We start from the raw sequence: 68,151 nt of genomic DNA, 5'->3' as shown, positions 1-68,151 counted from the left end.
CCTGGTTCTCCACCAGCAAGTTCACTTTTACAGGCAGTTGTATGTTTATGGAATCTGAATTTGCAGAAGTATGTCATAGACTTGCTATTCTTTATGCCTGCATTTGGTAGTAATGAAGTAGTGTCATCTACCATCATCAGATTTTGTGTACAACTGGATGACAGTAAGCTCTCAGAATCCTTGGAAAGTTTAGCACAATCTGTTTGCACTCCATCGCCTGGGATCACAAGAATTTCATGGTCGCCGATAGATACACAGTTAGTTTCTTCCTGTCCTGAACATTGCTGGCAATTATGAGAAGAAGTTGACTGACTACCAATACATGCATTTGTACCTCTTGTTTCACTGCAGCTTGAATATGAAGTGTTAGGTACCTCAATAAGGTCATCTGTTGTGACTTGATGATGTAGCACACTGGGTGATGTGTTCACTTGAATTTCTAGAGGGTTTAATTGACAGCTAACAACGTTACCCTGGTGGTGTTCTGCATCGGGTGATGTTATAGTATCAGCAACTTGAAAACTTGAACTTGAAAAGTTCTTTCCCTGTAATTCAGCTCTATGATTAATTCTGATATGCATCTGCAAGTCTGTTTCTCCAGAACATTCTTGACCACAAATATTACAAGTCCACACTCTCCTACTTGAAGTAGCTTTTGTCTTAGCTTGAAAACCTATCCGTTTATTCCATCTTTGTTTCTTATGAGATCTTGAGTGCATCATGAGATGATCAAAGCTACTGAAGTGAAGTCGGCATCTTGAACACTTATATGGCATCAGTTTGTTTCTCAGGGATTTGACAGGCACAGATGGAGAGCTTCTACCAATAATTGTGACGTTGACTTCGTCCCCCAATTTACCTTTAAACCTATCATTTTCACAAGTAGTCTGACAGCTATTAACAGCTTTACTCTGCTGGTATTCTTCACTGGTTGATGTTTTAGTATCAGCAACATCAGCTTCAGTCAAACTCTTACTGTTGGGTGCCTCAGTTCTTGTTTCACTCTTGCCATCAGGTTTGGGTAGTATATAACACACACGGTTCACACGTCTAGTTAGCGATAATGGCGTAAGAATAGTCCTACCTGTTTGATACTGTTGTAATCCCTTAGTTCTATTGTTAGATCTTACAGGCAGATTCTTCCCGGGTGGTTTAATTGAATGGCTCCATTTCTGATGGCTAATTAATGCACCATTGTTACCAAAATATTTTGAACAGTGTGTACATCGAAGCAGTTGCTTTCTTATAATGTTGACTTTCTTCACCACAGTATTTTGCATGGTCATACTTTTATTGGCCACTTGTTCTTGTGGGATATAATTATTGGATGCTTCACCAAGCTCATTAGCATTTACATATACGTCACTTTGTCTGCTCTCGCATTCATCAGGCATTTGGCTCTGTACACTAACCTTTTTGATGATCACAGTTTTGGGCTTTGTGATTTGATCTTTCTGTTCCCGACACAGGTCGTCATTACTGCTTCCGCTGCAAAGCAAGTTTTTACCTACTATAGCTGTATCATTTGTCAGAGATATTCTGCTGGCTCCTAATGCAATCTGATTATTAGAATCATCGTTATTTTGGTCAGAAAGCTTAATTCTCTTCGCTGGATTCAACCGCTGCTTTTGATCATTGTTTTTCCTGTGGCAATTTAACATATGTTTACTAAGTAAGGTTACACTGGGAGCTTGGCTATGACAGTACCGGCATTCATACATCATTGTCTTGTACTTGACTTGCTTTGTTTGATGCAGTTTCTTATGTCTTTTCAATGCACCTATGAATGAGAACTTCTTGCCACAATATCTGCACACATACTCACTACATTCATTCCGATGATGCTCTTGCATGTCTTCATTCTGGTGTTGCTCTTGCATCTCTGATATGCGTAGCTGTGCATCTGAGTTACCACAAGGCATATCTTTACTCTCAATGTTCAAATTCATGGCCCTTTTGTATCGTTTTTTTCTGGTGAGGTCATAAATATTCCCATAATCGTTCAAATGTTGTGAAGTGAAAAGGGCATTGACGACATGAAAAAGGTTGTAGGAGTTCACAAGTGCAATGTTCCATTTGTGCCACTTCCTGTACGAATAAAAAAATAGTATTGACATTCATCATGATGTGGCTTGCTATCAGTAGCATATAAAGGTTTGGCCAACTGGTGACTGGTGTAACAGGGAATATAATTAAACAGTGGGAATAATTATTTTTCCAAAAAGGACAAAACTTGCCAAGAATCTATTTGAGGATTATAATATTATATGAACTTATGACAAATGTCATGTATACAAAAATGAAGTTGTGACAATCTAATTCTGTTTACCAATATGACTTCTATAATGGCCAGTGGGGGGGGGCAGGGTTGGCGGTTAAAACCGCCCGGTTTAAACCCCTAAACCCCATGGTTAAAACCAGGTTTAAACCGCCTAGTTTTGACCGCTAAAAAGTGGTCAAAACTGGTCAAAACCATTTTGATGCTACAAAATCAAATAAAATAAAGGAAAAAGACTGAAAATTTACCTCACTTGACATTTATTTTCATGCAAACACTCAAAAATGTTGCCAGTTTCATACAAGTGCAACAAACAAACAAATTGATATCACTGTTAGGCTGTATTACTTTTTGTTTACTCCATGTAGTGGCTATGCTAGAGTTTAAATCCATTAGCCTACATGTAATTATCAAAACATTAAAAGCAATGCCCCCCCCCCCATTGGTTTTAGTTTGCTAATATTTCTTATCAATGTTTCATGTAAAATATACCCCATTGCTCACATCCCTCATTGTTTAAATTTTAAGAGATACGGTAAAAGTAATTTTTCATGTCATTCATTTAAAACATTTGCTGTTTAAGTACGAGGGGCGGTCAAAAAGTTCGTAGAACTCGGTATGCTAATTTGTCGCACGGTATTGAATTTGGTCTCATTTGAAAGCTTGTTCCTTCAAAACATTACTGCAAAGATATTAGATTTTTACATCACTGTATGTGGGCAGGAGACTCGTCAGAGGAAGCCTACCTCCATGAATTCACAGGTACTATCAGAAGTGAATACAGGGTCATTATGGAAATTTCTCCGGACGGCGGTGAAAACTCAAATGAAATTTAACAATGTACAGTTGCTGTAAATGGTAATGAAGTCCTTGGTATTCAACAGCAACGAAATGATTCTTAGAGTTCAAGAATGGAATGAGCGTTCTTGAAGATCATCCGAGGTCCAAAAGACTTGCTGACGTCACCACTAATGATAAACGTGCTGGTACAGTGGCATTGATAATGAATAAAGAGCCAAATAAGAAAGATGAGATAGCCACAAAATATGACAACTCTGATGAATGTGTTTTCAACATTAATCCATTAACATTGGGTATTCCAGGGTGTCTTCCAGATGGGGTCCCAGAATCTTAATATACAAAATTGATACCAATTGACATATTCAGGTCCACACCTTCTATACACTTAGAATGAGGACCGAGGCAAGTTTAATCTATATGTGGCTAAAGGGGATAAGACATACATTAAATACTGGAATTACAAGTGCATTTAGTGGAAACACCTAGATCTCCCACCCCTTTGAAGATCATCACTGGGTCACCATAGTGCAAGGTCTTCATCGCTGTTTCTGAGATCCAGGGAGAGTGTTGATGACAGATCATTTGCCAAATGAAAGTACAATCATAGCCATATATCATACAATTTTGATAGCAAAATTGAGGCAAGCCATCATATGAAGAAGGTTGATGGTAGGAATGTGACTGTTCTCGGATTGTGTCCTGTACGCTATTCTTAGTTTGTCAAGCTGCTATTCACGACAGAGGGGTCAGTTAACTAAAGTAACCACATTGTGATTCAGGCATGGCCTCCAGTTAGTGAAACCTATTTTAGAATTTTAAGTCCTACCTTCATAATATCAGGTTTGCTGGTGATCAATGCTGGTGAGCCTTCACTGAAGAGTGGCTCAAGGAGCTATCGGAAGACTTCCATTTTGTTGACATAGAAGGTTTCAAGAAAAATTGCGACGGGTGCATTAAGGTTTATAGTGACCATGCTCAAGAGTGAGGTAGAAAGAATTTGGCTAGTACTCTTTCAAGTACCTTGTTCTACGAACTTATTGACCGCCCCTCGTACATTGGCTTTTGAAGGGACATTTTTTACCTAGCTGAGGGGTTTACACCCCCCAGCTAGGTACTGTAATGCTCTCCGATTCTTTATTTTAGAAATGTATTTCCTGGACATCTGTAATGGGTACGTGGCTCAAACTCCGTGACAACAAACTTACTGACCAGGGGAATTACTTTGGGACACTGTGCAGGGGTTAGGTCAAAGGCTATCTGGGGTCAAATCTTAGAATCATATTTTCTGGACATCTGTAAGGAGTACGGGACTCAAACTCGGTGACAACAAACCTCATGACCAGGGGAACATTTTTGGAACATCTTTCAGGGGTCAGATACCTCCAAAACACCAACATGCCCCAGCTAGGTTTGTGGTCTATGACCACCATTTGCCACTAGTTATCTATATATTTTCTTAATTAAAGATTTATTTATTAATTAATTGATAAATAAGTCATATTATTCTATTATTATCCAAATAGTGATTATAATTATAATAATAAGTTATAGGTATACATGACGCAGCAACTCTAGAATACAAATTAGGTTTTGACCAGATTTGACCAGTTTTGTCCGGTTTTGACCGGTTTAAACCTGGTTTTAACCGCTTTGTGGACAAAACAGGTTTTGACCGGTCAAAAGTCCAACCTGCCAAACACAGTACACCTCTGCCCTGAGGTCAGATGCAGCATTTTGAGTTTATCTTTGCCAGTGATTATAAGTAGTACTAATACTATCATCAATACTTGTAAGTAACAAGAAAATCAGCCACATGCTTGTAACCAGATCCACAATTTGGACAGATATATATGTAAAGATGGATCAAGGAAACAATACAGATCAGGAAGCAAGACAATTTCATGCACAGAGACGAGGGACAATATAATTAATAGTCACATATTTTTCTTCTTTGAAATCAAACCGGTAACCATGTTGCTGAGCAACCAGCATCCTCTGAGATATTCCGAAGTTCTTCACAACAATGATAATGTTGAAAAAGAAGTCTGCCATACTTTGAAATGTTAAATGTCCATAGTGAGCACTGTTTTATTTTACTAGAAATATAAGTTCCCTGCTTCATGTACATGTATTATGTTTCAACAAATGTCTTGATTTTCAGCCAAGCTTCCAGAGATGCCAACATTAACATCCAGAAAATAGGGAGGATTCAAACAAAAAATAGGGAGGTTTTCAAAATTACATACAACTTTAATGACACATAACTTGACAGAAATAAACCTAGTCATTGACATTTGTTTTCCTGGTTGGAAAAGAATCAGGATCCAAAAAGGACTGATTTAACTTTTTTCATTTTTGAAATAGTTTTCAAGTGCACAGTTTGCCACCCCACATATTGATAATCCAAATTACAAGTGTATCACACTAGGGGTATGTTGAGGTGTCAGCTAATCAGGATTTAGATATTTTAATGTTGAGATTAAAAATATAATACATGTACATGTAGGGTACTATTAATACAAATGCGTGAAATTTACCTTGATCAAGTTCACCATCACACACTATCTACCAGAGGATGACATCTTTCTCTGTGAAATTGCTTCAAATTGGAATAAATCCTGGACTCATGTAGATTCAAGTTTGCTGCTATACTTCTCTTCCTATTGGATCACTTCTCCCTACCTGTAATGTAAAAAGTTGAATAATATATTATTTTTTACACAGTTGTATATTGAATACTTTATTGAAGTAAATAAGTCACAGGCAGTCACCAACACAAACGGTCCTTTTGGACCTATATGTGACGTGTCATGTCAAAAGGAGACACTTTTGGGCAGGATAGTAAATGGAGAAATTGCCAAAAACTGCCCGTGGGTGATTTTTTTTTCACAATTTGGGTTTGTTTAATTTGTGATGTTATTAATGTTAAAAGTATTGTCTGATAGTTTCGGACCGGAATATAACTGGCATCTTGTATTTTTTAGACATTTTCAATGTAAATCCTACTCTCAACAGTGTCAATAATATTTTTAAAGGACGATATCTCAATTTCCAATTTTATAATACCACAACTTACCAACTCAATATCTTCACTTAGGAATGTCCGATTTCATTGGGGAAAATGGCATTGTGGAGCAAAATATCTCTATATTTAAGATATGTAAAAACCTCAAAATTGATAACCTGCCCAAAAGTGTCTCCTTTTGACATGACACGTCACATATATCCCAACCCTCATTTCCATCAGCTGGATACTAGTATCAGCTGTTTTGAACCAAACCTACAAAATCACAGTTCAGGTCAATGCTGACAACAGTGCTGAAACATACATGATTGCCTCTCATCAAGGCCGTCATATAAACAGTGTAGGTATCCATCTTCCCACCACGCTTCTCGAAGGATACAAGCTGTATACCGTAAAACCTCGTCTACAAGCATATAGAGTGCTTTTGATGAAAGCTAAATTAATCCAGATGCCATTCATCGACAAAATTATAATATTATGGAGTTTTAGCAAATTAATTACCGATACAAACATATACAAACAAGTACTATTGAAAGACCAATCTATTGTATTGGCAAATTTACGGCTGTCAAAAACACACTATATGCTTGTAGACGAGGTTTTACGGTATATGCTTTCCCACATTTGTGACTCTGCCAATGTCAAAACCTTCAAGAAGAACCTGAAAACTCACCTATTCACCTAATGTTTCCTCCCTCTTGCATTTTTCCTTTTCCATAGCACTTTGTTTCTTCATTTTAAAAAAGCGCTCTCGAAGTCTGTGTATTATTAAGTACCGTATATAAGATCACTATTATAGGACGTCTACTATTATTATTTTTTTATCGTTGTTTCTTGTTAAGGCAATGGAACACTCAGAGGGCAAGTATCAAATTGAGCTCCTAAGTCAACTCAAGAGAGCGATCTGAGGAGCTCGGCTCATTCAATTTGAGCTCCTTTTTGAAACCAGGAGCGAAATTGATAGACCTCCAGGATCTTATAGAAACTAAGGTCTGGTACATAATGGATTCTCCAGCCCCCCCCCCCTCCCCCACATCCCTGGAAATTTCGGATTAAATTTTCTGCATTTTGGTATATCAAGGGCCAATTTTGATATATACGATCTTATGAATGGGTCCATTTTTCAAAATTTTCTCAATTTTTTTCGGAAAATATCCCAATTTGGCTCAATCTAGCCAAATTTTTTGAAATTTCGCTAAAATTTGGAGGAAATATTTTTTAAACTAAGACGATTTGGGTTAAATTCTACCGAAAATTGAATTGAAATGAAAATCCATAAGAGCTACAGACCTCAAACTTGCAGGTTTTTAATATTTCTACAGGTACAACATATGATTAAAATATAAAGCAAAACTGAGGGGGTCAGGTGGGGCCCTCCTTGATATGGTATGGATTGACCATATATGGAATCACATTGGTATATGAATAAATAAACAGTTGTTAAAAATATGCTGTGCATATTGAAATTAACTAAATTTAAATTTCAGCACTATACTTGCATATCACTAAATAGCCCAGCTAAATAAAATCCTACACAATTTAAACACCTGCATGGTTAACTCTACAGTCTCAGATAAGATTATACTAGGCCCAGTGTTCGAAATAAGCACTTGTCCTCTTGTCCAAAAACCACTGGGGACAACCATATTGAGCTATGTACTTATCCCCTGGACAACCACTACTTGGATCCTTTGCACTCAAAAACATGACATTATATTTTGGGGACAACCAAAATGTTTTGAGGACAAGCAGAATTCATGCATATTTTCCTTATTTCGGACACTGACTAGGCCTGTCCAGTGTTCTTTAACACGACATACAAAACATGTTATAAAAACTCGGGAGTCGGGACAGTTTAAATAATAATAGCTATGTAGGAGGGTTACAGCAAAGTTGGAGGAAATTCGCTAAGTATGCGTTTTAATATACTTCTATAATTTCCTTTAATTTATTTATTAATTGGTAAATGACCATGCCTTTCGTAGTAGCAAAAACTTTTATATGTATGACCTCGTTCGCGCCTGACAAGCTATATTGATTGTATCAAGCAAAAGGCTATCCCCTCTTACAACCTATCGACAGATCCAATATCTGTAATGAGGTGTCACCAGGCTTTGAACAGATAATAAATGGTGGTATTAATCATAGCCTTATAGGCCTACTATCGAGCATGCAGTTTTAAGAACATCAAAGTGCCGTATGGCACTTTCCATACAATCGGAACACAGTAAATCGGGTCTGAATTTCATAGCTGCTGTAATCACTGGTACGCGCGGTTCAATTTGCACAATGAGCAAGGGCTTAGGCAGCCAGCCGTGTAGGGAGTGTTTTACACAGCCAAATTTGTAAATTCACACACCCAGTTTTGCCCAAATGGCCTATACTTTGTACACAAATCTCAAACTTACCCAGTTTTTTGAATTTACACACCCAAACCTTCAAATCCTGCCCAAGACCCTGACACTGAGTGATCGGAGCCTAACCAACACGGTGAATTTAAAACCGTCACAGCGACTCTCACCCAGTAATAATAAAATTTAACTGTATTTAATTAAAGCAATATTATAACATTTTCAAACAAAATAGATTAGCATTTCTTTGCCATAAAATGTTAGCTGTTACTGTCAGATATATCCCCTTTTATTTTTGAGACGAACAACTACGGCAAAGCAAAGAAAATTGGAATTTACTACCAGCGCACATGTAATGCCAATACGTACCACTCCTTTCGGTCATGTTGTGGTACGACCCTTTGTTGTGTATATCACCGTCCCTTGCGCCGTGGCGTACTGTGTGTTATGAACATCGTGTATGCGTTCGACTAATAATTCCATCGTAATAATAAAGCGCTGAATCAGCCTTTAATTCAAAATCACGGATTTTGACAAAACTACAGCACTTAGAGGCTTGATTTTTGCAGGGTATATTTGTTTAATAAAGTACAATTTAATCGTGTAAAAAAAGGAATTTTAAAAATTCAGTGAGGGCGTCTTCCTCAGCAAATGTTATAATATGGCTTTAATTTGAAGGTTAGTTTTGTGGGATTCATTATCGAACCCCAACGGTTTTAGCTTGTAATAATATTATTTATTAAATTAATATAGACCTACTTGTTTGCGATATTTTTTAAGTGTTTTAAACTTTCAAAATAATCCCATTCAATTACATGCCTGACAAAGGAAATTTAGGCCTGAATTTAGAGAATGCACTACGCTCACCACCTGCCGACAGCCTGTATATTGCGCCACGTTTTGTAGGCTCTGATTGCCAATTACATACACGAGTACAACTGGTAACCAGCCAAAGCCGATACTATGCAGTGCTGGTCTGCAATTCAATTGCATGGTGCATTGGGTGACATGTATTTTCTACGTCATTTGCCGAAACGACGATCCACCCAAAAATAAAAATCATTGTATAGATCACTGTACTACTAGTACAATGTAGACATATTATACCAAAACAATGGTACCGGTACATAACCCATCTCAATACCTTGCTGGGTTATGAAGTTACAGTAAAAAATATATTTGTGAGGCACTAAAAATCAATATTCACTAGATTAGTATAGCTCAAGTTGCTCGAGAACTCTAGCTTCGAATTTGCACACGATAGTTACGCATTCCAATGCTAGAGTGCGTTGCTATCGTTTTTTGGTTGGACAGCGGTGCAATTTTTTGCACCGGAGGTTATTTATTCTGCTAATGTTGAAATTTGGATGAAAGTTATTTCGATGAGTCAACTGTATCTTTTGAGCAAGATTTGCCTATTTTGGACAGTCTAAAATTTTGCTGAAGTATAATTTCTGATGCAATTGCCTGTCGTGATCGGCTGTGTTTACTTCTGAACTTCAATTACTTTTATACACGGTGTCATGTTTCAGCGAATCTGACTAGATTTTGAATGCAATGGTCTCTAGCCTAGAATGTGAAGCTATCGGTGAGCAAATTCTTGGCTAGACTTCTCGAGCAAAGCTCGAGATACTCTATCTAAATTACAGGTTTACATTTTACTATCTTACATTATCTTGCTGTATTTCAGCTAGAGCACCAGAGGTAGACAACCTGGGATTTTACTGAGAACAATACAAATAAATACGGAATCTTTTCATGACTTCAGTGACGGGACCTCAATGGCTGTCATTTCTATGTATACACCATGTCATGCCATAAGGCGGGTGAAAATCGATTCCCAGTTTATCGCCCCGCCCGCATCACTTTTTGGAAACCAAAAATACCCGCGTCAAATTTTCAAAAATGCCAAAATAAATCATTATTTTCATAGTATCAGTGTTTTCACCAGTTTTAGCAATTGGAAACAAATATTTTTGTTTGTAAAACATATAAATTCATAACTTGGAAGCAAAACCAGGCTCTTTTCTAACTTTTCTAGTCCCTAAAAATATATGTTTAAAATCACAGTATGAGTTTGGCTTTAAATAAACACGCATTTTAGGTCAATAATGAAATCTGATGAAATAATGAAAAATGAAAAAGTCACCTCACCAACCTGGAAAAAAAAAGTGACGATAAACTCGGAATTGACTTGCATGGGCCTAATGTCCAGCACGTCCAGTGAAGTGAAGTGTCCATCAAAGGTGAAAATAAGAAATGAAGAAACCAGGGGCTCCTGTTTACACAAAATGGCCCTTGGTACACTTCATTCAACATTGAACCAGGGGCCACTCTTCTAATCAACAAGGGCACAATATTTGTTCTGAATAAGTTCATCATGCATTAATTTAATTAATGGCTATAGAATTTAATTTTTGGGTGTAGTGACCAGCCCGTTTCTGAAGAAAAGTGTCCCCTGGTCAGCTTAAGGTGGTACTACATGTACATGTACACCCCTTTGATAAATTTGTGACTATTTTTGCATTTTTCTCAAAAATTAATAAAACACTGGTGACAAAAGTTATGTATATTATAGGGGCAAGGAATCCAGCTACTACACTGGAATTTCAGTGACTCAAGAAAAGTAGTTATTGATTTATTGATCAAATATTGGTTTTCCCTCATTCAAGTGTATAAACTCCAAAACGGTTGTCTGTGTTGAAATAAAATTTCCAGTGCAGTAGTTGTAGTCTTCTTCTTCTTCTTGGTTGAGTCGGCATATCCAGACTTAGCTGTATTATTAAACGCCAACTTTATCCAGGAACCTAGGACTGAGTGCAGATATCAGAACCGGGGATGATCCCCCTTCTCTTTTCGAATAGCTCTGACACTTTAACATGCACAGGGATGAATCCTCCTGAACACGGGACCAACGGCTTTACGTGACTTCCGAACCACGGACATCGCACACACACTACTTATATCTGCACGTGCTAAGCAGTGTATGGGGACGAGAAGAAATTCTACAATTAACTTCTGTGATGAAACTGAACTTAATTGAAGGATTCCCGACCATATAGGAACTTTTTGGGAGGGAGGAGAATTTTCACCTAAGGCAAGCCCAAGGCTCGAACTCTCATCGATTGTATCTCCCGGCCGACAGCGCAATGCTTTAACCGCTCGGCCATCTCGCCCTCTCAATCCTTGCCCCTATACATATCTTAGGCCCTTCGCACGATTATTAGTTTCCTGTTAAAGATTTTGAAAAAGGGACGAGGTGACTTTTAATTATTATCTTTTATTTTCTTTTTTAAAATTATTTCAGAACAATATTTGATTTAATAAAGGTGGAGTTGTACTCTTTGAGCGTGTTTCTACAGGCGCACCGCTAAGTTACCGCTAAATTGATAACGCTATCTTACCGTTATCTTACCGTTTAACCTGCTGTTTCCACAGACAGGTTTTTGCCGTTGGCGTGTTCATATAATCTGAATGACAAACATGTTTTAAAAGTGTATTTTGTCTTACCTTTTACGGTAGTATGGCCAAAATCTTGCATCGTAGGCCTAGAATGAATGCTAGAATGGATTGTTTAATGGTTGATTATTGCTAAATAATCACTTTTTTTTGTTATATTTTGCAAATCAACAGAAAAGTTTTACATTTTACACAGTTTTTCACTATTTTGTAGCATTTACAAATTTCCGTTAGCAAACCCCGAATTCCGTGAGTTTTTCTGTTTTTCCGTATCACGGAGAAATTGTGGCTTTACATAATAGTTTGGACTTGTTATGTTGCCCAGGCTGTTATTAACGTTTTTGTCATGTCGTCTGTCCAATTAACATGTTGATTAATAGCCATTTTGTTTGATTTTGCTCTATAATCGGCAAGTTACCGCTTAGGTCTGTTTCCACAGAAAATCTACCCGCTTCGTCAACGGCAAAAACCTACTCCAACGAGGTTTCCGCTGTTTGTTTCCACAGGAGTGATTAACGGTTCCATACCGTTTCCAAAACGGTATTTGGCTCCGTAGAAACACGCTCTTTGTTCATTCATCATTATTGTTGATTTTATTAAAGTCAGAAAATGGCAAGTAGAAGTAGTTGAAAGTTATTTTAAAGGAGAAAATTAGAAATAAAAATTTTTGATTTTGGACGCGGGCGGTAAACAGGAAACTAATAATCAAGTGCGAAGGGCCTTACATGTACTTGTCACCAATGCGCTATAATTTTTAAGAAAAATGCAAAAATAGGCACAAAATTGGCCAGGAGTGTAGTACCCCCTTAAATTTAGATGGAACCAGGGGCCATTGCAGGGTTTCTGGTAGTGCCGTACCATTACGCTGCCTTTCGTATTCGCCGAGGAGGACAATTTCGACCTCCACGTTTGTTTACAAACAGAAAGGTGGACAAAAGGCCTGTCAAAACTGTACCGTTTGTCCAAATACTCAAGTATCAAAAGGATGGTCCACAATAGAGTGATTCACGCAACATGAATAGGGGATTAAAAAACTGTGAAGTAGGACCATGTGCTTCTTTTGTCCAATTTGGCATCAAGATTTCGAATGGAAACAGTTCAGACCCAGAACACGATCATGTCAGAAATTAATATTTTGTTCTGGGTCTGATTATTCGGACTAGGTTTCTGGTAGTCCGAGGTGCTCTGACGATAACACTCCGATCGCCATGCCATGTAGTATAGTAGGCCAGTGGCAGTGGGACAACGGAACCGCTATGTTATGCGTCGGAAATACAACCAATACAAGATAAGACAGAACAGGCTTTTCCATACAGTGAACAATAAACAAGAAATGGAATCCAATGTTAACATCTGCACAAGCGACTGATAGCCCATCTTTAGTATTGATGCTTTCAGCCTTTAAATGATAGCAAGAAATGGAAATCGCCCCAAAGGAAAGATTTTAATCGTGAAATTGATCGCCACATCTTATGGATTCACATTATCCTCCGGCAGAAATGTCAAACTGTCAATTACAACGTCTACTAGTGGACTGGTTTTGAAATCCACTCTGATCAAACTAATCAAAACTGTAAACTAAAATTTTATCGAAAAAATCAAAAGAAGAAATACTAAATATTGCTTAGTTTCAATGACGCTTACCGATCGAGTCACCTTGATGGTGTATTTTCGATCATTTTGCAACGTGGTTGAAAAATATTTCCAAGACGCGAGTATCGCCATTATGCATGGCCCGGTAACCTGGATAAAATTTAACGCAATCTATCATCCAATCCTAGTTCACCTGAGTGATCACGTAGTTTGCCGAATGAAACCGAATGAAGCCGAATGAACGGTATCGGTGTCGGAACAAGGATTGTTACTTGTAAACAAATCGTTTACCGCACGCTTTCAAGAAATTAAATTTACGATCTTTTGATAATTAGTTAGGGATCGTTTTATTTTAACCTCTGGCATGAGAGATTGAAAATGTGGGTTAAAGATAAGCCACTCTAGCTTAGTCACGATTATGCACTTTCAGTTTCCCACGCGTTTGAACGGGAATTGGATTGCGTACTTTTTCGATGTCTAGTGAGCAAATTTTTTCAATATTTTGAGAAAATGATGTCAAATTTTCTATTCTATATTGTTTGGTAATAATGTCTTTTGCCAATAGTATGTTTAAAGTTGTAATTTTGTGTTTTTGATCGCGAAGATCGGATATTTTAGTCCTGCTTCCAAATCTAGACTCTTCGCGTGGGTGCAGAATTCGGCAGAACTTTGATGATAATTTTGCCTTTTTGGACACTAAAATGCTTTCGATCCTTAATTTTGTTTCAACCGAGTCTTAAATTAGCAAGCACAATACGGTTGGTACCATTTTTATATACATTGATGAAATTTTTGAGATTTTTTATCAAGTTTCTAACCGGCGCAAATCGTTAAGTGTGTATTTCCCATTGACATCCAAAATGGCGTAAGCCAGTCCTCAATATACATAGGTACGGCGTATATAGGACTGGCAAGCGAGTCTACTCTAGCTCTGAGAGCTGTGTTCTCATTTTGCAACCAAAATAGGCTTCTCATAAAGCTTAAATTTGCGGGACATTAAGCTGGTCATCCATGGATTTGAAACATGGCGGATATACCAAGCACCCTCACTACGTCCGGGTATGTGAGGGTGCTTGACCAGGCATACCGCTATGTGAACGAGCTAGGTTTCTGTAGTCCGAGGTGCTCTGACGATAACACTCCAATCGCCAGGCAATCTACGTTATTAAGTGGGACAACGAAAACGCTACGTGAACGAGCTAGGTTTCTGGGGCTAAACGGCTCCCGTCTCCCACTTATTTTCACCCTTGGTGTCCATTGTCATTGAAGTGAACAGAGCGCACTTCAGCATAGAACTTTACAAAAGTAGAAGTGAGCTCTGTTCGTCACAACAGAAAGCTTTTAGACATGTTAGAAGTGGCAAGGTTTCCGAATTCGACAGACAACAATGCCCAGGCATAGGGATGATTAAAAAGCTTATCATTTGTTTTATAAATAAGTGAATAAACAACACATAGGGGGCCTACTTACAAAAAAGCACACGAGATAATATGGCAGCTAAATTACCACCTCTCTTATCATGCTTTATCTGTGACTTGCAGCCAAAAAAAGAGTAGCGTGACTCAGATGTTGAAGGACTTGGAATGGGAGTCCCTGGAAGTCAGAAGGCAGAAAGCAAGAATGACTATGACGTACAAGACCATCAACGGGCTAGTCGGAATTAAGGCAGAACAACACTTCCAAAAGGCTGAGACCACAGGGGTGGCAACACGGAACAGAAGTAGCACAAACCTTCATCAAATGTACCCAACAAAGGATGTGTATAAACACTCCTTTTTCCCAAGAGCATCACGGGAATGGAACAGTCTGGACTCAGAAACCAGGGAAGCCAAGTCATTAGACATCTTCAAAAGCAGAATGTACAAATTGGGAACCAAAGAAACTGAAGTTACCAAGACAAGCAAAGAAACCAAGGCAACTGAAGTAACAAGCAAAGAAGAAACCAAAGCAACTGAAGTAACCAAGACAAGTCAAACAGAAACCAAAGCTACTGAAGTAACTAAGACAAGCAAAAAAGAAACCAAAGCAACTGAAGTAACCAAAACAAGCAAAGAAGCCAAAGCAACTGAAGTAACAAGCAAAGAAGAAACCAAAGCAACTGAAGTAACCAAGACAAGCAAAGAAACCAAAGCAAATGAAGTAACAAGCAAAGAAGAAACCAAAGCAACTGAAGTAACCAAGACAAGCAAAGAAACCAAAGCAATTGAAGTAACAAGCAAAGAAGAAACCAAAGCAACTGAAGTAACCAAGACAAGCAAAGAAACCAAAGCAACTGAAGTAACAAACAAAGAAGAAACCAAAGAAACTGAAGTAACCAAGACAAACCAAACTGAAACCAAAGCATCCAAGAAAAGTGAAGACTCCGAAAACAGAACAAACATCTAGTAAGAATCGTGTATCTCTGACAGTCCAATTCCTCTGAAACCTTTGTAAAGTTGGCGAACATACAGCAATTAGTCTGAGTATGCCGACTCAACCGAAGAAGAAGAAGAAGAATACAGCTGCGACGTTTCACACTAGCCTGAATCCTTCTGGCCTCTAATGGCGGCGCCTTTTTTACCCACAATCCTTCACGTTGCCTTATTCAGCACAGTGGAGCGGCCGTGCGTGAGTATTCGAGGACTGGAGGATCGAGTCTAGTTTCACACTTCTTCGGAACCACGTAGAGCAGCGGGTTATTAATATTAATGAAGTGACGTCATGCATCGTGTTTCCGCGAATAGCTGAATTAGCTTGAATTTATCGCTCATTTTACAAAATCCGGTGCCAATAGCCTTTTTTTTTTTTTTTGGTCCACAAACACTTTGTCGAGCATTTAGGGCATCAAATATGTTGTTTTTCTGGTAGAACTCAACGAGATCTACACGGACATATATAGTTTTCCATACTTTAAATGCTTTCTTCATTAACCCTTGCAAATGCTTTTAAGCTTTTAAAAAAATGCGTTTCCACTGCTCAAGTGTCACATCTAATGATCTAACCCTGAATATTTTCTTTGAATAAATGCGATTAGTAGTTCCTGGGCATCCTCACGCCCAAAATTATGCAAATGAGATCAAACAAATGACGTCACGAGTTAATCCCTTCAATTACCTAATTGCTTCCTAAAATGGGGTGGCTGAGCAAACGAGTGAAACAATGTCAATATTAATAGGTCAATTAAGAGGTTCAACTTCAAATATATGCTTTAGAATGTTTAATGTAGTACTTGTACAGTATACCTGTATACAGGAGTAGATTTATCGGCCTAATATAATATTGGTAAAGTATAAAAGATAATAGGTACTGTACTATAAAAGTAAATAGGCAGGTACAAACTTTTGTAATATAAAGTTAGGCCAAAATGGAACCCCTTCACTATTCATCCCGAAAACGTTACAGTTACATCAAAGTTATAATATATCATTGCAATACTGCATAGAGCTGCTTCAGAAAGTTATAATAACATGGATGCGCAACTAAATGATTGTCCTCTAATGGTGGTGAGGAAGGAAGAGTTGACCAACCAGTTATGTGCCTGGGATGCTGATTTTTACCCAGAAAAGTTCAATCCTTCAAGAACATTGTACATTGAAGTATATGGCTGCCGTGAATGTGGCAAAGGATTGTCGTACGCCAATGCTAACCATACGTGTAGTGATGGTTTAAATACCGATGATGGATTTTCTGAAAAAGACTGTTACCGTGGTCATTTCAAAGCATTTTTGAAGAGGATGGTGAACAGTATGGATACCGAATTTGTGAAAAGGTGCGAGATATGTAATGAAATGCATTACGTTTCATTTATATTGGAAGAAATCGACAATGATGACGATGGATATGATGGCGACATGGACATCGATGATGATGATGATAATGAACCAATGGAAATGGACCACGAGTTTGTGTAGGCGGATAATGAACCAATGGGAATGGACCACGAGTAAGTGTAGGCGGGGCATAGAGGATGAAAGGATGAACTTCCGGAGTATGCTGGGGTGAAGTTATATATAAGCAAGTAGTTTTATAAACTATAACATTAAACATTCAATTCGGCAATATGAATTCTTCTGCAACATCATCATCTAGCCAGTGTTGTGGGCTTACTGAAGAGTTGGACAAGATACTTGCATCGGATATGAAAGAAGAACTGTACAAACTGTTAAAGTACTTGTACGCCGCTCAAATTCTTTTTGCGTACAGAACGCTGGCGGAATCCCGATGTAACGGATGTATGATAGACCATCCTTCCCAATCACAGCACACATGCTTGGGATCTATAGACGATCAAGTTGCTGCAGAGCTGTATGGTATTGCAGAATCCAAGGTGAACAAACATTATTTAAAACTTCTCTTCATAGAGTGTTGTAATACGCTTTGGCTGAATTACAGACTGATTGACTTTGAAAATACATTATTGGAATGTTTAGAATGGTGGACAGGCACCGACTTCCTAGATGTGGACTTCAGTATGAATGTAGAGGAGTCTTTCAAAACAGCGTCGGTAGCAGCAGCGATGAAATTGTGTTCGCTGGAAGAAAGATTTTCCAAATGATAGCGATCTGTTCGCATGTGGAGAAACTGAAAACAAACTGTGAATGCTCAGAATGTGTATTATTACAAGAACTGCCTGAAAGGATACGACTTATTCGAGAACATAAGGACTACAAGTCAACTACGGAATGGATTCTACAAAATATAAATTCAACGAGGGAGCTGAAGATTCTGGGAGAAGAAGTGTTTGCAGAAAAAAACTGTAACCCTAAAAGCATGTGTTATAGAGCATTGACTTTACTTGTCTGCAGTTACGACGTTTGCTCACAAATGAGAGACAATGATTTGATTGAGGACATACTTTTAACCATTGAGAAATTAGTGGATTCAAAGAAAGTGAATTGGCACTTAATGTGCGTTGACAATGATCACAATAATTATCATACAATTTGGAATATACTTAAATCATGTTGCTGGGCGATGCTTGCATGCTACATTCACTATCTTCTTAAATATTAATTTGTTTAATCAAACTATTGAGCTAATCATGAACAAATGAAATAATGAGTGAAATAAATAACACCATGAGTGTAAAAAATAAGAACAATCTTGTATGTCATTGTTTGTGTTTTATTTTCTAGAATATATCTTTTGTACTTAAATCTATAACAGTGTTTAAACATATTCATTACATATCAGCATGGCTAACGATAAAGAGGTTAAAGATTTCTTGCGTGGGATTTATTATGATGTTAGTCATCCTGCAGGTTATGGGAGTGTAAGATCTCTTTACTTGGCAGCACGGAAAAAAGGTTTTAAAATTACCTTAAATATAATTAAAAAGTGGTTGCAAAGTCAGGACACTTACACTCTACATAAAACTGCTAGGAAAAATTCCAACGCAATAGAGTAGTTGTATTTGCGATGGATTCACAATGGGAAGCTGATTTGGTGGATTTGTCATCTCTCACTCGTCAAAATAAGGGATACAAGTACTTGTTAACCTGTATAGACGTGCTTTCCAAGTTCAGTTGGGTGGTCCCTTTAAAAGATAAAAAAGGAGTCACTCTAGTAAATGCCTTCAAGAAAATCTTATCCTCAGGAAGAACCCCTGTCCGCTTATTTACGGACAAAGGTACAGAGTTTAAAAATCATCACTTTCAAAAGTTATTGAAGAGTAAGGGTATTCATTATTTTACCCCCAACAATGAGACCAAATGTAGTATTGTAGAAAGATTTAATAGAACACTCAAAACAAAAATGTGGAAATATTTTACGAGTAAAAATACATCCAAATACATAGATGTACTCCCCAAACTTGTCAGAGCATACAATGATACCACACATCGGAGTATAGGTACAAATCCTTCATCCGTGAACATAAATAATCAGATGAAAATCAAGAAAAGGTTGTATAGAGAAATGTACCCTTCAAAATCATTTCCAAATTTTAAATTTAAGGAGGGGGACCGTGTAAGAATAAGCAAAATCAAGATGACATTTGAAAAGGGATATAGGCCTAATTGGACGGAAGAAATATTTATAGTTTCAAAACGTTTAAAAAGAATAACACCAGTGTACAGAATCAGTGATCTCGATGGTGAGAATTTGATCGGTACATTTTACGAGGAGGAATTGCAAAAAGTTGATAAAGGAGATGATGCTTTATTTACCATCGAAAAGGTGATGAAGAGAAGAAAAAGGGGTGGTAAAACTGAATATTTTGTCTCTTGGAAGGGTTACCCTAGTAAATTTAATAGTTGGGTGTCAGACATTCAAATTGCAAGTAGGTCCTGAATAAAAACCATTGAATTTTGTGGATTATGTCACATTGAATCCAACTACGGACAGAGTGATAACGTTTAATAAAAGATGGGTCTCTCACAATTTTACGTTACTTTACCTAGTAACAGCTCAATGCAATTTTACCCCGACAACAAGTTATCATCCTATACAACAAAACTCCATACTCCATTATCATTACAGGGTGAATGGGAGGTGTCTTTGGTAGAAGTCAATTATCCTAGAACATGGTACAACATATCGGGGGATAGTTGTAAAATAAAATACAAAGGTAGTGGAGTGGATGTAGAAGAAACAATTGCGTTAACCCCTGGATACTATGAAAATGTACACCAAATTATTTTAGAGATAAAACAATATTTATCAGAAAGATCCAAGAGGAATATACTCATGTACGTGAAATCACAATCCCGAAAAATGGTCATCAGTTGTCAGAATGGCGCCAGTATAGAGATTAACGATACCTTAGCTCGTATGTTTGGGTTTGAAAATGCTGGATATTTCAAAAAAACCAATTATGGTTCATTTCCAGTAGATGTACACAGAGGATTTTACACTTTTTACATTTATACCGACATAGTTAACTCTCAATTTGTCGGAGATGCGCACGCTCCATTGTTAAGAACTGTAGATGTTGATCATTCAGTAATTGGTGGGATGGTCTGTAGAACATATAACAGTCCTCATTACGTACCTATCAAACTGAGGGATATTGAAACTATAAAAGTAGATATAAGAATGAATTCTGGAGAACTTGTACCATTTGAAGCCGGACAATTGATAAGTAAACTACACTTTCGCTTGAAGCGCTCACCTTATTTGATTTAATTAAGAGGATCATTATGTACCGTAAATCATGCTCAACCCACAGTCAAGACCCTCAATTTTTTAATGACTACTATCTCAAGCAGGTAGGATCGGGGTCAGGAATGCCTTTTTACCGAGGGTCTACGAGTCTTCAAAGGGGGTACGGGTTAGGCGGTCTGTTAGGGGGACTTTTTCGATCCGCCATACCTTTACTCAAACGAGGAGCAGCAACAGTAGGTAAACAAGCTCTTCAAACTGGAATGGAAATTGCTGATGATGTTATGTCAGGTCAAAATGTAAAAACCGCAGCAAAGAGAAGACTCAAACAAGCAGGTAGACAATTAGGTTCAAAGGCTGTCAGAAGAATACAGACGGGTAAAGGAAAGACAAAAAGAAGAGGCAGGAAACCACAAAACAGACCGAAGCGTGGGAGAGGTATAAAGAGAAAGCAAAGTGGTCGTGCAGTCAGTTTAAAAACTAGCAAGCGAAGAAGAAAGACCTATCTAGACATATTCTCTTAATTTACCAAAGATGGCTTTATTACACGAAAAATCATGTCAGTGTACCACTAATCAGTTAGATTTATTCACCGTGCTACCGACTCAAACAGGTATTTTGTCTGGGACATGGGATGAGTATCACCCTATATCTAATCTTCTTGATGGATCTCCAATAGAATTTCATGTAGCTGGAACGGCGGAAGAATATGTAGATCTGTCACAAACTAAACTACATATAAAAGCAAAAATAGTCAATGGTGATGGGACCAATCTACCTGCTCAAGCTGAAGTAGCACCCTCCAATCTTTTCCTACAGTCTTTATTCAGTCAGTGTGAAGTGTCCCTGAATGAACGCTTGGTGTCTGTGGCTAGTAACAACTATCCTTACAGAGCTTATCTGGAAACATTACTCAACTATGGGAGGGAAGCCAAAGAAACGCAACTTACATCATCACTGTTCTTTAAAGATAAAGCAGGATTGATGGATGAAACTAATCCTCATGCTGATGATGGTGTGGTGAACACGGGGTTAAAGAAAAGATGCGAGTACTCTGCCCGTAGTCGTCTCATAGACATGACGGGTCCCTTACATTCCGACATTTTTATGCAGGAAAAACTTTTACTAAATGGTATTGATCTTAAAGTAAAACTCACACCATCTAAAGCTCAGTTTTGTCTTATAGGTAGCAATGCAGCTGGTGACTACAAAGTTTCCATAACTCACGCATCCCTGATGGTGCGTAGGGTAAAGGTCAGTCCTAGCGTGTCCTTAGCGCATGCCCGAGCTTTGGAAATGGGTACAGCCAGGTACAATCTTAATAGAGTTGAAGTCAAGGCTTTTTCAATCCCTACAGGGACTATGTCTTTTTCTAAAGATAATTTGTTCCTAGGACAATTACCACAACGTCTAGTAGTTGGATTTGTCGACAATGATGCTTACAATGGAGTTTTGACCAAAAATCCGTATAATTTCAAAAATTTGTCCTTAAACTACATGAGTTTGATGTTAGATGGACAGACTGTGCCTAGCCAGCCTCTCACCCCTAAATTTACAATTGCAGGAGGACAGGGCTACATCCAAGCTTATCAGACTCTTTTTTCAGGCCTAAACAAAATGTACCAAGATACGGGACACTTCATCAGTCGTGATGATTACCCCAACGGTTACACACTGTACTGTTTTGACCTCTCCCCAGACCTAAACCAAGGAGATCATTTGAACCTAGTGAGAAAAGGCAATCTGAGATTGGAAATGCGCTTTAATGAAGCCTTACCCCAAACTGCCATGGTGATTGTATATGCACAATTTCAGAACATTCTCGAGGTGGACAAACAGCGAAATGTACTCTTAGAATACAACGTTTAGTCAAAAGTATGGATTCGCAACAACTGAGACATGTTATGCATATGGATAGATTAGGCAATACATACTTTAGGGGTGTATTTGCAGCTGATGAACTTAGTAAACAAAAAGTCAACAAATTTCCCAGTGGATACATAGCCAATACAGATCCGAGCCAAAAAGCTGGTGAACATTGGGTGGCTTTTTATTTTGACGAAAAAGGCAGAGGCGAATTTTTCTGTTCTTACGGTAAAACACCATCAACCTACAACTTTGAAACATGGATAAAAAGGAACGCTACATCTTGGAAATACAATAAAACCAGACTTCAAGGAGATATGTCAAGCGTGTGTGGACAATATTGTTTATTTTTCTTATTACATCGTTTCAGAGATATAGTCATTGATGATGTTTTTGGATCAAATAGGGATGTAAATGACTCTTGGGTTAATGACTTTATTAGTAAACGATTTAATTTAGAAACTCGAGTAACTGACGAGAAATTTCTCTTAAAACAAATTGCTAGGTCTTTATTAGGACAATTGTAAAATCATATAGATCTTTTTCTTATCATTATAGGGGTGTACTAGATTTGTTTAAGTCATCATCTTTGTACATAGTATTTATAAGTAAAGTAGAGGCAATAAATAGACAAAAAGATTTTTTTTTTTTTTTACCATTTAACATAATCAAAGTATGTTTTTTATTAAAGTATTATTCTTTTTTTCCTTTGTACATGATATTAATAATATTGTAAAAATGACAATGTAGTATCAAATAAAGTTTTACAAAAAAATTTATATTACAGTAATGAATGTGCTTTATTATACAGCGTGTTGTTTGAAAACGTATCTTACAAATACTATTATACAATATATACACAAATAAAAACTAATTATATTTTATACAGATAACAACCAATCTACTCGTAATACAAGTTTATATGTTTCATATAATCAAAGTATTATATACATATTATTAGACTCCAAATGATTTGCCAAAAAAATTAAATATTTTACGCAATCACTTAGGTGGGTAAGTATCCCAATTTAATCGCCCTTTTACACGCTTTAAAGGAGTCGCTGGGGATCTCCTAGCTTTTTACCTTTTGATGGTTTTTTGTGTGGTGGGGAGAATCAAATTCCCCAAGGTAGAAGAAGAGGTGGTGAATGGAGGAGTCGATCCTTCTCGCTTCATTTTTATCATTTTATACCGTCTATTTGCGTTACTAACAATCCTTTCAGGTATGTTCATTTTGATCAAACCGCCCAAAAAATGTTCCCAACCCCTTGGTTCAAACCCCTTTTTCCTAAAAGAATATCATAAAGCAAATCTGAAACGTGACTTCCATGCACCACTTTTCCTTCAACGATCAATTCTCCTTGTTCATTATAGTCTAAAATACCCCCACTGTTTTTAATTAGTCTCAACAAAGACTTGGCTTTTGCAAGTAGAGTCATTGGAAAATTTATAAGAAGTTTTTCAGCATCTTCATGTACAGAGTCTACACCTGTTGCGCCATCTAAAGATTGTACATCATTCTCTACATCAGAAATTTCCATTGGATCAATAGCAGCATCCTGAACATTCTGAGGTTTGTCCTGAGTTACTCGAACAGTGATCGGTTTTTTGACAGCTTGATTATAGTACGTCAAATATCTTTGCAAAATTTGATTATAAAGTTGTACTTTGTCAAAGGGAAGTAGATCGTGTCTATCAAGAATCTGCTGAAGTTCTAGGTCTAATTTAGATAAATTGTTTTTCGTTGAGGATGTTGGCACATCTTTAACCGCCGATAATGCTTCCGGTGACACTAATACCATTTTCTTAGCATGCTGCATTTTTAATGCAAAAGTAATTTCCACTATTTAAACAATAAACCTGCCAAAGTGGATAAAACTGGTTTTAAGAGAGCTCCTAAAAATCCACCTTGTTGTACTAGTAATTTCTTCTTGCGATTATTCGACACTTTATGATCAGCGAGTGCTCTTAACTTCTGCTTGTGACGAGATAATTTTCTCTTCTGACAAGGAGTCAGCTTGACACGACCATTTAATACATTCAAACAGCATTCAGAAAGTGATCTTAATAAAGTTGTACTAGCTTTCTGTAAGATGGATTTCCGGACTTTAGGATTACATTCTGATAATAGTTTGAGAAGGTGAGCGTTGCTCTTTACGTGTTGAGACATTTTGATAAAGTGAAACAAGTTTGATTATCAATCTTCTTTTATAGTTCATCGATCATTTCTTTGGTAAATATACAAAGTGTGGTTTTTCTTGAGGTAAAATATTTGATCTAACTCTCATATTATCCGGACAGTTAGGCTTAAAATCAAGAAATAGATATCCAAATGGTGGTGAAGTTGCGTCGGTAAAAGCCTCCCGCAAAAAATTAACATTGCCAGGAAACATCTGCTTGGCTAGGTGAACAATTTGGGACCTATCCCTAGGGTTTTTGAATAAAACCATATAATGACTATTTAAGCTAATAGTACGACTCTCTTTACCTTGATAAAACAAATTTTGTAAGATGAATATTACACTAAGGTTACGATGGTGAGATCCTTTCGTAAATAAATTTGCAACTTTTCTATCACCAGCAGCTTCAGCCATTAAATCATCTATAATGATCATGTTATTCATTTTAGGGTCAAACATATCAATAACGTCTGTAGGAATACCTTCGATAAATTCAATTTGAGGGAATTGTTGGGAAAGTTCTTGGTAAGAAGGCTGAAATTCACCGTAGCAAAATACTATTCGATCAGGAACATTTGTCATCATCTCCTCCCTAGATTCCAAAAGTTTTTTTGTCCATTGAGTTTTACCCGAACCACTAGGTCCGCAGCATAATAACGAAAAAGGTGTCTGTAGACGGACGTCCATACTCTTGAAGGTCTTGGAATGAAATGATGACAAAGTACAGGATGATCATAAATAAGTTATACATAATAAGAATGATACAAATGTCTCAAACAGGATGACTCGATAAATCAATCGCCATGTTGTCTATGATATTGACACTTTGTTTTATAACGTTCCATTGTTGTAGATTGAGATTTATGCCAACTACCGTCGGTCTGATGCCAGTTTTAACCGTTCCTGTGAACTTACGGATATCTATTACAATATTATAAACATTATTATTTAGGTTGCTGACACCATTATAAATATTGCAAACACTTAGGAATACATTTTCACCTAATCCTATAACATTTTCTTCCAAACATGGTTGGGGGTGTAATATGGAAGAGAAGTTAAACTTCAATGGTACATCATCTGACAAAGAGGTGGTAGACACGTTAGATATTGTATCGGTGTGATTCCTATCCTTAAAGAATCCTATGTCATTGGACAGTTTTTCAGTTGAAGATAGTATGAGTGCCGGAATTGTGATGTATAGCGCCAATGTAACAAAGATAAAAAAGAAAATCGCGAGGACAAATTTATTGTCCTTAATGTTTTGGTACGTCATAGTTAGAGAAAAACGTTGTTCCTCAGCCATGGTTAAAAGTAAAATGATAAGTTTCAGCAATTGAATGCATGTTTTATACATACTGTCTTTATTAAATAAACAAAGCTTTAAAATGAATATTTGTACGCCCATAATGATTTAGCATGACTAGCCTGAGTGAATGATTTTTGGGGGAATAATGATAAGAATATATGAACAATATTTTTGGCCTAATCTTGTTTGGTTTCTGCATCTTCTTTTACTAAAATGTCCATGAGGTTGTGAAAATAGTTTGGGGACAAGTTTGGTGGTGTAGGGATGGGGGATGTGGGTGGAATGTGAATGTGTGGAGGGGGAGATGATGGCTTGATATTACTACAAAATTTTTCAATTAGTCCTATATCAACGTAGCTTAATGGTCTTATAGGCGCTTCAAAAACATCATCATCCCCTATGCTATCATCGGATAGGGCCAAGGTTAGTATAGAGGATGATGATGAAGAGTGTGGACACGCATGATGTGATGACACTAACCTATTGCATCTCTTGCAATCATAGGGGTACGGATTAATCTCTTCCAAACTGTCATTTAGATATTGCCCCATGCTTGAATTCAGAGGATTAAAACCTGCAAAACTACTACCGGAATGGGGGGAGGGGAAATCGGGTTCACATGGAACAAATACGGGACTTTGTAGTGGGGAACTTGTGCTACATGTATAAGGGACTAAACGTAGGGGACTAGGGGCAAGAACGGGATCATTTCTAAGTACGTTGGGATTTTCTTCTGCTACTACTACCTCCATATATAATTCTACTTCTACTTCTTCATCGGATATTTCTTCTCCCCCTTCCCGCACACCATTCATCGGCTCTTCTTCTTCTTCTTCTTCATCCTCTTCTGTATCATTCTATTGAAATGAAATAAAAATAAAAATGAAAATATAAATTTTAGTGAGAAATATTTGGACGATATCCATAAGGAATAGTATCAAATTCCCCTACCCTAACCCTTTTATCATAAACGACCCTAAAATCTTTGTTTTGGGATCTGGCAATAATCTGTTTATTTTTCAAATCTCTTACAATTTTGTGCGGTTCATGAACCGTAACTTTCTCCGCACCCTCCCCCTTAACCATTTCTGCTAAAGTATCAAAATTGACCACTTTCACAGCTTCAGCGTTTAAAGTGATTCCCCTAATTTTGGTCACTATTTTTCCATTATTTGTAACATATGAATAGCATTTCGGTCCCGATGTAACAAATGTTTTAATATAATCCCCCCCTCCTATCTCGTCCGTTAATTCCCCCAGATTATCGCCTAAAGGCGGATTCCACTCCCCTTCACGCTCTAAAAACACTATGGAATCGGTATCGGCATAGTAGACCCTATCACCTAAGCTTTCTAAAAGTTCATAAAGTTTAAGACGTGCATGAGCTGTCGTGAAAGCTGCTATGACGACATTTGTTGTGGAATTTGACTGAACAAAGTTTTCCCCCATTTTGTAAGTAATTTCGGCAAACATTTCTCCGTAAAAATTCAAATCTGATAATTCCATCTCATCACTCCCTAAAATTTCAAATAATCTTGATGGTGAATTTATAAATTCTGTTTTAGGCAAATTATCCCTCATACCGAATCTACCCCACAAAGTATTTAAACAAAGTTTTGCGACTGTGCGCAAACCAGGATTGTGTTTAATTTTTTCCGGGTCCAAACGAATACCTTCTGCCGTGAAGTAGTCTTCAATATATTTTTCTTTGTCTTCTTCTGACACTACTCCCTCTGGCCAGCCAGAACATTCTTGTTTAATTTTTAAAAATGCATCAATATAATCCCCAAAAATACCCTTTTCCCCCGTTTCAGTATTGTATTCGGCTGTATTTTCAAAATTCCAGACTTCGATCACCTCAACTATTTTATAATTCATCTGTAATGCCTTCATAATTTCTATCGAAACCCATGTACCTCGTAACGCTCGTTCATCGTCAGTATGTTGACAAAGATCAGTTTGTTGCATCTCAGCACACTTGGAGCAAAGTGGAAACACTAATTTGCCGTTAGATTTTACAGGAAGTACGGGGAAATAAAGCGAAGTCGGAGGTAAAATTTTGCACTTTATTAAACCGAAATACTCTTCGATATTACCAAAATTTTCCCTGATAATGGTAGGCTGCCCTACCCCATATTTTTTGTATTTATTGCAGAAAGGATAAAGACTGGTATAATCGTAGTAACGTATTTTCTCCCCTTTTTTACACTCGTGAAACAATTTAAAACCATTAGTACGACCCCCCGTGAAAGCATCACGCGGCTGGATCGGGGGGTGTATGTTACACTGAAGAGCCGCTGCCTTAAATTGAGGATCTGTTTTCATTAACTTATCAAATTCATGTTCCCACAAAATACACAGATCGTATCCCAAGTCTTTAATAGCTTTCATTTTGGTTTGTGATTCTTGGTAAAGTTGACCCATTGTTTTACCCGTTAAAGAATTGATAGTCGTATGTCCGTAGCACTCGTTACACCCATGATGAAAACACCCTTCCAGTTCCCATACTGTAGGCCTATTTGTCTGAGGATCTATTCCAAAACCATCTACAAATCCGACACCTGGTATGTAATGCTCACCCCCATGTGCCGCATCTTTGATTTGACAATTTTTCAAAATTCTCAAAGTATGAAGCCACCTTAATCCTTTAACCGATTGATTTTTACCAGGAGAGTAACCATGAGGGGGTATAAGCGCTATCTTGTCAGCAGGCATAAACATAGTTCTATACACCAAGTTACAGGCTGACGCTAATGTGGCACTCTCACGAAATGGATCAATTCCTGGAAAATCATCACTCAAATAAGTTGTTTCCATAAAGAGACGTCTAAATTCTGAACAAGCTCTAGCAAGAATATCAACATCGGAACGACAATACTCCAAAATTTCCTTAGTAAAATCAAAACGATAGAGTCCCTTTTCCTGCAACTCTATCGTGTCCTTGTACCATTTTTCAAAGTCATCTCGGGCAGAAGGCATCATGGATTCGTACCCATAATCTTTCATTGGAGGAAGCTTACCAATATAATTGAAGTTTTCCGGACGATTAAAAAAATGAGCAAAATATCCTTTTTTCAATTCGTTAAATCCAAATGTTTTTGGTAGCTTGGCAAGAGCCATTGGAAGGAAACTAAGGGAATCTATAAATCTAATACGTGTGATAGGTTCCATCATCTGCCTAATTTTCCCCCCTGATCTAATAACGTTGATTGGTTTGACACCATTGGCAATCATGTACTGTATTATAAAATGTATATCATAACCAGAATTATTGTGCGCTATAACTGTCGCTCCATGATTAGCTTTTGTATGAAATAACCAATGACAAAATGCTTTATTTACATCTATTGGCAAGTTATATGTAAAAACTGTCTCCCTCTCGGAAACAGGTCCACATAATTTACATTTGCTGAGTTCACCTGAATTTGATACCTTAGGTTTATTATGTTTTTCCCTTTCCAAATTCTCTTTATCAATCCTAACTTCTAAATCTAAACATTCTGTACATGTCCTCCTAGCTACAACTACGTCAGGTTTATGGATGCCTCCCAGTTGTGTACACTCATAGTCAAAAAATATATAAGGTAAAGGTTTTTTGTGTGTGGGGTAGTCAATATTTTGCATGCAACAGTTGTGATCATGGGTGACATACTGATTACAAGTTTGACAATGATAATCTGAACAATTATGTTCTAGCCTTTCACCTTTATCATCGCGGGGGAGTTTTTGTTGGTATACATATAGCTTACATTCACCACATATGTAAAAATTTTCACAAGTTTTATTTTCAGGGGCTATATGTAAATCAAAACATAGTTGTGTCTTAAAAGATCGGAAACAATCGTCACATTTTATCCAGGGAGCATTATTACCATCTGGGATGCGAGCATTACAATTTGATGTCTGACATTGTGAACATACAGGGGTGTCTGAGTTTCCCATTTTACATTTTGTATGTGTATTTTTATTATTGTAGCCCTTTAAGCAAGCGTGGCAAAAGTAATTGCTGTTAACAAAACCCTGGGGGGGGGAACCAATTACATCGTAATGATTATGATGGTAAAAGAGATATGCATTATACTTGGCTGGGGTCCTTCAAAAATCACGCCATCTTGACTCCTAAGACCATAGACTACTAATCGAAAATTTTCTTTGAGGATTGCTTCTTGAAATTTGGGGTAATCTACCGCGGAAACTGGCCCTAAATTAACCTTGGCTTGATGGTACAAAGCTATAGATTTGCGTGTTAGAATTTTTGACCCCTTCTGAATACCTCTCCAATTTTTATCAGCCGCTTTAACCCCCCGAATTGGTCGAGCCATAGCTGTAACGAGCGCTCTCGCAAAACAAAATTCATCGTCTTTGTTTTCTATAGAAATCATTGAACCAGATTTTTTGACAAATTCACGACTGTCCAAATCCTGAACTTTACGTGAATGACCTCCTAGGGGAATATTAACGTGTTTAATAACTAGAGTCACTCCTGAATGGATGTAGAAATTTTCATTTGATTGTAAAACACTCTCGATGGCTTTCAACATCTCCTCGAGGGACATATCTCTAGCCAAAACCCAAGGAATGGCTATAGGGTTTTCTAAATCGGGTGAAATCAAAACAAATCGTACATGGTCGCCACCCTGAATACCATCCAAAGTCTGATTCATTACATCTTGAAAAATCTGATCTAAATCCGCCAAAACTTCAGCCACGGACCCTCTACTCCCCGATTCAAACGATACTTTGTACCATTTTTCCGTCCCCCTAAACCTTTTACTTATCATTTTCCTGTCTAACTTTAGATTGTACCTAGGGGTTTCACGCTGCCTTTTAGGTAAGGACTCTTCACTCGTCTGATCGTCAGAGATACTCCTCCCTCGTTTCAACGTTGATGGTGTTTGTGGAGTTGAAGGTGGTGATGGAGTTGATGGAGTTGAAGGTGGTGGTGGAGTTGATGGAGTTGAAGGTGATGTTGATGTCAGAGGGGCCCCCCTTGAGGGTTCAGGAATATCCCTCCTATCAATCGCTACAGTTGGACTTTTAGATATATTTGTCTTACTTTTTTTAGAAACGGGACTTTCAACATTTCCTAACCCACGTTTAGAAGACGTAGGCCCTGTTTTTGATGATTTCACGTCATTCCTAATTGTAACATTATCTCTAGGTCTACCACCTTTTTGAATCTCTAATTTGGTTATGCATTCACCCTTAACTACACTGGCATACGATGGACGGCGTTGTTTAGTGTCAATATCATTACACGATTGATTTACCTTTTTTCCTGGTGTTGATGTTGATGGTCCCGGTGCTGTTGCTGATGGCGATGGTGGTGGTGATTCCACGGGTACGCTCGGTGGTGATGGTCCAGCAGGTGGTGATGATGATGATGCCGTTGGTTGTTGATGTTGATCAGCGGGTGCTATTGGTTGATCTCCTATGGGTTTCGGTAGGTGGTGGTGGTGATGGGCCTATAGGTCGGGCTTCACAGTTGTGTCCGTCCCAAATCTGTTTCAAAGTACTCATCCGTTTCCACGCAAGATTTCTCATGACTCGCTCATCCAGGCGATCCCCAAACACTTGCTTCAATGCCGTAAGAATCTTCCATAGCCATTGATCGCTAATGAAATTGAGTCTAAAATTAAAGATAATTGAATCATATGTTAGATCCACGTTTCATATATTATATATATAAATATGCACATTGCGACTAAAAATACTAAACATAATTATGTTTCGTTACGATTGTTTTTGTTTTTTCTGAATATTTATGCCAAATGCCGGTAATTCGAGTCATTTTTCCTCGGATAGTTTTGTCTTGTAACTGATCACATTTCATCCATAAGATGAACAATATCAAAATTAAAGTTTACCCGCTTTAAATAAAAAACTATTACATCTCAGATTTAAAGTAAAGGAACAAAGAATAGAATACTTACGTAGGGTGACTCAATCTCCATTTTCGGATTTTGACAGCAATGTTAGATCGGACTATCTCATCCGTAACACATTCCGCAATCTCCCAGTGTACGCTTTGAGGATAAATTACATCAAAGTCTTCACTATCCCACTCCCCTCTGACGTATTGTTCATCCTCGGGTTCTCCTGTTGGATTGATCATGCTAATAAGCCCATCAAGTTTGATAACGTCCCGGATGTTAGCCATGATAGTTGCGATAGTTGTTGTAACGGGGTTTTAAGCCGAAGAAGTCTTGATGTATTACGATGTAAGGTGTGTTCAAGAGTGAACATGAGAAATATGTCTCTGAAAATATATGTCATAGAATTCCTACACTAATAATTTAGCACCCTCCCCCTTTCTGAATCTACCAGAGTACATCAAATCATCTCTGATTGCTGATTGGACTGTACTTGATATTAGGCTCTGTTTGGAGTAACCAATCAGGACTGCTTTACTATAACATACATGTATAACTTTTAGGTATATAATTATCATACATGATTTTTGTATGCATGATTAAATATTTTACTTTGGGCTCATTAACTTAATGATAAGAAGTCAACAGTCAGCATCCTGAATACAAGTTTGTTTTTTTTCTGTTAACATTTTAGATAAATTTATTTGCTAGAAGTACAGCACTACTTCTTCAAATCTTTTCATCTTTTGACATCTAGGTATAAAACTAGCACTTACTTGTTTATGGGTCAAATATTAACTCTGTTTTAGCTTTTTACAATATTTGTTATATGTTCAGGTGGTTGTATCATTTCACCTATATCACTGTATCTTTGTTTGAACTTGTACTTGAATGTCTAACAATTATTTACAACATTTACCTTCAACTCTTTTCATCTTTTGTCATCTAGATATAACAATGACACATTGGATTATTCTTACTTGTTAATGGCTCAAATATTAACTCTGTTTTAGCTTTTTACAATATTTGTTATATGCACAGGTGAATGGAGCATTTCACATATCACACCAGCTCTGATTGAACTTGTTCTTTAAAGTCTAAATATTTACACCAGCTATATACTGATTAACTGTTTGATACATATACTTTAACAGATTGTATAATATATACACAGGTGTTTGATGTCTTCCACCCAGGAAATGTATTTGTACTTGTACTATAGTCTAACAAATATTTACACATGCTGCTATTGTAAAATGTTCAGAATCCTCCAGTTCTTGTACTTATTAGTTTTCTGGGTTCTCTGAATTGAGAGTTTTGTTAACATCTTGCATCATGGTGGTTAGTTTCTTCCATTCATCCAATGTAAAGACAATTCCTTTTTTGCTAGCGTGCTTGACATTGTACATATCATTGTAGAACTGCCGAATGTGTACGCTTTTTCTCCCTCTGAAATGCGTTACTGTAACATACTTTTCATTAGCAATATGAAATGCTTTCTCAGAGTTGCCCTGTTGATCCGATTTCTTCTCCATTTTCTCAAACAATGTCTTTGGTCGCTGATAGAGTCTTGGTAAATGTGCAAATGGTTTTCTTGGTGCATTGCTCAAATTATTGTCCAGTGATGGTTTCTGCTCAATCGGAGTGTTATCAAGTCCCGGAGGCTGCATATGCCCACAGTCGTCAACACCTTCCAAACCTGAATCTTCTACAATGATCAAATTTCCTTCATCTCCTTCACAGTGTTTCTTCTTTTTGTCGGATTCTCTCCTACATTCTGAAATATGCTCCTCAATGTAATTATCCAGAGTAGCAGCCACAGGGTCATCAAGGTCCCATCCATTTTGGGCTTTCATAAATTGTCTGTAAGAATCGGCTGTTTCCATCAAATCATGAACGCTACAACTACTTCTTGATGGTTCATCGTAGTTGCCTGCTGAATCTACACCCGTAACATCTACATCAAGCATACTGGTGCTGGATGTTGAATTGTGCATTGAAGACACGGGATCACAGTGTATTGGTACATCAGGCAGTGCTTTAGTATAATATGGAAAAAGACTTTGTTGTACAGTATCCATTGTAGAGGTATAGTACTGTGTAAAACACGTTTTGTATTCTCAATTTTGAAAAGATGAATACAATGATATCCTACAATTTTTCTCTACTTATATAACATTAGAATATTTTTCTATTTGATTAAAAACTTGTTATAACCAGTTAGTACCGCTTTGTACTAGTACCGCTTTGTACTAGTATTTTGATTAAATTGTTTTTTACTTATTTTCCTTGCATAAATTCTATTATAAAGTGGGGGTCTTGATCAATTAATATGGCGTGTTAATTAGATGATTGTTCTATCTTGGTTACTATACCTTTTAATAATCACAATCCTCTTTTCATTTATTAAAGATGTTGTCCACTTATCTTGACAAATTGTATTTTGGCACATCTTTATATTACAATAGTCTGTAGTACAGGTCCTATTAACTTTTATACTTTACCAATATTATATTAGGCCGATAAATCTACTCCTGTATACAGGTATACTGTACAAGTACTACATTAAACATTCTAAAGCATATATTTGAAGTTGAACCTCTTAATTGACCTATTAATATTGACATTGTTTCAATCGTTTGCTCAGCCACCCCATTTTAGGAAGCAATTAGGTAATTGAAGGGATTAACTCGTGACGTCATTTGTTTGATCTCATTTGCATAATTTTGGGCGTGAGGATGCCCAGGAACTACTGCGATTTCTTTACATATTTGTTGGGTTTTTTTTATTAGATAACGCACCATCATATTGTTTATCAACATTATTTTTTAGTGATTAAAACGTCTTTGTGTAATTCTAAAATAAATTGCACTTTCCACCAAAACGCTGTGAGCTTCGTTAGGCCTACCCCTTTTCTAACACACGTTATTGGAAAGAAGTAAAACAGAGGTAGGCCTATCAATGTAATTTGCGGTTTTGAAAGGAAACACTCAAAGGTTTTTAAAAATCACAGTAAAAATCGTGATGCTGTAGCATTTTTGGCATAGAAATGTTGTAAACATTGAAATTTCGACCGACCATGATGCACTTATGGTCCATGGCAAGCCCGATTCGACCTTTGTGGCATTAAACCCAGTTAACAGGATATTAATCCAGTAAAGCGATTCAGTAAAGCAAATAAGCTCATGCATTCGATCACTCAACGACAACCAGCTTCGGTCGATTACCCCAGCTGCAGCGTGTGTAAACTCTAATTTGCATAGAGGCTGTACGTGAAATTATTGATTGGCTCCAAACAAAGGATTTGAACCGGTGCACCGTAATCATGTCGCAGTGCAGTCCATTCAATCAAATGTTGTCATCAACCTATTTGATCGCAGTGCATTGTTATGTGTGTGAGACGAACTGTCGCGGTTGATTGCAATCAAACAAACGATGTCTTATGTATTACTTTGTTCTGTAACGGGATTTCCCCTCTATAAATAGCTTGTTTTTCCACTATTTTGCAAGCCAAATGATCACGTGTTTTGCGGCCACATCAAGGTATTTTATGTAGGCCTACCATACTTCAGTTCCCGGCTTCAGTTATATTTAGAAGTTTGTATCGTATTTAGCGCGTATAAGCGCCGTCAGTCAGGAAGCGGCAAGTCCTTTGTGAGGATTTGGAAATCGCGGACGCTGATTGGACGGAGGTCAGCTGATCCAAACTTTGGCGTGGGTCTTGAGCTGGGCGATTTGGAAAACTTGTCAGACTAGACCGAGCTAGAGACCGACCGACTGTGTGCAGACCGTGTTACGTGATGGATAGGCGAGTAGAAAGCGACGAGAGAAGACAATATTTCGACAAATGGACGGATAATATTACTTTTGTATGTTTTTCTGGAGGAGTAAGACGAGAGTTTGGAAGAGATGAAGGTTACTGTGACAATATTTTTGTGTGTAAAAGACCGAGCAATGGACGATACAAATTACCCAGTTGACGAGTTTTAATAAATTAATTGCGACGACACTTTGCTTCGTAATATGCTGAGAAATGGGGAAAGATTCGCATTATTTGAGTGGATATTATCGCCTAGATTGAGGTTATATCTTCAATGGAGTTTTGGCAGCTCATGACGCAATGGACATAGTATTTTAACGAAGTGATTAGCAATTAGCGAAGACGTCATTTTCTTGCATCGCAATGGACATTTCGCAGTTAAAAGGCTGGCTAGCAAAATGTCGGATTTATTAATTTCTTCGAAAGTGCACTCGCGATAACGACAGACAAGCAAGATCGACAGGCGACGACAACATGGGACATTGTGTGTATATTTTTAATGTGAGTTTATGATTTGATATGCATATTTAAATGTAAACAAATAATTTGTGCTTCTTGTGGGGGGATGAGTAAAACAAATGTTTGCCAAATTGGGATGTGTTTTGAGCAATGTTTTGGTTGTATTTGTTTTGAACATTGTTTTGAGAGTCAAAATATCTGAAATTGGGTCAGAGTTCAAGTTCAGGTCATTGTTTGGGAGGAATTGGGACACAACCTTGTGGAAAGTAAAATGGGTTAAAATATTATGTTTTGCAGAACAAGCAGCACAGATGATTGCAAATTGTCATGACATTTTGTGTACAGAAAGTCAAACTTTGTGTAAATAAATATTTGAAGCTATTTCATCATGTTGATTGACATTTTGTAGCTAAAGTACGGTGCGCCAAAAGCGTCATAATTGCGATTGTGAGCATGGTTCAGATATTGTGCACTTTGCGAAAAGGTAGACCAGGTTGAAATAATGTGTGACTTTAAATAACATGTATAATTTACCAGATTTGTGCATGCTAATTGCGTAATCATATTTCAGGTTTGGCTAAATGCTTTGTGTAGAGGTATATTAGTGCATCATTTGATTCAAGATTTGTAGGCCTATAAATATGTGTTGATAAAAATGTGTATTCATGCTTTGTAAATAACTTGTGTACAAGTAAGAAACCATGTTGTGTACTTTGGCAAAACACTGGTAAATACAATTGTGTATTTATAACTTGAGTATGGCAAGCCATTGTTGACAAAATTAGCATTGAAATTGATGATTGGTGTGTGACAAAAATAGATCATTAAAAATGTGATAAATGACAGCCATTATTGAAATATTGTATAAGTGTGTGTTGAAATCTGTCAAGTTGAGCATTGGATAAAATTACATGGGATTTGTGTATCAATTGAAAAATGTGTGTTATATAAAAAGATTGTCTTTCAAGTGGAAATCTGCGCAGTGGTGCAGAATGTGTTGATGTGGCTCCCAGCATCAACTCCCGAAGGTTGTGCGCAACATAGATTTCCATGAGGACATTCGCTAAACATGTGTTCAGTGTGTAGGCGTAATATGGTTTCAAAAATAATGCTTGCAGTGTGCATTCATAGTGTCATTTTTGTGAAATAATTGTGAAATGTAATATTAATGTTGGCAATTGCGCTTTTGTGGTTTATGCATTAAGGAGTTGCAGATTAGACGAGTTGTGAGAGAGCTTTAGTGAGAGTTTAGAGACACGAAGGTTTGAGGCGCTCCAATTGCGAGTTAACATGTACGTGAAAGAGTCGTAATGTTATTGCATGGATTGTGTGGTATTAAAAGATTTTACATGTACGTGAAAGAGTCGTAATGTAAATGTATTGCATGGGATTGTGGATTAAAACAGTTATCGCGGGTACGGATTTAATAGTGACAAAATGGTTTGATTCATGTGTTTGGTAAACTTTCGGGTCATGTGACCATTAAAAATGATTCAACCTACGTGTTTTAATTAACTTTCAGGTGTGACATTAAACATGGTTCGACCCATGCATTTTTGCCAACTTCCGGGTGAGACCATTAAAATAGTTTAGGCCCAGGTGTTGCGGGTAAAATTATTAAAGGAAAGAAAGGTGATGAAGTTTCGAAATAAGGGTTTCGGGCGAGAATATGGGGAAACGAGAAGTACAGTTGTAGTGAAGCCATATTGAGTATAAGAGTAAGGTAACAATCAATTGTTGGAGGTTTGGCATTTTAAATAGTTTGTGCATGAAGTTAATAGTGCAGTGACCTTTGTTTATGTATTTACATGTGTCAGGTACTTTGATGAATCCTAAAAAAAGGGTACCATGTATTACTTGTTATTGTATAGGATGCTTTGATGAAATTCAAATAAAAAGTATTCTTTGTAATGTAAATCGTGAAACTTTATGTAAAATGATGTAATGCATTTAATCATAACAAGGTATTGTGTCATAATAAAGTATGGTAAGCCATTTGCGTCATAACAGCAGATAAAACACACTGTTGCTAATTGTTCAATTAAACAGCTGTGCATTTTAAAATCAAATCATTCCTTTCAGCCAGGTATGGTAAGCCATTTGTGACATAAACTGTTATTCATGTAGTAGATTAAGATGTATTTTGTAGAGTAAAAACTTTAATAAAACTTGTTAACAAAATAATAATATTCATTGTTTATTGTCTTTATAAGCCTGACCAGGATTCCTTTGACGGATACCTCGGTGTGTTCTGCCACACCAACTTACCCTGATGGTGGCAGTATTTCTGTTCGCATAAATCTGCGCTTTTAGAAACCAGTCTTCGCTACTTTTATTTTTTTACCCTAAAAGGAGGGGTGGCGCTGCTCCAATTAATTTGGCAAATCCGCTCGGCCATCAATCAAAAAAAGGGTAAGCCAGCGACCAACCCTGCGTCCCTTTCACAGTTCCGTGATGAAAATCGTGATGTTTTATTTAATCACTCTCGAAAAAAGTATTTCTTTTGTAGGCCTATTACTTTGTTTTGATGAAAATCGTGATGTTTTATTTCATCACGCTCTAAAACAAACGATTTCTTATGTATTACTTTGTTTCGTGATGAAAATCATGATGTTTTATTTCATCACTCACGAAAAATTGATTTCTTATGTATTACTTTGTTTCGTGATGAAAACCGTGATGTTTTATTTCATCATCACGCTCTAAAACAAACGATTTCTTATGCATTATATTTGTTTTGTGATGAAAATCGTGATGTTTTATTTCACCACGCTCTAAACAATAATTATAGTTAAATGCATTTTAAGAAAAAAATCTTATTAAAACAGTATGTTGTTTAGAAAAAATGTAGAAAGTGATGATGATGATGATGATGATGATGATGATGATGTCTCCAAAAGTGTCCCGGGTTTTTTTCTTGCCCTAAATCGTGCGTATCTATTAATAAGGCACTTCAATAATCAATAATCAGTCCCGTGACGGCCTCCACTAACTAGCTACTAACTTGGGTAATTGGGTTATGGGCGCTGAATTTCATGTTCACTGTCACTTACTCATCAGCGAAGTACGACCCTTTGTCAACCACCTACAGTGCCCAATTTCGGCATACTATGTAAGAAACTCATCATGATGATCGAACAGAGAGTACTTTAAATGTAGCTTGTACCGTTTTCGTGTGGCATTCTTCAGAAGTGAGCGGTCCGTTTACCAAAATTTTCGGTCAAATCTCCATTCAATTAACACGGGACGTTGGCTAGCTATGTCTTGCCCTCACTCACTATTTTACCAAAGTACGAATATTTCTGAGCATCTAACCTAGCTGTAATTTTAGGTCATGTTAGAGGAATATATTTGCTAGAAGTTTTTGAGAGTACTTTTAATATTGGCCGGTTATTTTTCACACATTGACGTTAACTAGACAAATGCCTATTCTTCTAACATGGCACGATTTGTACAGGTCACAGCTCAATGGTGAGAGCACTGTGTATTGTGTACACACTAAAAACTACGGGGTTATATTTTCCGTGGTCATTTTGAATTGACCACGTTTGGGGTTGTTTTGACCCTTCAAGGGGGTTGTACTGTTTTAATTTGACCACTTTCACGAGGTCATTTTAGCCACGACGAACGTGGTCAAAAACTTAGTGGTCATTTTGCCGATACCGTTGCGCATTGATATCAGTTTCAATCTTCCGCTTTGAAAATCTCAATTCATAAATGAGTTTAAACATGAGCTGCAATTAATGTTTGTTGATTAATAAATAAAACTAATTTTTTGACCGAAGTTACCAATTTGTCAACTTTATAATGACTTGCATTTCGGAACTATTTGCACACACGGTGTGCATCGGCTCACGTGGTCACATCAGCGCCATATTTGTTCTGATTGTGCAGCTCAGCGGATTGTCGTGTGTGCTTGTCTGCATGATGGAATATGAAAAGTTAGTTGAAAAGTGAGCCTGCAAGGATGCATAGACCCTTGTCTATGCACGCAGATTCATGATTCCAATTTCATGCTGTCGTGGCTGGTGTCTTGGCTGCAGTTGTTATAAGCTTATATCATGTAAGCTTATAATACGTGAACTGTCATAGGCGATGACTGACTGGGTGTGAGTGTGATACACAGATGCATTTTGCAGTTTGCTGTTTATGTAATGCTTTCTCTGTGCAGAAACACACTTATGTCCTGGTGGGACCAGCATGACCATAGGCCTACTAAAAAATCCAAACAACCCCTAAATGTGGTTATTGAGTAACCCTATAAAACAACCCTTTCAAATGGGTCATTTCATTTGACCCCGAAATGAGGTCATTAAGTAACCCAATAAGGCAACCCTTTTGAAGGGGTCATTTCATTTGACCCCGAAATGTGGTAATATTTTGACCCCAATGGGGTTACTATTTGACCCAAATACGTAGTCATGGCAATGACCCCGACCAATGGGGTCAAAATGACCCCGTTAGTGGTATGGTGTTTAGTTGATAACTATGCTGGGGTCAAAAATGACCCCGTTTGGGTCATTTTTTGACCCCGTAGTTTTAAGTGTGTATAGGAAAACGGACAGTAACTGCAGTATGCTATGTTAAGATTGGTGAGCTACTTACCAGGATTCTATACTATAGTATGCACTTGTATTACATGTAGGCCTACTTCCTAATATGTGAAAGCTACCAGTGGTCGAACCCCATTTATATTAGAATTAACCGACATAACGTTCTAACGTTCGCAAATCACATTAAAAACATTTAAAACCAGTGAACTACGTTTACTGTGAGCTACGTTACACACTCATTTACGCATCTTCAAAACTTCTATGAAATGGTGAAATCTGTTTTACATTTCACTCAAGTGACACTTTAGTTTGCTCAAGTTTTTATGACCTTGGATTGAGTAAAACAAGCCCATTTTGTAGTCGGTAACGTAGCTCACATTACATTGAGTTTTAGTGTTAATAAAATGTCCTTTAAAAGGAATAGGGTGGACAAATGAAAAACTGTCAAGAGAAATGAAAGAATGAATAAGTCTTCACAATTAAAAACAGGGAAAATATGACACAACATCAATTTCCAATGGGGAATAACACAAAACGTATAAACAAAGTGAAAGGAGTTTTTAACTTAATACGTTTATACGTTTGTTATTCCCCCATTGGAGGTTGTGTCATATTTTCCCTGATTTTAATCTTATCTATTGCTTATCCTTTGGTTCTCTGCTGGTCAGTTGGAACAGATTTTCCCTGTTTTTATATTAACCCTTCACATCATAACAAAAGACGTTTTATGTTAACATTTTATATAAAACATTGTTATAAAACTTTTGTAGATAATAGCTATTTAAAACATTTTCTTAATCATACCTAGAGTTTTTTGTGGCGCCCTCTACGGAGGCGCCACAATATAGGCATGATTTTGAGAGAAGCTTCTAATTTCACTCTTGCTAGATTGACTTCGCAATTGTTTTGCTAAAATTATGCCCAGCTCAGAAATAAAACCACAATTTGCTTGGATTTTATTTTATTGTTGTTTTCTGATATGCACGGGATAAAATGGTGAGCGTATATTCTTTGTTTAAAATACAAAATTAGGATTTATAAAAACACCAAATAAATCCTGACCTTTGTATGCGTTCAACCAGTTTACCGTGTGCCTTAGAACCCGATAGACGGTGACATTTGACCATACACTAGGATCCACAACATGCTCATCTATCATGGGAACAGTTCTTAAACCCTAATACATTTGTACATTCATCCTTTGAAAATATGGGTACACAAACTCATACTCTGCAAATTGAGGTCAAATTGTGCACTATGATTATGTAATTGAGGTTATTGGACTATGCCATTGGGATGAGACTCTTGTGGTCCATAGTGATAAGATCAAATAACGAGGCCTCTTAAACTGATGGCTTTTGTTTGCTAATTACCATAGAATCTATATAGCGGTTATTCATTGGATTAAGTAAATAACTAAATCCTGTTATCTACCCAGCAATGTTTGCTTATCTTAATAATTGTAACAAACTGTAGTGTACAAACAGAAAAGGCAAACAGACAGAAATTTAGAGTTTTAAATTAGAGAGTTGACAGGAAGTTGTAAGCCGAGTTAAATTGTTATGGATATGATTGGTGTAAGCGCGAAAATGTTGAATGTCAGATCAAAGTCATCCGAGGTGAATTAAGTAATGTCAATCACAAATTGTTACAGGTCATTTGAGGTGGACTAAGTTTATATTTGGATCATCTTCTACTCTTCCCTAGAAAAATCATTATAATACCAAATCTACACACCATGGATTTCACCATATCACGTCCAAGTTCACATTGGGCGCCACATTCCTTTTTTAAAGGATTTTTTATTATCATCAGATAGAAAGACTTCTGCTCATCTTCTCTGGTGAGACAACAGGTCTGGGCTATCTTTCCATATCAAAGTTTCAAAATCGGTCATATTTCCTCAATATATTGTTTTGAGGGGAAAAGTTTGATTTTACAATACCGTAAAACCCCGTCTACAAGCATATAGTGTGCTTCTGATGAAAGCTACATTAATCCAGTCGCCATTATGGAGTTTGAGCAAATAAATTACGGATCCAAGCATATACAAACAAGCATTATTTTAAGACCGATCAATTGTATTGGTATATTAACACTTGCTTCGAATTAATTAAGCTTTTATAAAAAAAAAACACTATATATGCTTGTAGACGGGGTTTTACGGTATTTCGATATTACTTTTTAACTTTCTAACTGTATTTCAAAGCGTCAAACTATATCATTATTTTGTCCCAACAAATATAATCCAGGGAATAAAATATTCATTCATAGGGGCCTATGTTTATTTATTTTATTCAACCTGGGCCATTTCTACTGGTGCTACACACATGCAGGACAGCTAGGGCTGCACATGCATTCTAATAATTTGTCTATAATACATTATACAAGCATCAGCAAGCACAATTTGTCACACGATTTGAAAAGTAAATAGCCTATGTATACACACTGAACGCAATGCACATACAATTAGCTATAAAGTACATAGCGAAGCTGTTAGCATAAAATTATGACCTTTATGACTTTAAATTCAGCCCAAAGATTAGGAAAACTAGCAAAACTGGAGACCGAAATAAGGAAAATATGGAGGTTGTCCAGAGGACAACTAAAGCATAAATTCTGCTTGTCCTCAAAACATTTTGGTTGTCCCCAAAATGTGTCATATTTTAAGAGGTAAAATATAGTGGTTGTCCTGAGGATAAGTACATATCTCAATAGTGTTGTCCCCAGTGATTTTTGGACAAGAGGACAAGAGGATAAGTGCTTATTTCGAACACTGAAATGTCTGTCTGGTACTGTTCAAATAAAGACATCTGCAAATCTTGCTGCAATTTCCGAATAGTATTTCTATTACTGAAATAATTATTTCTGTTATTTATTTTAAAACCAACACATTACTGCCTATGATGACTTTATCGTATTACTTAAATATCAAAATCAAGTAATAATTACAAAACTCGCTGTAAACTATTCACCTCTGTGGGTTTTTGGGTGTATATAACCAGCACGAATATTTTCTGCAACGCTGCATGTGAAAAGGTAGGTCAATAGTCAGACTATAGGGCGGGTGCGGCGTACCGCATCTCGCCCAAAAAGAGAGAGGGGAAGAGAGATATGGAATCCATACGATATGCAATACCATACGATTATTATCAATAAGCCTGGCAAAATTGTCTATTTGGGCCCCCGCCCCCCTAGTTTGGGCCCGCCCCATACAGGCTTACTATACTATAGGCTATGTTTAATATGAAAGTGAGTAGTTTGAAATAAACAAAATACCATCTCACAGTTTCAATTCACAATATTTGATAAAATATTGGGAAAATATTGAAAACCAAAATTAGTACGGTCACCTTTGGTGACTGAGATTCACAAGTTCTTTAGAAACATAAGATTTTGGCATCAAAATATCTTTATAAAAGAAAAGAGCGTATGGGTGGATCTCAGTTCATGCGCTTTATAGGAAAAAGCAGAGTGAAGGGGTGCAGTAAAGCATCAGTCACGTAAATAAGATGCGAAATGCACTTGACTCTACTCTTGAAGGATGGTGCGCCGTTGTCAGATATGTATCCGACTACTGATCTACTGAAGATAACTCAAATGCATGTAGTTATTTTGTCTCCTCAACGAGCAAGCATATTATTTCAAAACCGTGTTTATCTATACTGAAGATGAAGAAATTTCCAATAAGGCGGTCAGAAAAAAAAACATTCTAAAATGTCTATCTCGTTCAGGAGACAAAAAATGACAACATGCATTTTATTGGAGCTATTTTCAGCATAGAAAAAGCACATGAATTAAAAATTAAACCAAAGCAAAACGTCACAAAATTTGACAATTTAATTTGATCTTTGATTTTCTTTTGGTAAGCCTATAATTATGTTGCATCCATGTGTTTTTCCTACCTACTGAAGATAACTCAAATGAAATGGATGTTGTCATTTTATCTCCTCAACGGGATTTGAAAACCATGTTAGTGGTGACATCTACTGAAAACAAAGAAATTTACAATATGGCGATAAAAATAAACGAAGCATTCGCGAATTCGATCTTCAGTAGATATAGCACCAGTAGGCTAAAAATGGCAATATGCATTTTATATATTTGCGCTATCTTCAGTAGATACAGGGTGAGTAAAAAAAAAGTGCAATTAGAGAAAAGAATCCATTTTTATTAAAAAACCGAGTTGAAACTTTTAGGTTTGAAAACATTCTATATATGTGACCCGTCACATCGAAACACGGCAGTTGTCGTCAAAAATGAACTTATAGATTTCTTTACCAGACTAAAGGACTGCATCGAAACACGGCAGTTGTCGTCAAAAATGAACTTATAGGTTTCTTTACCAGACTAAAGGACTGCTTTTAAGCTTTAAAATGACACCTCTTCCATTGATATCGTATGTAGAATGGCGATTTTATGTGACAAATAAAATTCAAAATCCTTATTATTTTCTTTATTTTTCGGGACACATTTTCTTTATTATCTTTAAATGTGGGTTTCCGACAACTGCCGTGTTTCGATGTAATGGGTCACATATGATATATTCATCAGCAACCTTGTGTGAGAAATAAAGGAATTAGCACTTACCGTTTTGTTTTTATGACACATTTTATAGCGATACCCAATTTTAATGTTTGTCCAAGAGACATCTAAAATTTTAATGTCAGCGCACTCTGTGTAAGGCAGACTTCCATTGCCATTTTCTTAACCTCATTGGCATTGAAATCAAATGGAGCACCCAAAGTGTTATTGCCCTTGGTCTTTTTTAAGGAAAAGAAACATTATTTGTTGTTATTTTCATTTTACCTTTACTTTAAAGATGCTTATTCTCAATCAAAAACATACAAATTTGTAGGCGGGTTTTTCAAATGTCAAAATAAAATGCGCACAAAGTGAAGTGGAGTGAATTACAAAATGTCCAGTAAGTTGGACATACTGGGATTAAAAACTGGAGTTGGAGTCGAGTGAGGTGTGAAGGACTTAAAAGTAATGTTAGAAAGTTTGTTTGAACAGAAAAAAAGAACTTAAAATAAGGCAAAAATCAACCTTTTTTAAGTTGATGTCAGTTTCAGAGCTAATACCTTTACCGTGCATTGTGTGCCCTCATTCAAAATGCATGGTATCTCGTGGACAAATAACGAAATTGGGTATCGCAGCAAAAGGATTTATAAAAATTAAACGGTAGAAGCGATTCACTTCCTATTTTCACAGAAGGTGACTTTTGAGTGAGGCATTTATAACATTTTTCAATAATGGGAAAGTTTGACTTGGTTATTGCATAAATATCGATTCTTTGCCCTATATTGCACTTTTTTTTACTCACTCTGTAGAAAAAAAACCCATGAATTTCAAAGCAAAATCTTGCAACACTCAGCAGAAAAAATGACAACCAACACGCATTTTTACATGAGCTATCAGCAGTTGATAGCAAAAACACACGAATTCAACACATGCATTAAATAAAAAGCAACAGATAGAGAAATGCAATGGCTTTATTTCAAAGTTTATTCCAGCGTCATACATAGGACATACGGTATTCCGTTTTGAGATATTTTAATGTTAATATTCACCATGTAAATAAATTATAAAAACAGGAGGTTGTTTTTTACGCAATCACTCGCGACAATCGATCAATCTTCAGTAGTAGACTGGTTCTATTTTGGAAATAATTATGTGCTTATTTAGACATATAGCGGTAAGTTCCCGAAGCTAAAAACCAAATTATTTTGGTTAATTCCAGTATAATTATGTTGAATTCAAAAATGTTGTCTGCCAAGCTTTATTGCAACACTGTGACCCGTTAAAAAGACACCCAACCCCCCTACATGCTCATATGGGGGTAAAAATTTAACATGCTCCAAATTCACTAAAAAACACGTCAAATTATTTGTCTTAGGATCACGTAAATGTAACATATTTGCGCAAACGTATTGCTAGGAACACGATTTTTCCAAAATAGAACCAGTCTATAGAGAAACAAAATACACTTACAACGCTAGTCTCATGCTGGCTATTGTTATACAAGGAAGGCCCACTCAGTCATTTAATTAGGCTATTAACCCTAACACTGACCCATGCTTTTTGATATCGGAAGTCAAAGAAGATCCGAATTTTTCAAGAAGAAGAAGAATTTTTGACTTGCCAACCACACGATCGCGGATCGGTAGCTGCACGGGTTATTGCTGCCCGGCCAGCAATTCCGTGAGCATATCACACTTAGGGTGATTGCGTCATCGCAGACCCTGGGATTCATGCATGCGCAAAATTTTTCATCGTGGTATTTTGTGGTATTTACAGGGGTTAGGGTTAAAGCGATCGAATTCGGTGTTGAAATGAGCGAAATTTCGCGTTACACCTTTTCACGTTAAAATTAATTTTCTTGGTCAAATTACAAGTAAAAATTTTCATTTTTTCGAGTGGTTAAGGCACATGTCTCGTAAACCTGAGGTCCTGGGTTCGATGCCCAGGCGGGATCGCTTTTTCTGCTTGTCTCCTTTAGTATTATTTGAGACGGCGAACCTGGTAAAAAAACATGTTTATTTATATAATTCCCGTCGATCATACCACTGTTTTCCGTGTTATGCCGGTAGCTTTATTATTTTAAAGACCGTGTTAGTGCCAGTGGTGCTATCTAAGCTTATCTAGGCTATACTGAAGACAAACGAATTTCCAATATGGCTGTCAAAAATAAACGTTTTTAAAGCAAGCCGAAAATAAAATGCCACTTCTAGGTTGCATTTATTTGCAATTCAATGAATCAAAATTTGGTATTATTTTTGCCTTTGTCATTCTATAATGTCAAGGACTTCCGGATCCCCACAATGACAAGCCCATGTACTCATATGTACCAGCCCACCCTGTTATTGCGATATATATAATAGGCCTACTCGCCTATATTGCGCATAACAGGTTGGGAACAGGGCAACTTCTGCGTTCTAACTTTTCGCCCACTACTATACTCAGCATTTTATAAAGTGACTCATGAAAAAATAATATGATACTAGGCGCAGGCAGGCCTAATTTGAAGTATCTTCATTAATCACCGGCGATGATTATGCAATGTATAGTTCCTGGGACATGCTTAGAACGTTTTTCCAAGCTTCCATGGCTATGTCCATGATAGTATTATAGAATTGTAAATCACTGTGATAATATTAATTATCGACGGCATACAAGTGATCATCCTCCCCATCTGACATGTTGTTAGCTTGCGTTATCTCGGATGTGGCACTCTGTGAAGTACTTGTGACATATGCTGCTTGCTGCCCGTTGCGTAGGCCTTCAGCAGAAACTGGTCCAGGCATAGTTGGCTCATAAGGTCCCAACAGCTGCATGACTTGCTTACCCTTCCCTTGAACCGGGGCTGAAACTGGTCCAGGCATAGCTGGCTCATAAGGGCCCAATTGCTGCATGACTTGTACTTGTTTGCCCTTCCCCGTAACAGGGGTTGAAACTGGTGCAGGCGTAGTCGGCTCATAAGGACCTATTTGTTGAATTACTTCTACATGCTTAACCTCCTCTCTAGATGACGATGACCGTTTCCTAAACAAAGAGTAATAATAATTAAGGCATGTTTAAATAGACCATTATAAAATCTGGTGAATCAAATTCGCGAGAACAGCTTAAAATTGCCAGTTTTTAGGCTAAAATGAGCAAATACGAGGTTCATTTGGTCAGAAACTCACATACAGGCGTCAACATGAAGGGATGACTGTATTGACAATCCCAATCCCCCTTAAACATGTTAAACAAACGTCGAGAAGAACTGCTAAACCCCAAACATATAATTATTTGCCAGGTATCACTCCAATTATTTAAGTTCTACTCAGTATAGTAGATCTACTCATGCTCATCATTATCCATTCATTTTTGTAATTTTGTGATTTTTGCCATAAAAGCGGGGTGGGGGGGCAACCCTTTGGATGAAGTAGAACTACCTCTGATGATCGTGACAAAGCAGCAAGTGATGCAGCTAGCATGAAACCAAAGCTCACCAGCATGCCAAAATCGCCACTGTATAGGCCAGGCTTTAGGATAAGCTCAAAATCCAACCCTTTTTCGCTGTTTTATATCGCGCATGCATAGCACTTTTATACTGACGAGTTAAAAACTTTTAAAAGTGGAAAAAATCTTGAACGTACCTTTGGCGTAACCAAACTATTACAACTATCAATATAATGAAGACGAGAAGAAGCACGCACACTACAGCCGCAGCAACATAACCTTTGTTAATAAAAGAAATAATACCGTATAAAAATTTTAATCATTGATGATGAAAATGCTCTCTATTTACTAATTTCACACTATTTTTTGTAACTCCATTAAAAGTTTAACGGATCTTTTTGTTTCAGATCAAATTTACATTAGCGAATTTTCATATTCGGCTGTATGTAGAATCTGATACAAAATTGTGACATTTACCACAACAACTTTTGGATAGTTGCCGGTCAAGTTATAGAGATTTGTGAAGGCAAGTATAGGACTATGGAAATGGTAGGCCTACATCATCATTTTTATAGCCCAACCATACCAACGATCCGACAAGTCGAGGGACATACAGGTCAAGCTTTTTGATATCGGTTCTGACATTAAATTGTATGATACATTAAAATTTAAAAAGTCGTCGTGGACGTAGAATATTTACCTGATGATAGGCCTGCTCCTGTTCTTGCGCCAACAAAAGCGGCTCCTTCAACTAGCGACACATTTGGTTTTTGTGAGGAAACAGTCTCTATAAATAGTTGGTGATCAAAAATGATAAAATTGTGTTATGTGCGTAGCTTAGTTTCCCTTAGGACGTCACATTGATATCAAACTTACTCAGACAAAAATCTATATACCTATAATCAAATATTTGTATGCAATAAGTTCTTCATAAATGTGGTTGGATTACTTATATATCCCCATTTCCCACATAATCATATATGTTAAAGGACTTTGACCAGGCCTCAATGTTTTTGTGGATTTGACCACAGTTATATTTAAAAGTCTTTGTCAAAATGTTGTTTTCTGAGTTTGTGCCCTATAACAGGATGCCAATTGAAACTAATTCGGAAATACGCGGCAACTTATTACCGGAAGAAAGTCCCAATAACCCCATGAGTGCATGATCCTGTATGCATAGTTCAAAGAGTACGGTAGTCTAGTCAGAGTCATCATAATATTTATCATTAATTAAGGAAATCATATAGTCCTGAAACAGGTTTAAACCATTCAATTTCTTAATACAAAACAAACAGTCCGTCAAAGTTGAGACGTCGGTATTTTCCCTCTTTATCATAGGAGGTTTTCATGTTTAGGATGCTTTGGTTGAAAGAGTGATGGGAAGTAATATAGACCGTACTGGCATGATCGTTTTTAAAACTGAAAAGTTACTTGATAATCTGTGCTTCCTCTATGGAAGACGTGTCCCTCAACATCCCACACAGGGGATGTAGTCTTCCATAGGGGGTGGGAGCCGGGGGTGGGAGGTGTATACTGTATGGAATTTAACAGGAATATCCCAATTAACAAAATATCGAGCCTACCTACCCTTGGTAGTAGCGAGCGGCGTCCTAAATGGTGTTTTTGTCGAGACATCATTTGCGGGAGCCCAAGCTTTAATGCCGATACGGTTACCTTTCCTTAATCTTAATGTTGTTGGTTTTGGTGATGACTGCACTGTAAGAACAAGAATTGTGCATTAAGCTTTCTTTGTTTTATTTTATTCAATAAAAAGGTATATTTTACTTGCAGGTGACAAGAATACAAATTATGATCGTGCCGGAGCTGAGGAAGGGACACTTCCCAAATGACCAGAGGGATATCACAACACCTGTTTTTGAACCACGCCTTTCCGAAAGACCCTAATATATACTTTTAAGGGAGTGCTTAAACACCCTTGATTTTGATAAGTTCGGTTCTAAACACCCAAATTACTCATTAATGTTTTTCAAAACGATTTTCAAGCCAATGCACCCTTGATTTTGAGCATGTTGAGGGCTGGTGCCCGGCCCGTAATCTGCACCGAATAGTGATTAATGATCTTAAGTTGAAATTACCATATTTGAAACAAGCAAGCAGACTTACATTTGCTGGATGTTGTCCTTATCCTGGATGTTGTCCTTATCCTGGATGCTCTGGTAATGATTACCTTACTTGAAGTGATTTCAATGACAGGAGACGTTCTGGGTTTGCGTGTCGTCGTTGTCACTTTGGCCGGGAGTTTGGGAACTTCAGACACTTCAATAACAGAGCAATATGATGGATGAAGATTATATACAAAAACTGAGTCTTAATACTAGATCAAACTATATATGATCTGCAACTGACGATTGAACGATTATACTTTGCAGAGAAGGCATCTTCAAAGTCCTTAGTGAAACATTTTCGGGGAAAATTTTTCGCGCGCATTTGTGTACCATAAGGTGATTCTGGGTGCCAGTCACGCCATTATACTTCATCATGAAATGTCCAACCCATGAGAAATACCATGAAATACTCAAGAGATTTCATGCTGAAAGATGCGTTTACTTTAAAAAAATGTGCTCTACATTTAATTCATAGCTATTCATAATGCTCCAGGACAAAACGCTCAATGGAGATCACATCCACCAAGTTTCAAGACACCCAACAATATAAATTCAGTAAAGCTCAGATATAAAATAAACAAACATACCTTCACATCCATATAATTCAAATCGTAGAGAACATCGGTTTTTACAGGCAATCGGCTCAATTCGAATAAACCGTAGGCGTACAGGCGTTAGAAAGACATGGAATACCGGGGTATTACGATTGTGATTTCCATGAAAAACCTGCAATAAAAATAACACAATCTTATTGCATCATTGTAGATGACAACCGGTAAGAAAGATCCTAATTCCGAAAGCAACTATCATATACATGTAGTTTCTTCTTCATCTTCATCTCATTCTACTCCTCCTCTCTAGTCCTCTTCGCGTTCTATACTTCTCCATCATCTTCGCCCCATTTTTTCAGTCTAGAACATCAAAATTCAAGGATATGGTGCAAAAAAGTCATACCCTTTCGTCATATTCTTCATCTGTGATATACTGCCATTCTTCAGGTTCTTCTTCCTCAATGCTATAAGACACCATATATCTTGTAACACATTCAGCTTCTTCCCCATCCTGCCTTCCTTGGGTGGATATACCAGCTACATAGACAGGTCGTCGAAAGTCAACTTCAATCCACTCATCTGACTCCGATTCGGCTCGCCATGCACTGTAACCCTGCAGACGCGCTTTATGTGCATGGTCGTTGTTTGAAGAAGCTGATATTTGATGGTTCGTGATTCTGCCATCTGTCATCCCCAGTTGAGCAGTGCATTGGTGTACTATTCAATATTATTTAAAGAAGGAGAAAAAAACGTAGTGGTTTCAGGACTAAGGGCAGTCATAAGTTCACGAAACAAGGTATACATGTACTTGAAATTTATTGCTCAAGCCAAATATGAAATATCACTTTCTACCTTGGTCACTGCAACCTCAAGGGTCACGGCAACCTCAAGGCACAATTACCCTTGAAACCAGCACTTGAAGAGAAGACTACCGAATGCCCTATCATGCGGCCACTCTTCTTCAGTGAAGGCTCACAATCACAGCAAGATAATTATATGAATGAAGGACCGCGAAATTCAAAATTAGGTTTCATTAACTGGGAGCCATTCTGAATTATAAAAATGGTTATTTGATTTATAATTGGAGCAATAATGTTGTTAATGACAGCTTGATATAGCATGATAGGATAAACTGAGCATTAGAGGTGCCTATAATCAGAGAACAGCATCAATTCAGCCACCAGTCTTCTTCACTTAATGGCTTGCTCCAATTTTATCATCAAACTATATATTCTGTACTTGTTTCCTTGAAAATATGGGTGAAGATCTTGTGCAATGTGGCTGAGTGTTGTTAATCTATAGGAATAAGGGGATGCGCTTCCCTGAACGGACATGATGAATGCATATTTAGCCAATCGTACATTATTTTAAAACTTATCTCGGTCTTTATTCTAGATGTATTGTATAGGGCCTATGGAGGTGTGCCAATTCTGTCAACTGGTATCAATCTTGTGCACTAAGATTTTGGGACACCCAGATGATGTCTGAAATACCCAAATGTCAATAGATCTGTATTGAAAATATTTTAAACACAGATGTCATATTTTGTGGCTATCTTATCTTTCTTGTTTGGCTCATCATACATTGTATATTCATTATCAAGACCTTAATATCAGCATCCATGTGCATAATAGTATATCATGTCAGTCTTTTGGACCTTGGATGATCTTCACGAGTTTTCTTTACATCCATGATCTCGAAGGAGAAGCTTGCTCTAGTTCAATTTAAATAAGCACCCGTTTGCCCCATGATTAAATGTTGCTAGATATTTGGTCGATCCTTCATGTATAATTATTTCAGTCGTGTAAGCTAATCCTAACCCTAACCCTAATCATTACCCTAATCCTAACCCTAAACTAACCCTAACCTTATCCCTAACCCTAATTTCGTGTAAAATTACATGAAGGAATAACCAGATATTTATACTTGAAATTACAAAATTTTCTATTCGATCCTTCAAAGCCTTCTAACCCTTTGCAGAAGTACTTGCGAGAAAACCGGGATATTACAGCATGTCGAGTTATAGCCTAAAAGTAATACTGATTTTTTTTTTATTGGCATAGCCTATAGATCTACATCCTCTGTGCATAAAATCAGTCACCGATAATGTGCTATTATTGTGCATGAGGGGACGAGTTCGAGCCCAGGCAGTGACGTTAGTTTGTGTAAAAGAAAAACACTTCATTTGAAGGGGGGGGGGGTAAAAGTGCAAAATGTGGGTGAATTTTTTGCGATTCTTTTAATCTGACGGGGAGGGGATGAGATAACTCTTAATTGCTTTGCATTTTCGGAAAAAATAGGGGGATTTCGGTGATTATTTTATTGTTCCGATTGCTGGGGCAGAGATAGGGCACTCACGGAGTAGGCCTATAGGGCGTGCGCATAGGCCTAACCGTAGCTGTGATTTGTCACGTGATTTCTGGAATGGGACCACTTGCTCAGTAACAATCTGTAAAGTGTAGGCCTACAAAATGATGCGGGCTTGGCATAACGCGCACTATAAATCACTATTTCTGTAGGCATTCATTATGTATTCCTATATATTTAAATAATTACATGAACAGCTTTTTTTTTTTTTAACTTATAAGGGCATAGGCCTATAATCATAATATAAAATTCACTTACCGTCAATAGAGCATACATCGCCAGCATAACTCAAAACTAACATCCATATGACAGCAATCATGGTAATAATCCTTTCTGCTTCAAATTACTTTAAAAAATACCAAACAACATGTATTATTACCCTTCAATTTCTTCCTTTTGAATGTATAGGCCTACTTGTCATATCACAACTTCACTACAATATCGATACCTATCCAACTTACAAATAAGTCACTTCAGGGCCTACATTTATAAATAGCCTGCCCAATAGTGCCATGGCCTACAACCGCCTTGGGTGAATTGCAATAGTCAATTGTACATTGCAAACTTGCGGAAGTGTAGGCTATACAAGTAGGAGGAAAGGTTGAAACTTTTTAAATTGTTGGTATTTGGAATAGGTGAAATACACTTAAGCCTAAAGCCTAATACTAGTCAGCATGCAGGTTTGGTACTGGTATTATTGTATAGGTAGAAAATTAAATTTATAACACAAATAAGGGGAGCTTACGAGCCTCCATGGTAATGGTAACAGAAAGCACACAACATTTTGGTTTTTTGGCTGCCGTAATTCTCTTTTCTTTACCATACCCACCTAGAATTGACCAAATCTGGTTGACATTCTTAGGAGAGTAAAATTAATTATCAATGAATCTTAACAAATTAAAAATTCATGTAGGCATATAACTAAATTATTAAGATACGAGGGTTATTCAATAAAAAATTCCTTTAAAAAAGGAATGGGGCGCCCAATGTGAGCTTGGACGTGATATGGTGAATTCCATGGTGTAGATTTGGTATTATAATGATTTTTCTAGGGATTTTCTGAATGAATTGAATTGTCAAATAATGTCATGAAAACTTTATTTGTGAACGGATTTTCATCGTTGACAAAACAAAATGTATGTTTAATATATCAATTATTTCAATGAGAGCAGTTCCATTAACTTCCATAAATAATCACAGAGTATTATCTGTTTACAAAATAAGCGGTTTTTTAATTGTATATTCAGATTTAATTAGCGTGCAATTATTATTATCAGTACTACTAAAAAAACATGGCCTTGCTCATGTTTACACTGTATAGTCACTGCCTTGTTTGATCTTAGGCCAATAAAAAAATTGTTTGCTTGCCCTCAAATGAATTTTCAAAATTGGGTCGGTCGACCGTCGGGATTTTTTTTTTCCTTCTTTTTCTTTTTTTTTTATTACTAGCAAACTCTACTGTTTGTATTAATTAAGGTTCAAAATATGAAAAATCAGACAATTTTGGTGTCAAAATGAATCAACTAACATTACAAAACAACTAAAATGTTGAACACAAGTTCTAAAATACATTTTTTTTTTACATCTTCAGAATGCAACAATTTGAAAAGAAAAAAAAACTTTGCAGGAATTTCCAAAAATAGGGTCGGTATTCTTTTGTACAGTAAATAGAAAAAAAAAACACCTTGTTTCTGATTTCCAAAATGTATAGGGCCGGTCGGTCGGTTGAGGGCAAGCAAACATCTTTATTTTTTGGCCTTATATTGGATAATGTCCATAAAAATGTTTTCAAGATCTGATACGTGGTTGTCCAACTGCTTCAGGATAAATATTTTGGTCGTGTTTGAGCTCCCTGACATACTATGGGACTTTCAAAACAAAACTGAAATATGTATTATATGAGAAGAAAAACATCAAAAGGTGACATACAAATGTTAGTGAAATTTGCCAGATTTGGATTAGATCACGTTTAAGGGTACTAGTAATTCGTATATACGTCCTATTTTAAGCAATGGGTACATCTTAACGTGGAAATAAGATGAACAGTTTGTTAATAACCTTGTATTACAAAAATACAAAAACTGTGCGTAGGCCTACTAAGACTTATTTGATTTTTAACTTATGAACCAATTAATATGACTTGAACCAACAAGTGCTTACAGTAGTATCAATGAATCTTCCAAAATTAATCATTCATGTAAACCTATATGCCTATAATTAAGCCTATTAAGTTAAAAAATATCTTGCAAACAAGATACGATACTAGTATACACTTGTGAGGGCACTACTTAATCATCAGCCAAGTTGTCTAATAAAAAATTCCATTAAAAGGAATAGGGCGAGCAAATGAATTGTCAAGATAAAGGTGTAGTTCCATATTGATAAGTCCATGTAAAATAAAAAACATGTTTCACGTCCAGGATTTTGAAAAAAAGGAGGAGGAGGGGCGTTTTTATTTTGTATCGCAGAATCGATGTAAATACCCATATTTAGAGCTATTTTAGCGTGCACAATAATGCCTGCAAAAAGAAGGAGGCCTCTTTTTATTTGTTGTTCTGAGGGGTAGGCCCTCTCTAATGATCTCAAAACCTTCCAAATTGCTTCTTGTATATTGGGAAGGCTATAGAAAGCATCTCAACTTCCTATACATCATTTTTAAAAAGTTATAACTGAATCAAAAAGGCCCCATGACACAAGGGAAAAAGCGGTAAAACGAGCAAAATCGCTCAAAAACGCTAAGTTCGCCAAAATTTCCCACAATTTCTGTTAAGTAAGCTTATAATCTGAAAAAGAGGGAGATTCTGCAAATAATGTGCAATGTGAAATAATGTGCGATTTACCGCTTTTTTCCTTGTGACATGGGGGCTTCTTACTTGCAGATGATTTTACATGCAGAACTCAAACAGGTGATTAAACCATTGGGCTATTCCAGTTAAAATCCATACACCCCTATGGAAGACATGCCCTTAATCTTCCACACAGGGAGTGTGAATTTCAAATGAAGTTACCTGAATAGGCGATTCCATTTGATATCTACACCCCTGTGTGCGCGATTGAGTCATGACCTCCATCTAGGGGTGTATGCATGTCAAATGGAATAGCCCATTGGCTGCAAGAGTGTGGCAGTCAAATTTCACTGTATCAGCTACACATTGAGTATGTACAGTACACACACAGCCTGTGGAGCAAAATATCGATTTCAATTTTTTATGGCTTTTTTTTTTTTTTTTTTTATCTCGAAAGCCCTAAGTAATATCGCGTTCTCGTTCTTGAAACTTTGATCCGAACCAATTCTAATTTTTTTTGGCCAGAGGAAAAAAGCACTTGGGAATTCAGAAAAATGCATTTGTTTTAATTTTACATGGAACCCTATGCAAAATATACAAGTTGGAGTCCAAATTGAGCTATATGCTACACATTGGCTGCCTTGAGATTCCAGTGGTTAAAAATATGAGTGATTTTGACCGTTTCAAATTTTCAGCCCCCCCCCACCTACCCCCCTGCAGATTTTTTTTTTTTTTTTAAAGGCGAGTGATTTCAAATGTAAAATCATGATCTGGAACAGACTTAAATATTGAAATCCTTCAAATCCTACAAAAGAAGAAATGTTGGGCTATTCCATTTGAATTCCATACTCCCCACCCGGCAAGACATCTTCCACACAGCGAGTGTGAATATCAAATGGAGTTGCCTGAATGGGTGACCATATTTGATATCTACACTCCTGTGTGCAAGATTGACGCCATGACCTCCATCTAGAGGGTGTAAGGATTTTAACTGGAACAGCCCATTGGCTGCATTTAACACATAGGACATACAAGGTATGCTGGTAAATCACAGTGTCAGCACATTGTGTACTTTGGAGCTGTGGAGCAAATTTGATTTAAATTTCCGCTTTTTTTTTTACGCTCCTCTGTGCAAGATTGACGTCATGACCTCCATCTAGAGGGTGTAAGGATTTTAACTGGAACAGCCCATTGGCTGCATTTAACACATAGGACATACAAGGTAGGCTGGTAAATCACTGAGTGTAAGCACATTGTGTACTTTGGAACCTGTGGAGCAAATTTGATTTAAATTTCCGCTTCTTTCGAAAGCCCTAAGTAATATCTGCGTTCTCGTTCTTGAAACTTTGATCCGAATCAATTCTAATTTTTTGACGCCAGAGGAAAAAAAGCACTTGAAATTCGGAAAAAGCCATTTAAAGTTTGAATTCTCCCATTGAACCCTGTGGTAAAGCCACATTTTGGAATTCAAATTGGGCAATATCCTATATATTGACTGCCTTAAAATTGCAGGGGTTGAAAGTATGGGCAATTTCAAACATTTTATTTTTTTTGACCCCCCCAAACACCCCCCAATGCATTTTTTTTCCCCTTCAAAAAATTTGGTGTATAGCGGGTGATACAGGCCCCATGACACAAGGGAAAAAGCGGTAAAACGAGCAAAATCGCTCAAAAACGCTATTAAAGTTCGCCAAAATTTCCCACAATTTCTGTTAAGTAAGCTTATAATCTGAAAAAAGAGGGAGATTCTGCAAATAATGTGCAAATAATGTGAAATAATGTGCGATTTACCGCTTTTTCCCTTGTGACATGGGGGCTTCAAAATATAAAAATATAATTGAAGAAACCTCCAAAAAGGAAGCGGGAGGGGACGTGAAACATGTTTATTTTTTTATGCAGTAGGCCTATTACTTCGATTTTCACTTGTCATCATTATACTTTTTAGACCCTGTATTTAGCGTATAAAACTGCCTGAAAAAAGAAGGAGGCTTTTCCTTAAATTCTATTCTTCTGGTAGATATAACTCTTGGTATATGGTCGAATCCAACAAAAAGTGTACACGGCATGTTCAGGGCCATAACTTAAAAGTATTAATCAATTGGCATTCGTTTTTGTATTGTGTTTATTCGCTTTGATCATACGCTTGGCATACATATATAATAAGACCCCTTCTGTGAAAAACTTAGACACAGAGACCCCCAAAACATGCTATTTTTACCCATTTTTTCAAAATATTTCTTAAAGTATTTTTAAAAACATCTAAATCAGTTATGAAAAGAAGTCATTGGATTGAATCTAAATTGATTTCCTGAAAGGTGTGTATTCAAAGATTGCCTGTTCAATTTTTCACATATTTGTACATAATTATGAATTTTTTGTGGAAATTTTTTGAGTGGTATTTTTTTACATTACCTACGAATACAATTTTTAATAGCACTTGTTTTATCTTTAAATAATGGAAATCACTAATAAATGTGCAATTGATACAAGTTTTGATATGTGCAATACTGAAATGCATTACATTCGGACATCTTTATTATTGTGTTTAGCTGCCAGAAATTCTAAATTGCACAAAGGTAGGTTTGGTAAAAAATATGCATTACCTCCGAATACATGTTAAAAGCTGTGCCATTTCCACAAAGTGAGAGAATAGTAAACAATAGTTAAGCAATAGGTGCAGGGTAATACACTCTTTATTTCTACCAAGTTTCAATAACCTGCGTTTAAATATTTCTGAGATGTCAACAATAAAAGCAAGTATTCAGAGGTAAATTTCGGTAACCGAATGTTACCTACTTAATACACTTTGACATCATGGCAGTATTGTGAAACACCGCAATTCATGCCAATGCCCATATTGGTACATAACGAAGGACTGTATGTTTGCTATCAAATCATATGTCAATGAAAGTTGCGAATTCACATACATGCCCACCATGCAAAACTGAATACGGCTTAATTGGTGAAAAATATGTACTGAAATAGACGACGGTCTGCTCATTTGAAAGAAAAATCAGATTCAAAGAAGATTAGAAGGGGATAAATACTTGGATTTGTCAACTGTCATGTGTGCTTAATTTTAAATGTTTACCGACCTTCTGGTTTCTGAGTGATTTGTATCCAAATTGATTTATTCGAAGGTAACTTTTGACGTTTTCGCTAAGGTTACCTACGAATACCATGGAAAAAACGACTGTTCTCATTGTCTCATGATCTAGACAACACATTGATGGACCCTGGTATAAAGCTTATAGCTTATTCATCAATATTGATTTTTGTTGCTGTGTGCACCTTTTGGTTGCCCCTCCTGACAAACTTGGCCATTTTGCTGGACTACACCATCTTTAGTCTAGACTGCATTTACAGAGCTTCAGCAGTAACATCAAGGAATCTACTGGTCACTTTTGGAAGATTTCTGTGCTGTCTTTTGAGCAGAATTTAAAGGAAAGTGATTTTTGTTTACTACTGTTTCTGGGATTTGATCTAAACACTGTCCATGGCTAGTACAAGAAGCTGGTTGTTAATACTCCTAACTACTCTATTATGGGTACTGGGTACCCACAGAGCCAGTCGCACATCATTAACTTTTCTATCAACAACATCAATTGATGGGACAGATAATTTCATTGTTGACAATTTATCTCTGAAGTCATCAATACAAATCTTTATTGACTGTGAAACTGATATAATGGGTTGTTATAGTAGAAGTGAGCTCTTGGCTCTCAACGGGGGTACCACTACACGCCTTCCTAGCAATGTGTGGAAGAGGATTGTGTCACTTGATTTACAGGCAGTGAGACCTACTCATAGAGGTTCACAAGGTTCTAAAAGGCAAAAGCATCCCCTCATAGAGAACTCAACACAACACCAATTTCTGATCTCCTAACTTTACCACATACATGTGAAACGTCAGGTGTTAAATTTGGATTGTGGAATGCTCGCTCGATAAGGAACAAAACTACCATGTTCAGCGAGTACATAATTGAACACGATCTTGACTGTTGTATGCTAGTTGAAACCTGGTTAAATGTATCTGACCCGGTTGTTGTAGCAGAACTGGAACAACCTGGGTACAGGTTTCTTAGTACACCACGTGACAGTCTTACTAGTGGTGGTGGCATAGGTGTATTATTTAAAGAAGAGATGAAATGGCAGATATTTAACACTGAAATCATGAAGTTTCCAACTTTCGAATTTGCATGTTTCACCACTATTGACAAAGACGTATTTTACTTTCTTGTTTATAGACCTTACCCCTCGTCTGTTAATGGTCTGAAAACTTCGCAATTCCTCATTGAGTTTGATAACTTTATCGAATGCATTAACACCATGACAAGTAAAATCATCATACTTGGTGATTTTAATCTGCATGTTAACACTCCTTCCAAATATGGAGTATCGCATTTTCTCACAACACTGGACAGTGCTGGTTTACACCAACACGTTGTTGGTCCCACACATAAAGACGGGAATACTTTAGATCTGATAATGTCTCGTCCTGAAGAAGATCTTGTTATCAATTGCACTGTGGACTTGCGACTAGGTTCAGACCATCATGTTGTTCTGTTCAATGTAAATCAACATAAATGTAAACCGTCCAAGATCCAGGTTTCTTCGCGACTTTTAAATTCAGTTAATAGAGAGATTTTCCAAGCAGATCTTGAGAAAGAGTTCGTATTACCGACTCATTACCATCACGTCGATGATCTGGTTTCTCACTATGAGACTGCTGTCACATTGACATTGGACAAGCATGCTCCAGTCAAAACTTCCTCACGCAGCTGTCGACGTAGACAACCATGGTACAATGATGAGATACATCAGGCTCGTCGTTTGCGCCGAAAACTAGAGCGTCGATGGCGAAAGTCGCAGCTTGAAATAGATCGTCAAGCTTATGTTGAGCAGCGGAATGCCACAAACTTGCTGATTGAACATTCCAAGCAGGTGTACTATAAGCATGAATTTCAGAATGCGGACTGCAAAGCTATTTTCAAGAAGGTTGATGGCTTACTAAATAAAACTACAAAACAGCTTCCAGTCCATGATTCGGCAAAGGATCTCAGCAATGACTTTGCAACTTACTTCAATGATAAGATTAAAGCTATTTATCTCTCGCTTGAAGATGGGCTGACAGATCCTAACTCCGAAGGGTCTGTACCTAGCTCTCCTTCTCTTTCTGAGTTTGATCTGTTAAGTGAGACGGACGTTCGCCAGATGATAAATAAAGTTGCTAAGAAGTCGTGTTCGCTGGATCCTGTGCCTACATGGTTCCTTCATGAAAATATAGACTCTTTTGTACCAATCATAACTCAAATCATCAATGGTTCTCTATCGACAGGTATTTTTCCAAGTAGTTTAAAACATTCTATTGTTACCCCACTCATCAAAAAACCATCTCTTGACCAAAATGATTTCAAAAACTATAGACCGGTATCAAATCTCTCCTTTGTATCCAAACTGATCGAAAAACAAGCTTGTACCACTATAATCAACTATATTGATAACTATCAGCTGGGTGAAGAATTTCAATCAGCGTACAGGAAGGCACATAGCACTGAGACGGCACTCATGAGAGTTAAGGATGACATCATGAAAAATCTTGCTCAACGCCAAGGTGTCTTTCTAGTGTTGCTAGACTTAAGCAGTGCCTTCGACACTGTCAGCCATGAAATCCTCATTAACAGGCTTGAATTTGATCTTGGTATACAGGGTACTGTTCTTCAGTGGGTCAGGTCATACCTTTCAAATAGATCAAGCAGTGTGTTAATCAATGGTGTGTTTTCAGACCCTATGTCTTTAGAGTTTGGTTTACCACAAGGGTCTATTTTAGGACCACTTGGCTTTACTTTGTATGTTCTGCCGCTTGGTCGTATAGTTAGATCTTTCGATTTGAATTTTCACATGTATGCAGATGACATACAATTGTACACAAATTTTAACCCCAAGGACCCTTCTTCCATTGTGGTTGCTCTGAATAACCTGTCTTGCTGTGTTGATGCTCTCAGAAAATGGATGAGGAGGAATATGCTTAAGCTCAATGACAGCAAGACAGAGTTCTTTGTAGCCACTCCGTCCCACCTGAAACATATTGTGGGTCCTGTGTCATTGTGTGTTGGTGATATGTTGATCAATCCATCTGATAACATCCGCAATTTAGGTATTATATTTGATTCTTCCATGTCATTATCTGCCCATATTACAAACCTTTGCTGTAGCTTGACATATCATCTTCGAAACCTCTCTAGGATTCGTAGGTATCTTGATCGTGATACTTGCCATCTTGTCATCCGTGCCCTCATCTTGTCTAAAATCGACTATGGCAATGGACTTCTCCTAGGGTCAAACAAAACTGACATTCAGCGTATTCAACGCATTCAGAACTGGGCTGCGAAGATGATATGTCAAGTCCGTAAACAAGATCATGCAACTCCATGTTTGGAAGAACTGCATTGGTTGCCTGTGGAAAAAAGAATTGTGTTTAAAGTACTTTTATTTGTTTACAAATGCCTGAATCATATGGCTCCCAATTACATCTCCTCTTGTATCACTCTCAATCAACCTGGTAGAGCTGGACTGCGCTCAGCATCTGACACCACCTACGACTGACAGAGCACAATACATCTAAATTACTGAAGTCTGCTGAGCGAGGGGCCTTCTACTATAATGCTCCCAGAATGTGGAATCGTTTACCGATCAATATCCGTGAATCTGCATCACTTCCTGTTTTTAAGAAGGTTCTTAAGACACATTTGTATAATCCTTCCTAATTGTTCTGTTGCTCTGTATATATTTTGCTTGTGTATATATTTTGGCCTATTGCCACCTTCAATATTGTGTGTAGCGCTACGCTCTTAATGTAGCAGCGCTTTATAAATGCTCAATATGTATGTATGTATGTATGTATTGTAGTTGCCCTCAAACGAAAGGCCACAAGACGTAACTGACTCCAAGATGGATTTCACAAGACTGCAATAACGGTTTTAAGCGATTTGTGTGCAATTAAGCAAATTAAAGTCAATTTAGTGCCTTTGTTTGTTACTTCAATCCTCTTTCAACCGCTGTGAACCGACATTATTAATACATGATAGGGTCTAAAGTATCAATAAACGCACATAAAGAAAATAATACATTCAAAGTGCTTTATAAAATGAAGTTTTGATTGCGATATCCACCAAAAGTCTAATTCTTACCTACAAATACTGAATGTTACTTACGAATACAGCATAATACATGACATGTGTAATGAAGTGTCCCTACAAATGGAAATTAATTGTCAAAAACTTTAAGCGGTACCCCAGGACACTATTATTACCCATATACGGATTCATTCAACAATTATTTATTATGTAAAATTGCTGATTAACTACTTGTATATCAAAATGAAGTGGTCAAAATCTTGCTAAAAGCATCAAAATTTTTTTGATCTAAGGTAATAGCATTTATTCATTTGGACGTACCATCTGAAAGAGATCTAAAACTACCATTTTATTAATTCATTACCATAATAGCAAAATTTAAACCTCTAAACTCAATATAGATATTGTTAAATCGCTCATGTTACCTACGAATACCCGGGTTTCTTCACCTTTTCATTGTATAAAGCGTTAGGTGTATGCGTATATTTCCTAATATTCTTGAAAACATATATCATACTCGGTCTTATACAATGTGTAAATTGATTCATACTCATTTAATAAATAAAAAACAGAAACTGACCTAAACTTCATTTTCAAAAATAAACTAGCATAAATTGACTAAGATCATATTGATCGCGTTATAAAAATAAAACAAATATTTTCTGGTTGAGCTAGCATTTTCCTGACACCCTGTGGTCTACATTACACGAAAAAAGCGTTAATGGGAATATTCCATTTGTTTTAGGCTGACTAGTATTGCGATAGTGAAAGCATCCTAGTGGTATTCGTAGGTAACATTGGGTTGTGATATCACATTTACTATCACACGTCCTGGATTTATTTTTCAAGATTAGTAATGGCACTTTTGGTTCCTATAAGGCCAATATGCCATCAATCAATGGGCAAAAGGAAAAAATTGTGGAGACATCTTTATTTCGGACTTTTATTTTTGGCCCGTGGACACTTTTGGTTGGATTCGACCATATACCCTCTAATGATCACAGAACCTTCAAGAAATGTTTTCAAAATGAATAAAGTTATGACTCAATTTAAAAATAATACAAATTAATTAATTAATAGAAAATATCTCAGCTTCCTCAACATCTTTTTTCAAAATTTAAATAAATAGAAATAAAGTTATAAATGAATTTTATAAATAAAAATTAATTTGAAGCGGCCTCCAAAAAAGGAAGCGGAAAGGGACGAGTAACATGTTTTATTTTTTTAATCGGCCGTATCATATCAAATAATGCTATTGCAATAACAAACGGTGTGAGTCATATTGGATTTTAAAAAAGAGGATTTTAATTTTTCATCGAAAAATAGGAGCGAAAGGACTTTTTTATTGTATTCTTCTGGTAGGTATTTAAAAAAATTAAAATAAATTTGAAGCGGCCACAAAAAAGGAAGCAGTTTTTGTATTCTTCTGGTAGGTATTTTTAAAAAAATAAGAATAAATTTGAAGCGGTCTCAAAAAAGGAAGCGGGAGGGGATGAGAAACATGTTTTATTTTTTACTGATGATATTAACAACAGAGTCATGGAATTGTTTGGATTTGTATAGACAAAATGTTTTTAAGGGTAGGCCTGCATAACTGTTGCATCTATTGACACTTCTATCGCGGGTTGCCTTTCCAGATTTTCTGTTTGTTTGTGTAATACACAACCATAACATTCATGCACCCTTAACCCAGCGCAAACATTATAAACTTTATCAAGTGGTAATTGTGTTTGCATGCGACATGTTAGTCTCGGGCCAGACTGTATGGGGATCGACGAGTGTCAGACCGACGCAAACTGGCTGTGTAGGAGACTAGCGACATGTTGACATAAATTAATTGACTGTGTGGTTATACATGTAGTATCATGAACAGATTTTATACGCTATAGTAGAACAGCAAGCACATACAAGCAAGTATTTTGCCAGTATTAATAAAACTATAATGAGGCTATTAATGTAGCCCAACTGTACGTAAAATCTGGCAATACCGCTAAATCTTAAAGAAATGAAAATATCTGTTGCAATTTTCGGATTTGCATAAAAGTAATTCTAGTTCACCCAAGTTGTAAAACAATTATTTCTTTCAATACAAACACATTCCTTGGTAAGACAACTTTATAGCACTGTTTGAATATCAACATGAAGTAGTAATGACAAATTTAAATGTACACTTTCGCCTCTGTAGTTTCCTGATTACATAGACAGCACGATTATTTTCTGCAACGCTGTGAGGAATAAGTAGGCCAAAACCCATTCCCAAAAACTGCGCATTTCTCGCCCAAAAAGTGGAAAGTGGTGCTAGGTGCAACATGGGTTCCATTAGTACACTGTAAAAACAGTGTTTAGCGATTAAACACTTTTCTAAACACAATTTTGCCACCACTTTGTAAACATGTTTAAAAGCTAAACATCATCGTCAAATTTCTCAACATTGGTCAGTGATGGTGTTTAACATCTGACATCCATATTCTAAACATAACGTTTCTAAACACATTCTTGCCACCACTTTCTAAACACTGTTTTAACACTGTTTTTACAGTGTATAGACTAACTTTACACTTGTATCAATTCATAAAGAGGAACCCCTGACAATTTATTTAAATAATTACAAAATAACAAAAGTACAGTCAGTTAAAAAAATCAGCCATACAAAGACTAACACATCTTGAAATTTGCAATTATTCTGAAACCGCAAGTTTATTATCTTTTGAAAAAAAACCCAGAAGTTACATGTCATTGGAAAAATATAACACATCAAAATAAGCTCATAACAAACATACATACACACAAACATTTATATTTAATAACAAAAACATGTCAGCATTACATAATTATATACCGGTAATATAATATCACATCATTTGCTGACTTCAAACTTAACAGAAACAAATTATTGTCAACATGTACCATGCATAAGACTCCATTTTGGTAAATCCTGACAAATGTGTAGCACTAATATTTTCAACCTAGGCCAAGAGGAGGGGGGCAAGGGAGGGGAATGTGTAACAGGTGCAATTTGGCAGTAACTTCATTGCAATGGCTGTAAACACAATTTTTATTTCTTTCATATTTGTAAATAGTCTACTATTTTTTTATATTTGACCTAATTAGCAACCCTTCCAGGTGATATACTTTTACAGAAGGCCTCAGGATTTTTTCCATATTATTTTCCAAATGGGTAAAAGGGCTTCTATCTTCCAAGACTTCTTATTTCTTCTATATAAAAGTATGGAATTATCAAGTTTTCAAAACCCTGATAACACCATAAATTTTCAATGCACTTGCCTGCTTGTATAAAATTGGGCTTTATCAAGCTTTATAGACTGCAACATTAATGATATACAGTTCTTTATAAGAAATTCCAGCATAATTTGCCCTGGTATTTTGCATGGAGCAAATCCAATTCGAATGTCATTAACAGAGTGAATGATAAGGGTGCTCTTAAATTACTTACTGCCCAGGGCACAAATTGGGTAAAATACGGTGTAACTATAATATTACTTTTTGTTCATTGGTAGAGTGCTCTTGTATACCTACAGATAGCAATGTATCAACAGGGGGGAGGGTGGGTTCGGGGGTCTGGATTTTGTATTAGGTAGGCAGTTGGGTTTTTGAAAACATACCCCACAATTATACCAAATTTGACAAGAAAAAAAGAGACCCAAACATATACTAATTTTCTGTTCAAAATTATGGTAAATTTGCTAAATTCTGGAAGATTTCACCCAAATTTTGCTAAAAACAATGAAGAATCTGCTCTTCGACCAGTTTTTTGATCTTGTGGCCCAAAATTATACCAAAAAGCCTGAAATGCGCCCCATATCTGCCGCACATCCAGGCCTTCATTTTTGAGGAGCTCAATTGAGCCAGAGCTCCTACAGCTCTCCTGAACAGTATTTCAGGACTCAATTTATTGAGCTGCTCACTTCTTGAAAATCCTATGGTTTAATATTGATATTATATAATTGAGCTCCTTGTCAAGCTCCTCAGTACACAGAGGAGAGTGACTAACTTGAGCTCCTGCTATTTTCAGAAATGAAGGCCTGCACATCCCCATGCCCACCCAACAAACACAAAATATTTTATAGAAAACGTTTAAACATTGGTTTATAAGGGTATAAAAATGTCTTTAAAATATTCCAAAAACATTTTTGAAAACTTGATACAAAACATTCTAAACAGAATGTTAATTTTGGGGTTGAAAAACACGTTTTGTTTTCATGACCTTTATATAACCCGATATTTAAAGCCATAATGTGCGATTTGCTTCACAATGACGCCCTCAATTTTACTCGGATTTCTACTTTTTGCATAATTGCCCAGTGGTATACTAAAATACCACGTAAAAGACTAAGCCTGAAGTGCTTTAATAACAGTAAAATTTAACTTTTTATATTAAAACCGGGTCGATCCGGTTTTATTCCGAGTTCATCGATCGAATGCTTGCTAACATGTCCGCGGATGTACACGCATAGTACACACATTGTAGGCGCTGGAATGAAATCGCAATTTTCTTCGGTATGCCTCATTTGTTTGGCTCGAAATTAAAAGGGGATAGTGTGATCAGTGAAATCAAACATTTAAATAGGAA

General features: G+C 36.9%; 2 protein-coding genes across 3 annotated transcripts; one reads left to right on the top strand and one right to left on the bottom strand.

Moving 5' to 3' along the window:
* The first annotated feature begins 21,121 nt into the window (after positions 1-21,121).
* Positions 21,122-22,456, top strand: LOC140137280 (uncharacterized protein F54H12.2-like). Its single transcript, XM_072158925.1, has one exon. It carries the CDS (start codon positions 21,122-21,124, stop codon positions 22,454-22,456), a length of 1,335 nt encoding a protein of 444 aa, XP_072015026.1.
* Positions 22,457-46,149: 23,693 nt separating this feature from the next.
* LOC140137947 (uncharacterized) lies at positions 46,150-54,197 on the bottom strand. Of its 2 annotated transcripts, XM_072159758.1 has the most exons (9): positions 54,100-54,166; positions 53,897-53,984; positions 51,675-51,988; positions 51,308-51,446; positions 50,719-50,871; positions 50,182-50,310; positions 49,295-49,381; positions 48,792-48,873; positions 46,150-48,192 (listed from the first exon to the last, which is right to left on the bottom strand). In XM_072159758.1, exons 2-9 carry the CDS (start codon positions 53,955-53,957, stop codon positions 47,805-47,807), a joined length of 1,353 nt encoding a protein of 450 aa, XP_072015859.1. In that variant the 5' UTR covers positions 53,958-53,984; positions 54,100-54,166; the 3' UTR covers positions 46,150-47,804. The 2 variants fall into 2 exon arrangements, with proteins under 2 accessions (XP_072015859.1, XP_072015858.1); XM_072159757.1 differs by having other exon boundaries at positions 53,897-54,197.
* Positions 54,198-68,151: the final 13,954 nt, after the last annotated feature.

The sequence above is a fragment of the Amphiura filiformis genome, chromosome 17 (genome assembly GCF_039555335.1).
Source record: "Amphiura filiformis chromosome 17, Afil_fr2py, whole genome shotgun sequence".
Lineage (NCBI taxonomy): Eukaryota > Metazoa > Echinodermata > Ophiuroidea > Amphilepidida > Amphiuridae > Amphiura > Amphiura filiformis.
The sequence above is the reverse complement of the archived record's forward strand: the minus strand, read 5'-3'. Positions and strand labels throughout refer to the sequence as shown.

Excerpts from the sequence above, each read along its gene's own strand:
- LOC140137280 (XM_072158925.1), top strand. The coding sequence starts at position 21,122 with ATGGCTTTATTACACGAAAAATCATGTCAGTGTACCACTAATCAGTTA.
- LOC140137947 (XM_072159757.1), bottom strand. The coding sequence starts at position 53,957 with ATGATTGCTGTCATATGGATGTTAGTTTTGAGTTATGCTGGCGATGTA. Across the intron at positions 51,447-51,674 it reads ATGAAGAATATGACGAAAGG|GTTTTTCATGGAAATCACAA; the intron begins GTATGACTTTTT and ends TTTTTATTGCAG. Across the intron at positions 50,872-51,307 it reads TGAATTATATGGATGTGAAG|TGTCTGAAGTTCCCAAACTC; the intron begins GTATGTTTGTTT and ends CTGTTATTGAAG.